The sequence below is a fragment of the Emys orbicularis genome, chromosome 1 (genome assembly GCF_028017835.1).
Source record: "Emys orbicularis isolate rEmyOrb1 chromosome 1, rEmyOrb1.hap1, whole genome shotgun sequence".
NCBI classification, from domain to species: domain Eukaryota; kingdom Metazoa; phylum Chordata; order Testudines; family Emydidae; genus Emys; species Emys orbicularis.
In genome coordinates, this window is record NC_088683.1 from 84,377,968 (window position 1) to 84,450,056 (window position 72,089).

At 41.6% G+C, this 72,089-nt stretch overlaps 1 protein-coding gene across 1 annotated transcript; it reads right to left on the reverse strand.

Annotated features, from left to right (window-relative positions):
* Positions 1-11,465: 11,465 nt before the first annotated feature.
* Positions 11,466-39,835, reverse strand: EPYC (epiphycan). Its single transcript, XM_065421788.1, has 6 exons — positions 39,668-39,835; positions 22,921-23,074; positions 17,350-17,508; positions 15,350-15,552; positions 13,628-13,723; positions 11,466-11,636 (listed from the first exon to the last, which is right to left on the reverse strand). Exons 1-6 carry the CDS (start codon positions 39,833-39,835, stop codon positions 11,466-11,468), a joined length of 951 nt encoding a protein of 316 aa, XP_065277860.1.
* Positions 39,836-72,089: the final 32,254 nt, after the last annotated feature.

Consider the following 72,089-nt stretch of genomic DNA (forward strand, 5'->3'; position numbering starts at 1 on the left):
CACATTGTAAAGCCTCTCTCTTTTCACAGGCTTTTTGTGAGGGGAGGGTGAGCTGAGGGTCAGGATACATCCATTGACAGCAGTGTTTTGTGGCTGAAGTGTGATTTTTTTTTTCTTGTCTTGCTGGTTTTAGGGAAGCTGATGCATTTATTTTTATCATATTATTGTGTTTTTTAGTATATAAACCCCAAAGTTACCCAAGGCTCTGGATGAGTACATTTTAATGTTTGCATAAATCTAAATAAATTAATGAATTAAGTAGGATTCTCCCAGCTAATGTCCTAACTAGGGCTCTGATTCAGGAAAGTACCTAAGCACATAAGCAGGTCCATCCCTATTCAGGAAAATGCATAAGCTTATGCTTAACTTTAATTATGTGCATGAATCCTATTGACTTCACACGTGCTTAAGTGCTTTTCTGAATAGGGATGCTTTCCTGAATGGGATATATGTGCAAAAGAGGGACTTAAATAGACCTTTGAGGAACCTATCAGGGCTAAAGGACACATCTACGCAAAACTAGCCCATGCACTTCTGTAGCTTTCATCATCCTGGTCCTGTCTCAGTGCATGTGAATCACTAGGCAGTAGGCAGCATGGTTAGGAGTGCAGATATATATTTATTCAGGGACCTGAATGTCAAGAGCAGGACTGCTCTTAATAGCTGATGATTCCACGAGTCAGACACTTTCCTTGCACTGCCCATGACTCTATTTTATGTCTCACAGTAGATACCAAGATGGGACCCCAGGTCCTGACAGAAGGGCCCAAATTGGCTTTGCTGTCTTCTCTCCTCCTCCCCATCAGAGATGCACCTCTCTGGGCTCATGGCAGAGAGGGTGACCATGTGAGAGAAGTTCTCTGCCACCAGATTGCAGATGTTATTTCCTCTGGGGTGCTGCATCGCTGGCTTCTCCCCAACTATAGTGGACACTGCTGCGGCTCCCTTGTTTGCTGCTGCTTCCTTCTCCTGCCGCCGCATGTCCTGATACACCTGGTGCATGATGAACTGGGTCGTGTTCCTTGGTGCACGCATCCCTGGTGCACGCCAGCCACACAGGTTCATGGGTCGTAGCAGTGCAGCTACAGCTGCACGCATACTTGCTGGTACACGGAACTTGGGGACCCCGCGGCGCCGTGTTGTGCTCCAATGCTTTGGTTGCTGCTTCTTCCAGGATCCCCTGCTGTTGCCTCCCCCCATCCACCAACACCGCCTCCTTCTAGGGAGTCTGTAGTGGTACCACCTAGGAGAGGGATGGACAGCCCATGGCTGCCTCTGCCCAGTGCCATAGTGGCAGTGAGAAAACTCTCCCAGGCTTCTTCTCCCCCACACCAGGGCCCTGCCTGCTGTTGCAGGCCACTGATCTTGTTGACCCTGCATAGAAAGCTGCTGCCACCAATGCCGGCTCCTCCACCTGCTAGTCAGGGATATGTAAGGATCCTGTTCCACCAGATACTTCTTCTTTTGCACCACCATCTGCTTCCTTGGCTCCACCTCCTCCTGCGTCTGCCAGTTCCCTCTGTACTGTTGATTCCTTCTGCTACTGCCAGCTCCTCCTGGCCTTAACCAGCTGGTCTCCTGCAGCTGCTGTCCTTGTCTGCTGCTGTTCCTTCCAGCTCCTCCTGCCTTGGGGCCATGCCCAACTCCTATAGCGGCTCGTAACATGATGAGCCCCCGGTGCGAGATGCCGCTTGGTCCCTTGTCCCTGCACAGACTCAACAGGCCGCGGGTGTAGTGCCACCGGGGGTGGCGGCCTCCTTTTGCCTCAGGAGTCCTGTCCACACTGAACATAGCATCCCAGTCACCGGGGGCAACAGGCAGCCAATCACAAAGCAATGGGCGGGGCTGTGACTGAACATTCTACAGGCACTTTTGCCCGGAGGGGGCCTGAGATTGTTTCTCTTGCCTAGGAGGCTTAAGGAGAGCCAAATCTCTTGCCTGATGCCTGAGGCTGCGGGGCAACTGCACCATGTTCAAACCCCACATACCTGCCATGCTTTGTGCATGGGTTTTAACTAGAGATGGGCTTGAGACAAGATGCCTGATCCAAACTCCCCAAACTCTGGGATAGGTCAGACCTAGTGTTGCAGTTACCCCTGAAGTCAGTGGATGCTGGTCCCTGTCGTGTGACAAGGATATTAACCTTTGTGACTTTGATCCAGGTCAGGAGGCTGGGGCTGAGAAATAAAATTGTGTGTCACCCCTTTATTACCTCTAGGCCCCAGCCCCACCTCAAGCTTTAATACCAGTCAACATTTTGCTACATATACCGAGATTTCCATCTGAGGTTCTCAAAACACCTTATAAGGGTGAGTGATCGTTATTATCTCCATTGTATAGATAGGATGTCTGAGACACTGAGAGCTTAAGTGTCTTCTCCATGGTCACTAGGAGCAAATGGTTGGGACAGGAATTCAACCCAGCTCTCCTGCTTCCATGTCCCATGCCCAATCACTGGAGCATGTTGCTTTATGTACTCTACCATTAGGGATTTCCAAAAATAAAACCTGGCCATGGGCTAAAATGCAGCCCATAAAGCTCTGTAATGGGGTCCTGCAGTCTACCTCCTTTTGATTGCAGAGGGGTAGCCGTGGGAGACTACAGGTTACAGCATATCCCTGCCTTCTAGCTATCTAATATATCTGCATGCCCCCCCATCTGTATGCCTCTTCCTGTGGGTTGCTAGTTTCATGGTACCCGTGTAATTGTAGTTGTCATATGTGGTTATTATCACAAAGGGAGCTGCAATCCCTGAGATAACTAAGGCAATACCCATTGAGGGCTTTTGAATATTATGCCTCAGTATTATCTCAATCTGGGAAAGTTGTCATCACTAAATAGTTCTGGCAGGCTTTTTCTTTATTTAAATACAAAATCAGAAAAAAAAACCCAGTTAAGAATGGAGTGTGTTTAAAATGCTGTTTTTGAAACAGAGTGTAGCAAAAGGAATTAGTTAGTTTTTTTTTCTTTTGGTTTAATAAACAAAATTTCATTCTGTGTTGCCTTGCTTTACTCTCAAACCAATTCCACGTATTCCATTAGTACTCAGTAAGGAGGCCACGGTGAAAATTCTAGCAGACTGATATACTGGGACTACAAAGGGAAAGATGCTCACAGTGATGAGCACAGCAAACTTGAACGAAGGACAAGTACATTTATCTTTAATATAAGGCTTTGATTTAATACAAAGTTGTATAATGTATCAACACACGATGGCAGTAGTAGTCTGTGTAAAATTATTAACTGAAGATGTCTGGGTATTAGAGAGACAGTGTTGGTGAGAGATCATCTTTTATTGGACCAACTTCTGTTGGGGATAGACACAAGCTTTCCCAGAGCTCTTCTTCAGGTTACCTCACCCACCTTGTCTCTTTAATATCCTGGGACCAACACGGCTACAACAACACTTCATACAATGTATGGGTATGTGAAACCAAACCTCATTTGTTTTTAGCTATTATGGAGACAACCACAACAAAAGCTAACATAGCCCAACAATTACTGGGATGAACTGCAAATAGGGTAGGAGAGATGTTAAATTTTGTTTAATGCAGTTGAGCGAGGTTCAACTACAAATATGGTCTCTGAACTAGACTCTGTTGTATAATGAACTAGTCTGGAGATGCTCTGACATATCATTCCAGTATCTGTGGCATGTCACATTAATTATAGCAGATCTCCCTATTCATTCTTTATATAAGGGTCTGATCCAAAGCCTATTGAAGTTAATGGATGTCTTTCCATTGCCTTCCGTGAGCTTTGGATCAGGCACTAAGAAAGTTGCCAGATAGACAGGTCTTCTTTATTCACAGAACAGACTCCATTTCCCAAACTATATTGCTAACATACCTTAACCCCATTTCAGAAGGGTCAACTATATGGATGAGAGGGTAATTCAGTAGTCATAAATCTCTATTAAGATGATGATTTTGTTTTATTTTATTTAGTCTTTGTTATTTACTTGTTAAGTGCTAGCATCTCGGGCCTCTACAAAGTGTGCTAACAATGATGACATCTTTGCTGATGGGCTGTTCATTAGGAAGAAGACTTCTACCATCAACACATTCCATTTAAGTAATCCTACAGTGTAAGGTGGTAAAGATTTTTATGTCACTACTGAGCGGAGTAATTTTGAATGTGTGACAATGATAAAAGACTCTGTTTCCCTTTAGCAGTTGTCCTACAAGAATGTAGTCCCTTGTCCTTTCATTCTTAATAGATTTTCCATACAACTGCCACAATATTGAGTATTTGGCAAACAGAAGTTCCAGCAAAGATTTCATTCACTGTTCAGGTATTTTGGTTTGGCATAGAAAGGATATGTATGTTTTTCAGTGTGATATACAGAGAGATTTGATATGCCAGTCTGCTCCTGGTGTACTGAAAGCTGTACACTTTCCCCTCCAGCCACTATGTTGAAAATTTACCCCCTTTGTGTGAACACCACACTATCAAGTTTACCAGAGCAGTTAGTTAAGGTTCACCAGGCATCTGATCATTGGGATCTTATGTTTCTGTTTGATCCAGCTGTTCTTGCTATACTTTTCTCCCGTAGATTAAAGAACCCTTTAGTGCCCGGTACCTTCTCCTCATGGCCAAGTCATGACCCAGATTAAAGAATTTTGGGTCCTTGTGCACTATGAGAAGGGGGGAGAGCTCTTCAAAGGAACCCCACTCCATACTTAACCCACCTCATAGACCCCAAAATGACTCTCTCCCCACCCCTCCATAAATCCCTGAATGCCCCTCTCACCCCACATTTATCCCAACAACGCTTCACCAGTCCCCACTTATCCTCACAGTCTCTACACACATCCCAGCAGCCTGGACACCTCCCACTCATCACATTCCCCAGCATTGCCCCTAACATCCCCTGCTTGCCCCCAACCACTCACTCTGCAGCTCTCCAACACTCACCTCTCACCTCATAGTCTACCAACAATTGCCTCCCACCTCCTCACCACTGCCCCAGGACCTTCCTGGCCACTTACCAGTGCCCCCGCAGTTCAGTGCTCTGCTCCTGTCCCGAGCTAGGGTGGCTTCTCCTGATCCCAGGTGCTCAGCTCTATCCGTTCCCCTCACCCGCTCTACACTCACAAGGGCCCATACTGCTCAGGTTTGGCCTGGCTACCACTCCCTCATAATGGAGTGGCGGCGTGGCCAAATTTGAGTGAGTGGCATTGTGATCTGGTGCATGGAGTCTCCACACTGCTCAGGGTTTTTTTTTTCCTTTCGTTGGGGGCCCCCTGAGATGGGAGCCATGTGCAAATGCACCAAGTGCACATTGGTTAATCTGGGCTCTAGATCTTCTTTGTGATAAACTGAATAGATTGAGCTTTTTAAGTCTCTCACGGTATGGCATTTTTCCAGCACTAGACTCATTTTGTTATATCATGGACCTGAGACTAAAAAAGTGACTAAATAGCCATTTATTTGCCTCTGAGTGTATTTATTTGCTGCAGCACTAGCAAAGAAAGCAGAATATGTTGAAGCTGCTGGAGCCCTACATGACAGATCCAGCATTTCAAACGGTGAACACTGGATTCACTTTAAAAAGATTCCCATGATTAATCATAAATATTAGTAATGGTTGGGTGTCTGTGGCTGATTTTTATGTCATTGTTGTATAAAAAACAAAGCAGGAAAACATGAATCAGAAAAGACAGGTGGTTTGTATGCAGTGAGAGAAAGGGAGATTCCTATTTTTCATATATTCAGGCCTCGGTAAATGGGTATGAGTAACTCACACCCCTTTCTTCCAACACTCTTCCTTTGCTTTCTCTGTCCCACTGTTTCCCCTGGACTGTCTCTCTAACTAGAACAGCCAAACAAATGGTTTCCTTCAGAACCACTGTTAACAGGAGGGACTGCATATTTTTCAAAAATTTTAAACACAGTGTTATGAAACATATTGCACTTTACCAGTGTAATTTGACCTCTGCCATTAGTGTTTAGTAGTGGAAAATCCTAATTGCCTGTGTGAAGCAGATAAAAATAATGTTAAATGATCATTTTTCCTAACATTACTTTCTATTTGACTGCCAAAAATTTGCATATAGCTTATGTCACAGTTCAGGGCAATTGCACCTGTATTCCCCCTCTATGATCCACTAAAGGCAACCACTTTCAGGGTTCAGGCTCCGCAGTTGTCACTTCTCTTTGGTGCTGGTGTCCCACTACCTCCTGACCAGTTTTTTTTTCCAGGCTGCTTGTCTACACTGTGAAATCCCTAGCAAGTCAGACCGCCTAAATGGGCCTGATTTATGCTCTAAGCAACATAATTGCCCATAGATGTAAATCACCACACAATCTTTCTAAGCAAGCACATTTATTCTTAAAGGGAAAGCATTAACAGAGGGAACATACTAAAACAAAAATAATATGCTAAGTTTACAAGAGATCACCCCAACTCCAACAAGAGCTCTAGCAGGTGTTCAATCCTTCAAACCCCACCGAGGTTTTTTTCTGTGGTTACAAGTTCATAACCACCTTGGCTCATAACAAGCATCCCCATGAATGGTGCAGAAAATAGGGCAGAAAAGGTGGGGGAGTTGCATTGTATGTAAGAGAGCAGTATGACTGCTTAGAGCTCCAGTACAAAACTGCAGAAAAACCTGAGAGTCTCTGGATTAAGTTTAGAAGTGTGAGCAACAAGGGTGATATCACGGTGGGAGTCTGCTAGAGACCACCAGACCAGGGGGATGAGGTGGATGGGGCTTTCTTCAGGCAACTAACAGAAGTTACTAAATCACAGGCCCTTGTTCTCATGGGGGAGTTCAATCACCCTGATATCTGCTGGGAGAGCAAGACAGCAGTGCACAGATAATCCAGGAAGTTTCTGGAAAGTGTAGAAGACAATTTCCTAGTGCAAGTGCTGGAAGAACTAACGAGGGGCAGAGCTCTTCTTGACCTGCTGCTCACAACCAGAAGAATTAGTAGGAGAAGCAAAAGTGGATGGGAACCTGGGAGGCAGTGACCATGAGATGGTCGAGTTCAGGATCCTGACACAAGAAAGAAAGGAGAGCAGCAGAATACGGACCCTGGACTTCAGAAAAGCAGACTTTGACTCCCTCAAGGAACTGATGGGGAGGATCCCGTGGGAGAATAACATGGGGGGGAAAGGAGTCCAGGACAGCTGGCTGTATTTTAAAGAATCCTTATTGAGGTTGCAGGAACAAACCATCCCGATGTGTAGAAAGAATAGTAAATATGGCAGGCGACCAGCTTGGCTTAACAGTGAAATCCTTGCTGACCTTAAACACAAAAAAGAAGGTTACAAGAAGTGGAAGATTGGACAAATGACCAGGGAGGAGTATAAAAATATTGCTCAGGCATGCAGGAGTGAAATCAGGAAGGCCAAATCACACTTGGAGTTGCAGCTAGCCAGGGATGTTAAGAGTAACAAGAAGGGTTTCTTCAGGTATCTTAGCAACAAGAAGGTCAAAGAAAGTGTGGGCCCCTTACTGAATGGGGGAGGCAATCTAGTGACAGAGGATGTGGAAAAAGCTAATGTACTCACTGCTTTTTTTTGCCTCTGTTTTCACAAACAAGGTCAGCTCCCAGACTACTGCACTAGGCAGCACAGTATGGGGAGGAGGTGACCAGCCCTCTGTAGAAAAAGAAGTGGTTCAGGACTATTTAGAAAAGCTGGACGAGCACAAGTCCATGGGGCCGGATACACTGCATCCGAGGGTGCTAAAGGAGTTGGGGGATGTGATTGCAGAGCCATTAGCCATTATCTTTGAAAACTCATGGTGATCGGGGGAGGTCCCGGATGACTGGAAAAAGGCTAATGTAGTGCCCATCTTTAAAAAAGGGAAGGAGGAGGATCCGGGGAACTACAGGCCACTCAGCCTCACCTCAGTCCCTGGAAAAATCATTGAGCAGGTCCTCAAGGAATAAATTCTGAAGCACTTAGAGGAGAGGAAAGTGATCAGGAACAATCAGCATGGATTCACCAAGGGCAAGTTATGCCTGACTAACCTAATTGCCTTCTATGATGAGATAACTGGCTCTGTGGATGAGGGAAAAGCAGTGGATGTGTTATTCCTTGACTTTAGCAAAGCTTTTGATACGGTCTCCCACAGTATTCTTGCCAGCAAGTTAAAAAAATATGGGCTGGATGAATGGACTATAAGGTGGATAGAAAGCTGACTAGATCATCGTGCTCAATGGGTAGTGATCAATGGCTCCATGTCTAGCTGGCAGCCGGTATCAAGCGGAGTGCCCCAAGGGTCAGTCCTAGGGCCGGTTTTGTTCAATATCTTCATTAATGATCTGGAGGATGGCGTGGATTGCACCCTCAGCAAGTTTGCAGATGACACTAAACTGGGAGGAGTGGTAAATATGCTGGAGGGTAGAGAGAGAATACAGAGGGACCTAGACAAATTAGAGGATTGGGCCAAAAGAAATCTGATGAGGTTCAATGAGGACAAGTGCAGAGTCCTGCACTTAGGACGGAAGAATCCCATGCATTGCTGCAAACTAGGGACCGAATGGCTAGGCAACAGTTCTGCAGAAAAGGACCTAGGGGTTACAGAGGACAAGAAGCTGGATATGAGTCAACAATGTGCCCTTGTTGTCAAGAAGACTAACAGCATTTTGGGCTGTATAAGTAGGAGCATTGCCAGCAGATTGAGGGACGTGATCATTCCCCTCTATTCAGCACTGGTGAGGCCTCATCTGGAGTACTGTGTCCAGTTTTGGACCTGACACGACAAGAAGGATGTGAAAAATTGGAACGAGTCCAGTGGAGGGCAACAAAAATGATTAGGGGGCTGGAGCACATGATTTATGAGGAGAGGCTGAGGGAACTGGGATTATTTAGTCTTCAGAAGAGAAGAATGAGGGGGGATTTGATAGCTGCTTTCAGCTACCTGAAAGGGGGTTCCAAAGAGGATGGATCTAGACTGTTCTCAGTGGTAGCAGATGACAGAACAAGGAGTAGTAGTCTCAAGTTGCTGTGGGGGAGGTTTAGGTTGGATATTAGGAAACACTTTTTCACTAGGAGGGTGGTGAAGCACTGGAATGGGTTACCTTGGGAAGTGGTAGAATCTCCTTCATTAGAGGTTTTTAAGGTCAGGCTTGACAAAGCCCTGGCTGGGATGATTTAGTTGGAGATTGGTCCTGCTTTGAGCAGGGGGTTGGACTAGATGACCTCCTGAGGTCCCTTCCAACCCTGATATTCTATTATTCTATTCTATGATTCTATGAATAGGTCAAGTCCTTCCAATCCTTTCCATGAAGGATTGGGGTCTCCTTTGGGCATAAGATCCTGTCTGTTTGCTAGATCATAAAGCAGGCCTTGAGTCAACTTAAATTCAGGCTATTTATCCAAAAGTCCTTTCGTTGTCTGCTTTTTTCTAAAAAATCCAGTCTGAACCAGCATATGCAAGCTTCTCTAGGCAGTGGTAATTCCCTGGAGGTGTTTGCCTAATCACATTCCCCCGCTGTTCTTAGTTCCTGGAGAGCTATGATCTCCCTCCTGCATGGAATTAGGTAAAATCCCTATCCTGCAATGGTACTTAAATTTAAAACAGTGAGATCTCCCAAAGATATTAGAGGAAATTGTCCTATCTCTCACAGATTGAATAATGAATGACAAGATGGGTAAAATGAGCCCTGGGGGCTAGACAAAATGGCTGCAGAACAAACCAATGTGGAGTCCCTATCTTGTAAAATGCAATGCATGTCTGTTTGTGACCCTTGGACTACCAAACACAAAGCAGCTGACTAAGATTTTTTGATCTAAAGTAGGGGGAGATTTTGAAACTGTTGACCCACCAGTTGTTGTCTGAGATAGCAGGGCCCTGTGAGGACAAAAAGAAGCCTCACAAGTGGAAAGGCTGATGCTATAGCACATTTGGGGGGGGGGGGGGAAGCATGTTTAGGGGGTTGGAGAATGGAAAAATAAACTATTTTCCTGCATTCCCTGATATACCAGGATTTGGGAAACTCTGAAAAATTGAAGTCTGAGCAGAAGTATGAAATGAGAACAGAGGCTGCAATCCTGAAGAACTTATATCCTTCCTAGCTAGCTTTCAGAAAAATACTGTCAAGCTTAGTGGGGGAGTAGTGGATGTAGCCTGCTATGACTGTCCAGCATTCATTTTGGCCCTTCTGAATTCATGCCATGCACAAACAAACCTGCTGTCTATGTCCCCAGCATGCCTAGTTCCATGTTGTGGTTCAGAGAGCATGGGGAAGGGAGATGCAGTGTTCCATTGCCTGGCTCAGCAGAAGTGTAGGGGAAGTGTTTCTGCTGCATTTGACGCGTACATGATGCTCATGCTCATTTAAGCTCAGGCGAATGTTCATACCAAATGAATTTTAGTTTTTGTAGGTGGGAAGATATTTTTTGTTATTGGCTAGCACAATTTTTTTTTCAGAAATATTTCAAAAGATTTTCAGGGGGTCACTTTTCTCTCTTTATCCTTATGAGTGACCAGCTTCTTGAATCCATCAGGTTGTTTCTGACCATCATGTTCCAAAGTGGAAGGTATTAAACATTCAATAGAAAACAGATTTCTTCAGAATTGCCGGGGTGAGAGAATTTCCAGATCCTAATTGCTGAGACTCCAGGAGGAATGAAGAAGAACTCAAAGAAATGGATATATATACTTGGAGATTTAGATCACATGCCAAAACTGAACTTATTCAGCTGGAATGTTCTGTATGACTATCAAGGTACTCCAGGTAAAGTTCTTCAGCTTCTTTAACAGATACAGGTTAATGTTCAATATTTTCCAAACAGGCCATTTAACATGAGGATTTTATTATTGCTCTAAAAGAACTGGATATAGAAAACAAGGCTTTGTGTCTCATCAAGATTATAATGCCCAATTATTACTACAAAGGCACTGAGAAGCATTTTATGTACATTTATTTACTTGTATATGTTTACTCTTCACATTTTGGTATTGATGCAAGGGAAGGTTCAATATTTTCCAAATATTTTGGAATATTATTAGTATTTCTCCAAAACAATTTGGTGCTTTAGAAAACAAGTAGAAAGCAAAGATTTGTATTTCACTGAGAGTATGAAGCCAATTAGAATGAAAATGTCATGGATATAGATCTTATGTACACGCATTTTGTGTTATTCATTTATTGTGTTATAATTAATTTAAATCTATATAAAATTATTAAATTTTAGCATGTGTACATTACATCTGTTTGCATCCAAGTTATACATGTTTCCATTGTTCTGATCCCCCTTTTCTATATATTCAATGCAGTTGTTGTATTGAATGCATTGGTATCTATAGCATTGCAGTCTATATTTCAGTACATCTTTTAGCATTTCACATTATTGTTTGTCTTTTTCATTAATTTAATTACTGATTAAAAACCTGTCAAATGAATGAGCTTTGAAAATAATAAGCATTGGGCTTTCTGTATCAATGACTTGTTCATTTGTCATATACACTACCATGTCAAATGACAGTGCTGGCCACTGTCGAAGCTTAGATGAGGCTACCAATTGGCAAACGGGGTAGGCACATGTAAGCAGAAGGAGTCTTGCTCAAGTTGATGGGATTGCCATCCAGTCTGATGTCTTCTAGAGCTCTACGGGCATAAGTAACATCTTTCATTTTGCAGAAAGTGTCTTCATGCATCTCCTGAATGTTGTTGTTCTAAAAAGAAAAGCAAAAATATCCATAAAGACACAAGTATATGTTTGACAATAATTGTCTTTGAAAACCAATTTATTGACACATTTTCTGTGTTGTAAAAAGAAAGTAACATAAGCACAGAGGATCAGGTTGTCTCCCAGACGGAGCGCCTTTGCACTGCTCACAGTGCAAAAGAGATTCTGGCTGCAGATAGCCAACTGACAATTCTCCCGGCTAGGGGGAGCTCTCAACTGGTATAAAACTGCAACCTGAAACAACCCCTCACACTCTCCGGAAAAGGCCAAGAAGACAGGGTGGAGCAAGGTGGGAAGGTGAGAGACCAGAGCAATTCCAGCTGGAAAATCATGCCCAGCAGAGGTCAACCCAAAGAAACATGGAACTATAACCAGCCCCTTGACATCCTCAGACCTCTCAACTTGCCAAGGCACAGATCTGGAATGCAATGCATGTCAAAGGCCCTAAATAAAGGGCTTACACACCCACAATTCATGCAGGAGGCTTAAAATGCTGTGGGATTCATTCATTTAGTGTAACTAACTCTTCCTGTAACCCCAGCTTTGTGATTCTTTTTCTGAGGTAAACAATTTTCACCAATAAAAATGATAGGACACCAAATTTGTGTGGGACATAGGTTATTTTAGAACTAAAATGACATGTCTCAAAATGAGGAGCATCTAACCACTATGGAGAGCCCCTCCCACACTTTTGTGCCAGCCAGATATTGGTGCAGGAGAGAATCCAGCTCGTTGTCTGTCTGTCATATTGTTCAGGACCAACTGTTGCCCCAGTTTAGCAATGTGAAACCAATAGAATGGATTAACATTGTTAGAATACATTTATTCAATACAGGTCTTTACTTTTTAAAAAGTAGGAATCAAAGTATGAATGTGCAATGGGGTATTTGCCCCACACCAGCCCAGAAGGGATTTATGATGCTGAGGAGAGGCCAATTAATCTGATAACCTGCACCTGGGGATGAGCCAGGCCTTGAAGGGCTGATTGAAGATGGAGCCCAGCTGGGGAGGAACAGGAAGGGCTGGTATCAAGCTAGTAAGTTGATAGCAGAAAGGGATGAAGGGTGGGGAGTTTGAGGCTATGGATTTCAGTAGTCTGCAGCTTCTCCCTGGGAGGAAGCCGTTTGAGCTGGTACACCCAAAGAGTGGGGAGCCAGAAGCTGTAGGAAGGAATCCAGGGAAAGATTCAACAGAGTCTGAGGGAAAGCAGACCACAGTTGCCAAGTATAGGGTCCCTGGACTAGAACCTGGAATAGTGGGTGGTCCTACGTTCCCTTACCAGCCACAGGAGAAGTGGCACAGACCAGGCAGCAGAATTCAGACTGTCTAGGATGGTTGTCAAGTGGGACTTTCGTACCCTGGAAGGGGAGGGCTGTAGTGACCTGGCTGGAGGGCTAAGCATGAAGACAGAGCACCCTAAGTCACAGAGAGTAAGGAAGAGTGGTGGCAGGGATGCAGCAAGCAGTACAACGGGGTGTTGGACCCGTAAAGACCTAATCCTCAGAGCATCCAGGAGGAGGTGCCACCTAGTGGTGAGTAAAGCACCCCATGACAAATGATAAAATGGTTTTGCTCGTCTTATGTTCTGAATTGTGTGCCAGCTCCTTCATTGGTGTAAATAAAAATGGCTCCATTGCCTACACTAAATTATATCAGTGGAGAATCTGGCCCTTTATGTTTGAAAATATTTACATCGCACAGATAAGTTTTAATGATCCATATACAGATGGACTACTGTTTGGATTATTCAAATTTCATTTTTTGTCACCTGACTCTGAAATGAGTAGAAAGAGTGAATTTCATGTAATCAATACCCCGATTAGCCTAAGGTTTCAGATGTCCCATGATCCATTTGGATAATAAGAGTTTACCTGAAGTTTAAAAAACCAAACCACTAAGCACTAATATTGGTTTGCCCTCCCAGTTATATCTGTTGTTCTGTTTTGCTATTAAAAAATCAATTGTTTTTTAATCTACCTGAAGATGAAGAGCTTGGAGGCTTTCAGGGAGTGGGAGTGGGATGTGATCCAGGTTATTGTCAGTGATGTAAAGATGATGCAGATCAACCATATCCTGGAAGAGAAGGAAGGGGAGTGTTTCCTAAAAAACTAGACTTTTGTAAAATCTCCAAGAAGGAGACAGTAAGTTTTACATCCACCTTTGCAATGAGAAACTGAACTCGCCAATTCCTTTTAAATCAACATGACTCTAGGTTTAAAAAAAATTACAATGAAATATAGATAGGAACATGCATTGCCAAGATCAGTTACTATCAGAGATCAGCTGTCTTGGTAAAGCAACTGAGAATGGCAAATAAATATTTAAGTGGAGTCTTCACCTAAGCATTGTGTCAAAATGCACATACTGTCTGTCCCAGCTTCTGCAGAAAACTCTTCCTTTGGGCCTGTTTTTGTTTTTTTTTTTCTTAGAGGAGTCATCAGGTTATTGTTTGGCAGAAATCAATTTTGTTCAAGCAAAATGTATCTAAATAATAATTTTTACCCCCCACCCCCAAAAGTAAGATGGTATCAATTGCGTATCAACAGTGGCAAGTCTGGGATAAGCAGTATCTTCTAATTACACCAAGGTACAGACTATCAGGACTCCTGAGTTCTCGTCCCTTATGATCATCTTGGGGATGTCAATAAACCGCTCTGTGTCTCAATTCAATCATCTGTAAAACAGGCATAAGACTACCTACCTATTTCACTGGTTGTTGTGAATTCATTAATATTTGCCAAGCTCTTTGAGACTCTAGGATGACAGGTGTGTATGTGTGGAATAGTGGGGCAGATTTTCTCCCGTGTCTGAGACCCACTTCAATGCATGAGTGAGAGGCCATCAGGGAGCCTGGGGGCTGGGTTGTGCATTCTCCATCTCACGCTAGGTGCTAGGCTGAGAGGAAGTAGTTGGTGCAGGAGCTGATTCTGCAAACTTTGTTATGCTGTCTGAGAGCCACTTTCCCATGAAGGAATTCATAGCTGATCAAGTACAGCTAGAATCTAGCTCCTTTAGGACAACTGGACAGTGTATAAGGCCTGGTCTACACTAACCCCCAAATTCGAACTAAGGTACGCAACTTCAGCTACGTGAATAACGTAGCTGAAGTCGACATACCTTAGTTCGAACTTACCGCGGTTCAGACACGGTCCACACACGGCAGGCAGGCTCCCCGTCGACTCCGCGGTACTCCTCTCGCCGAGCTGGAGTACCGCAGTCGACGGCGAGCGCTTCCGGGATCGATTTATCGCGTCCAGACCAGACGCGATAAATCGAACCCGGAACTTCGATTGCCAGCCGTCGAACTACCGCGGTAGTGTAGACCTGGCCTAAGAGTCAGATCAGGCATGAGAATCTGGCCCACTATTTTCATTATTTAGATGTATTAAAATCGAGGCCTGGATTGTGATTTAGTGATGTGCCTGGAGTAAGGAGCAGCACATGATAGTTTTGCTACCAGGAGGAAGGGGGTCACTCAGGAAGTTGCAGTCTACCTGCTGTTCCAGAGAAGGAGTGAACATACATGCCCCGAAGTGTGCGTTCTACAAAGTGCCGGTGTAGCTACACTGCTGAGAAAATTGGAAAGGAGAGCCAAGGCTCTGCCCGCCCACAAAGGTGGACATCGCACCTCTGTGCTCTGGTCAGGCCACAATTTCCCCCAGAGAGGAGGAGAGATTTTTCTGTCAATCCCAAACTCACTTTAAATGCTTCTTCCTTTATTCCTTTGCGGCCAAGTCTGTTGTTACTAACATCAATGAATGTCAGGGTAGGCGGTAACTCGGGGAGCTGCCTTATCTTGTTATCACGGAGCACTAGCTCCTGAAGCTGGGGCAGCTCCCTGAAGGCATCTTCATCAATCTCGGATATAAAATTTGATGTCAGATCAATCCTCTTTAAATTGTCTGGCAGAGAAAATTAATAAAATATTTAGAGCACTCCAGAACTTATTTCTGACAGTCTTAAAAGCTAAAAAGGAAAAAAAAAAAAGAAAAGAAAAGAAGCAAATGCATTTTAATTACATATGAACATTCCCTTATATGGTATTTAATTATACATGTGTACTTATATGGTAGAGCATTGATTACTTCTCCCAGAGGTCTTTAATAATGCAGTAATGCCAATTTGAGGCTTGAAGAACTTTTGCTCTTCTGAAAGGGGCCAGCTTCCATTAATAATGAGCACAAATGCAATTTATGGAAGCTTCAAGAGCAGAACATACTTCTAGGAGGTCCAGTAAGCTCCTTTAGTGGGGGGTCTTCCATTGAGAGCAAAATTACACAATTGGAACAATTTTTACTTTGAGAGATTCTGAGGAGAGCTGGTAAAAAAAAAGTGAGTTTCTTATGAAATTGAATAAAAAAGACTCCTTTTGTTCAAAATTTTTCATAATTGAAAAATTTCAGAATGAAATGTCAAATTCTCTAAATTTTCTGAAATTTTTAAAGTTTTTCAGAGCGAAATATTTTTCATACTGGAAAAAGGAAAGGAGGGAGGTTAAAAAAGTAAGCGTTTCCATCCAAACACTTTCATTACCCACTTCTTCCTTTTTTCTACCTTTTTCCAGTAGAAAAGAGGAAAAAGTGATAATGGGTTTCAATTTTTGTTTTTGTTTTCTACCAAAATGAAGCAATTTTTCATAAACAAAACCAAAAGAATTTTTTTTTCATTTGGTTAAAAAAGTATTTTCCATTAAAAGTGTGTGTGTTGGGGGGGTTCCACAAAAAAATTCAGTAGGTTGTTTGTGAGCCTGGTAGTGTCTCTGGATATTGTAAACATGTTTGAGATGAGCAGTCTTACTCAGTAAGAATAAATTTGTGTTACTTTGTCAAATAGGGCATTTTCAATTTAATATAAAATTAATGATATAAGTTGGTGTGTTATATTACATGATTAATTTTTAAGTGCACTACTTTAATGGTTCAGTACTGGTGTTTTACTTTGTAAATAAAATCAGGACAAGATTTTCAATATTGGGTGACTAAAGTTGGGTTCCCAGAAACGGGCTTGATTTCAAAAGTTTTCAGTACCCAATGGTTTCCACTGAAATCAATTGTGGGGGCTCTGAACTTTTATGAAAACCAGGCCCCTTTAAGGCCTCATAAGTTGCTTACCTAAAAAATGAGGGACTCAAAATCACTAGTTGATTTTGACAATTTAGGCCTCAAGGAGCCAAACTTTAGCACGTTTTTGAAAATCTTAGCCTCAATATTTCCTTTTCCGTAAGGGTTTCCTGTTCATACCAGAGCAAACCAATAAATATCTTTAAACGAAGAACCTTCTTTAAGCTTTTACATAGATTCCCTTCTTACTCTTGCTAATTACTGGATATACTGCCTAAATGATAATTGCTTTCTTTAAAGAAGAGAACTAACCACTGTACTTTAAATTCTCTATGGTTTTTTTCCCCTTTAACGTTAATTAGAAATGCTAGCAAGTGCATAGATAAACAGTCAATTATTTGTATTGTACTATTTGCACTAATTCTAGGATTGAATTTTAGTGAATCTAAGTCAAGCTACTGAAGGCTTAGGCCTCAATACAGCAAAACACGTTACCAGATGCTAAACTTTCAGCATGTGTCCCACTGACATCAGTGATTTGACATAAGATTATATAAAACAGTTTACCACTTAAAATGGCATGAAGCAAAAAAGGAAAAAAGAAAGGGAAACCAATTGCATCAGAACTGTCATCCATACTTTGATTAGCAAAGTCATTTTTGTTGATCTTTTTGATTCTGTTATAGCGAGAGTAGAAATAGGTGGTTTTCTTGGGCAGTGGAGGAACAGCATCGAGTTCATGATCATCACAGTAGACTGTGGTCCCCAGACATGTACACAGAAGGCAAGTCGGAAGACCTATGAAAAAATTAAAGGAAAGCAATTATGTGAAGAAAAATGTGCGTGTGCTCTGAGAATATTAAGATTGGACCAGTTTTATAAAAGCTGTATTATCTAAGAGTTTGGTATTATCATTAAGAAAATAGCAGTGCTTAATTTGTGCCAGGGCCTCCCAGGGCTGAGGCCTGGCACCTCTAGGCTTGGCAGTTCATAGCCCTGGCACCTCTGGGCTTGCCACATCAGTTAGGAAAGTAAAAAAATTGCTTGAGCCCTGGCACCTCTTTCATTACAGAATAAGCACTGGAAAACAGCACATTGTGCAATAATTATAGAACATATTATGTTCTAGATATTCCTTCCAAACTTGAAGGTTTTTAATGTATACTTTAGCCTGTTTGATTTATTGATGATGGAAATAGAAATTAAAGGAACTGTAGCTGTTAACATATGTGTTTCTCAAAATATAAAATGAATCAAATAATCCTACAGTAGCTGACATTTTTATTCTGTGCTTCTAAAAAAGTACATGTATACATGGGATCCTATTTTTTTTTTTAATTAATGGAGATATCCTATCTTCTAGAACTGGAAGAGACCTTGAAAGGTCGTTAAGTCCAGCCCCCTGCCTTCACTAGCAGGACCAAGTACTGATTTTTGTCCCAGATCCCTCAGTGGCCTTCTCAAGGATTGAACTCACAACCTTGGGTTTAGTAGGCCAATGCTCAAACCACTGAGCTATCCCTCCCCCCAAAGGGTGTAGCCCCTCTGCTTTCCAAGGGTCTGGCTGTAAACAGGGCATGGATGAGATTAGCTGATTAAAAGTCAGTCCAGATAAAATGGAGGTGATGCTTATAGGTAAAGGAGAAGCATGTAGATGGTATGCCAAAGATGGTGTGTGTGTGTGTGTGTGTGTGTGTGTGTGTGTGTGTGTGTGTGTGTGTGTGTGTGTGTGTGTGTGTGTGTGTGTGTGTGTGAGGCTCACTACATATGGATGGTCCTGGATCCCTTAGCACTTCTTGATTTCCAGCTTATAGTAGTGGCCAAAATACCTTTTTTCGTCTATTTTTGATTAGAAGATGGTGGACACTAATCCTCTGCGTACTTTGTCACAGTTACATGTCTCTGACCTCCAGATTAAATGATGACAGTGTGTTTGATAGGAGGCTAACCTCTAACACCATTTGACATCTGCAGCTAGCATAGAATAAGGCTGTTTGTTTCAAGCCCTAGCTATAGGGTGTATATTATGTCATCTCCAAAGATCTCACTGGCTTCTCATTTGCTTTGAGGAGCAATTCAAGGTATTGACATTGATCTAGAAACCTCTGCATGGTTTGGAAGCTCGCTCCCTCTTTTCCTAGGTGTTGTCATGACAGTTGAAATCATTTGGAGCCATTTGGCTCAATTCTTAGATTCATACTCTGCTATACTGATGACACTCAACTCTGCTGTACTCCCCCAGTCCCCTTCCCTGCCATGGATACAACACTATTGATTACAATAACAAAGTGGAAAATCAGGCCAAGCATTCTTGTCAGTCTGTTTACCTTCAACTCATGGTGCAAGGCTTGTTGTGTCTCTTCTTAGGGCTAGACTTTGGTTGTAAGCCACAAGTGTTCAGTAGGGGGCAGTACAGAGCTGTGCAGGCTTCTGTATGCTCAGGAGCAATACTGTGGAGATTGTCTTTCATGTAGGCATGAGCTCCCCTGAGGCTGCAGAGCGGGTGCAGAATGCTCCCCTTGGTACTCCAGACCTTTTCTGTGGCCTGATGTGATACTCTGATCTTCCCTCCCTCCTACACCTGCTCTCCCAAGAGGGCAAGAGTGCAGGGACTGCTATTGTGAGGAGTAGCTACCTACATGCTTCCCCTTTACCATAAGCAGCCATGCAAGTGGTGATAGCTGCTTGCCCACCACTGTATGATTATGCTAGTCCCACTCACTAGTCTTGGCCTTAGGCTTTTGCATAAAGGAGTTAAAGTACAGAATCTAATAAGATGTAGTTTGGGATGGGGGGGGGGTCTATCTATATTGACATTTGTCCACATGCTAGGTTTTGTGGTTATCTTTACTATATATGTCCCAGAGATTGTAGGATCCAAATTTTTTTGTAGAACTAACATAATTATATGGGGAAACTGAACCTTGAATCCTTACACATCCCAGACATCCCCTGGTCCTGTGGCATTCCCAGAAGAGCAGAAGGTTTAAAACTTCAGTCGAATGGATCAAGTTCCTTTGATTGTCAGATTTCTATGAATGGTCACAATGGATACAATCCATATTGTGTGCAAATTCCATTCTTGCTATAATTTTGATTACAAAGATTAGATACGTGAACTGGAATTCATCATCTCTCTTATCTGTATGGGTTGCCGCTGAACAATCCTCTTGGGGTCCTTATTGGCTAATTCCTTTCTTGGATTGCTAAGTATTATTTAACAGTGGACCGACATGATATAGCCAGTCAAAACTTAGTGCTTCAAAGTTCAGTGTAATGGAACCCATTGAACATGAACTTAATACACAGTAATATGAAACATCTAAGTTACTGATAGATTCCTCTGGTGATTAAAACTGTGATAAGAACAGCAGTCACAACAACTGCAATCCACTTTCATAAGAGTTTCATATGAGAAATAGAATTAATTTGACATTTCCTTCTTATTAGGGTTATGAGATTATAGTCACATTGAACTCCTCAGATGCTATGCTACCCTAAAGATTCAAATGTGGTGGCTTTGAAACTTATTACAGTTACTTAAGTTTAGTTCCGTAAACAGTATCTTTTGGATGGTTATTGAGGAAATGAGTTTTTTCAGAGGCTTATAGAGATAGGATATCAATTTCCTTCCCATTGTTTTTTAATTAACATTTCTGATCCAGAAGCTTGACATCAGGAAAGATTTCTCATCCCTTGAGCTAAAACTGCTTGAAAGATGTGCATTTGCAAAGAAAACATTTAGCTGCCCCAGGAGGAACATGAAAATCGAAACTCAAGCCATTTCACCTCATTCAAAGAAGGTTCCTACTAAAAGGTGTGGGATATGGAAGGCTAGAGTGGGTCCTTTTCATGATATTTCCCCCACAGAGCCACACTATGGAAATCGTATGCTTGGCCAGATGACCTTCAGACCATTTTGAGTAGTGAATATTAGTGGGCATGTGCGTATCCCTGAAACCTAACATTTCACTGATGGAGGGTATAAGTATTCCTGCTCCACCTCATCTATTTCTCACCTGTTTTGGCCGTGGAACCAACTGATCATTTTGTGCTGGATAGTTTTGTTTTTAAAATTTATTTGGTCAGTTTTACTAAAAGTTCAGTTAGTGATGTAGTTAGTGAAAGTTAGTGGAACTTACCATTTAAAAGTACCGGTACTTATTGGATTGGCTTTTAGATTTTTTTTTTTTTTTTTGGAGTTGCCTGTTTTGGCTTGCACCTCTTGGCCAACTAGGATAAGAAGGCTTGTTTCTGTAAAAAGGTCAATCACTGAAGAGCATGATAATTGCTAGCAGTGCTCAGCTGAGGGACACCCCTCCAAGGGCATACTAGGTCTGCTACCTGCTTTCTTCAGGCAAGCAGAAAGAGGAGCCAAAGGCTAAAATCCTCCCTTATTCTGTAACCTCTGTCTGCAGTGCTCAGGGATCCAGGAGAAATATCTTAGAGGCAAACTCCACTCCAGCCTGCCTGCCCTCTTGCCTTCCCTCCCACTGGGTGATTTGACCTAGCTTCAAGGAGCAAGCCTGACACAGAGAGGTGTAAGTTACACCTCCTCAAACCTCCTTGAATCAGTTGTAGTGAATCTGGGCCTAAGTGAGTTTAGAGTAAAGCTGTTGGGAAAAAAAATTGACACACTTTTTCCTGGCAAAAAAATGCCATTTTGTGAAAACAATTTTCTTGCAAATGTATCAGTTTCAACTAAAATGGTTTCTCAGGGCCAGGATATAGAGATGGCCACAGACTTTAGAATGGCCAACAGTGTGGTGATCAAGGCACTCATGTGGGCAGTTGAAGACCCCGATTCCAGTCCCCGTTTCAAATGACATTGCTGGTGAGTGCCATTATCACTGGGCTATAGAGTTATTCCTCATTGGAGTGAAAACAAATATTAAAGCCTTTAAACTTTTCATGAAATGGAGTTGTTGTTTCCCAACCAGGCTTAGTTCAGAGTCTTAGATGGTCACCTTAGACAGGACTTTGCAGCTAAAACAGGGACAGACTTTCGCCTCTTCTCCTTCCTTCTTGGAGACTACTACTTCTCTTCCTGGGCTGGTGTGGACTTAGGAGGCAAGGGATTCTGAAGTGGATTCAGCAAGAGAAGGTGGAAGGGTTTCTCAGCCTTCCTGTTAGTTGGCAGAGCAGCACCAACACCTGACATAAGAACAGGTGTTCCAGCCAGGAGTTCCCTATCCACATTTTCAAAAGGAAGATCTCTCTTTCTGATAGATCCCCCTTAGCCCCTGTGAAGTATGACAGATTCATAATACATAACATAGGGAAGTTTTGCATAACAACTCTTTTGAAAGGTTTGAAAATCTAAAATGGAGAAAATTGCATTCGATATTTCAGAATTGTCCAGAGAACCTCCCACCCCTGTTTTGTTTTGACATCAGTACAGATTCTTTATCCTGGTAAAGTCCAGTTGGTGGCATTTAAAAAAATGGGTCTGGGAGTGATCCCGTTCCATCCACTAAACATCCACATTTGGAAATAAGAACTCCTCTCTTTTTTGTCCCCCTAGGCACTAAGATGATATATTGATGGGCAGGGTACAAAACAGAATCTGCAGGCTCTTCCCTGGCTGCATCTCTATCACCACATGACATTGAGACCTGTCATGGTAGCCACCAAAATGGGTGAACCCCCAATTTCCATGTACTTAAGACTATAGCAATTACTGATCTTTGGTGTAATGGTGTTTTGTGGTTTGATGGGCTTGCATTTTATTATAAACTTTTAAAGGAATTTCCCTTGGGGCTTGTCAAAGATTCCAGTCTGACTAGCAATAGTCAAAGACACAGGAAATGCCCATGTTTCCATTTAGCAAGTTAAGAATGGAAACTTGTCTGTCTTTTCCCAGAGTTGCCACAATGTTTTAATCAATATTTTTAATGGAAAGGCTTACTGAAATTGTTAGAAATCATCAAACAGATGCTCAAAAATGATATTGATAAAAATTTCAATTGTCACAATTTCACAAAAAATGGAAAATGTTGATGACTTTTTTTCATGAAAAGTTTTGTTTTTGAACACTCCACTTCTGATGAGATTTTTTTTTTTGTGGGAAAAATTTGACTAGCTTTATAGATGACAACTCATCCCAAATTAGATAAATGCTTAATAAAAAGCAAACTCACCACCAGACTCAGTGCATCATGGAAAGCAACCTAATGCAATGGTATGGCTTTTTTTTTTTTCTTCACTAACCATCATGTGTTTGGGGCCCAAGAACTCCTGATCCCTGTGGTGAAGAACCGTCAATTAGTTTTGGTGTTGATGCTTCTTCCTCAGCTTCTTCTGGCAGTGGTGGTGGTGAATGAATCTCTCTAGTTACAGAAGGTAACACGGTTCCAATCTCTATCTGGGGAGAAACACAGTTATATTAAGGAGGTACATTACATGTTTGTATTCACTGGCTGGTGGTGTTCTAACAATGCTTCATTGATCAGATTCTACCACTAGAGGCCAGACATGCTCTGACGCTCAATGGTACATCTGCGTTTTATACTGCAGCTACCAGATGACTTTGACTTGGTCTGCAACTGTAGAGCTTATAAAACTGAAACACATTTATTCACTTTGCACCTCAGATATTTTCTTTGTTAGGGAAAATGTTATAAACATTCTGCATTAATGAGAACTTCTATTAACCAAGTTCTTTTCTCACACTTATTCAAAGATAGCATTAACGAACCAATTTTGTGATACAGCCAGTGATGTTCTGTCTGACAAATGAAAAGTTACTAAGAAGCTCCTAAGAAAAATGCCAATCATCTGAATTTAGAATGGCAAAATCTGCCAGAATAAATCCACAAAACATACCAGCACATGTATATCACATTTGAACTGTAATATGTTTAAAAGAACCCTCATCTTAAAACAGGAAAGGGAGTCAGTGCTCGTCATAATAAATTAGTCTTTCAGTGTTTGTCAACCTTTTTTCACTGTCTGAATGGTTGACAGCACCGTGAAAGACTAATTTATTATGACAGTCCCGATTTTGAGGGCTTTTTCTTATATAGGCACCTATTACCCCCCACCCCGTCCCGATTTTTTACACTTGCTATCAGGTCACCCTAGGTTTGAAGGAGTGAATGCAGGATTGGGAATCAATTGGTCACAAATTCTACTTTGGATTCTGCCACCACTGACTCACTGTGTGGTCTTTGACAAGTCTCTTCATCTCTCTGCTGCCATTTCCCCATATGTAAAATGGAAATAACAATGCTTATCTATCTGAAATGCCCCTCTGAGGGTGGGTGAACATTAGTATTTTCATTTGATAAGGAACAAGTAGTTAATGTCTGTCTAGTGCTTTGAACATTTAAGGTGCTAGATAACTACCAAGTATTATTTATAAAATTCAAGCTCAGCTCCCACTGAAGTAAGTGCCTTAGAAAGGATTACTGGTTTGGGCCTTATGTTTGTACCATGAAAATGAGCCCCAAGAAGTTGGGCTAGAACTAATTCTGCCTGAAACTGTTCAATAAATTGGCATATATTCCTCCATATTAAGGTGTAGGGAAGCCTCTTAGTGTTTGGACCCAATTGAAATGCCTCATTTGTTGCCCAAGTTCCATAAATCGTTACTGTGTAGGTGTTTAAGGAATATCTTTTTTAGGGGGGAAGAACGAGGGAGGGACAATGAGGAATTTTCACTCAAAAGAGTAAAGTCCTCTCCACAAGGCCTGACACCAAATCAGTATTGTGTTTAAAGAATGCTTTATAGAATGGAATATAGCTGCCTGTCCTTGCATCAGCCCAGACAACGGAACAGACATCACATGCTGGTGTGCTGGCCATAATGGACTCCCTAGTTAAACCACTTTGATTTATTTATTTTCAAACTAGAGAAGCTGAACTGAAGAATAGTCCAGATTCAGAATTTTGAATTGTTATGAAAATTAGAAACCAAACCACAGGCATCTGTGTGCTGTATACAATTATTATTGGCAGCCTGCAACTAGTCCTAGAGCTTTCTTCTCCTAGTAAATGGTTTATTTTGCAATTTGGATGGGTGCTGTCAAGATGATTTGCATACTTAACCTGCCTTTACAAGTGTGGAGGTAGATTTCTCTCCAGAAAGCGCAGGGTGGTGCAGTTAACACTCACTCCCCTGTGTCCATATGTGAGCAGTGCTGGAGAGGGGCATTCATACCACAATAACTGGCTGGGGGGGAATGGCAGATTTACAAACTATTTGGGGCTTTACACAAATTGCACCAGGTGACATGGGAGAGGAGCTGAATCCCCACATCTCCCAGGTGATTTAGCACTGCCCCTTCCTGGGCCAAGCCCATCCATTCTTGTCTCCTTGGCTCCAGTCGAGTGTGGGTTGCTGGATGGCCTGAACTACTGTGCATAAATCCTAGCTACCTGCATTTGAATGAGGAGGACTTTTACTGCAAGGATTTTTTTTTTAAATCAGGCCTTTCATGAAGGACAAATAATTTAAGAACAAACACACATGGCACTTGGTCTATGTCCTAAACATGAACAAAACTGTCCATATGCCCCCATACAAGTACTTAGCTTGATTATACTTTCAGTATGTTTGTTTTGGAAAGACATATTCCAGGATTGTCCGGGAATACAAAACACACTTATTATAATCTCTTTAAATATTGTGCTGTAATTTTGTATTGGTGCTTGTAATGTTAAGAACCATGATGCTGAATGGATGAGATCCTGGCAACCATTTACATTATACTCATTGAACAGAAATAGTTTGATTTAAACTTCGGGGGTGATTACAGGTCCCAGTACTGTGAGGTGCTGAGTAGAGCTGAAGAGGGGAAATATGATTTCCCCCCCCCAAAAAAATCTGGGAAAATCAAGATTTCCAAAAAAAATCTATCCTAAACTGGGACAAAAGTCAATCTTGAAAACTTTCATGAATCAACAAACTGAAAATAAAACTATTTCCAGTCAACTGAAACATTTTGTTTTGATGATTTTGAAACTATCTGTTTTGATTTTTTCAATTTAAGTAAAAAAAAAAAGTCAAAACTGACACTTTCCTGCAAAGTTTCAGTTTTGATGAATCAACATTTTTCAATGGGAAAACTGCCAAAACATGCCTGACCAGCTCTAGTGATGAGTTCCATTGAAGACAGTGAACTGTGAGGCAGTTTAGAAGCTCATAGAAGTTGTTTAATACCACACAGAATCAAGCCCTATGTTTTTATCTTGTCTTAATGACTGTGTAAGGAAAGCAGCAATATTTGTTTTGATTGAAACAATTCACAGATACTATCACTTCAATATAATTAAAAGGAAAGCATGTGGTGCTGGAATTAGGAAGCACTAATGTTTCTAAATGTGTAAGAGAAAACGGCAAATGGAGTAAGGAAAAACTAACAACTTCAAAAGACAGTGCTTGCCAATGTGGGGTAATAGGAAGTAAGGATGTACCTGATCAGTGTATCTACCAAAAACACATACTGTTCCAATCTGTGGGGCTGAGAGTGAGACAGCTTTAACAGGAATGGACGGGGGGACAAATCAAAAGAAGACCAAGAGAACACAGGAAATAGGGGCAGATGTTCTCTGAATGGAGAAAGCCTAGAGGGAGAGATGCATTCCAAACGTATTGACCCTGTGCTGGTGTTGTGCAAATGTCTGTCTACAGAAGTCAACTTCCTTTGTTTTGTGGACATCTGTAAAGTTTCACTTTTGTAAGTGCAGATTTGGAAAAGTTTTAACCCATCCAAAATGTGTTTCCAAACTCAGTAATGGCTTTGTGCACATTTTTATTCAAGTAAGATATGAAAATTGTACTGCAAAGAAAATTCTGGGGAAGAAAGCCATTGAGGTTCAGAGGTAGTAGTTATTGACAGATGTCCAATAACTTCTTGTAAACGTGGTCTATGTTATATGACAGGGGTCAAGTCATAAAGATAGGTTTCCTACCAACATTCCTGTCTACCACACCATTATTATACCCTATGATCCATATTTTTAGGCACATCATTGGAACATTGATGTTTACAGTATGTAGTCTTTCTACTTACATATTCTGAGGATCTCAAAGCACTTATTGATATGAATTAAGTCCCACAGAACCCCTCTGAATAAGTATTATCCCTGGTTTTCCAGTTGGGAAACTGAAGAAAATTGATTAAAAGTGAAATCCTGCCCTCATAGAGGGCAGTGACAAAATTCCAACTGACTTCAGTGGGGCCAGGATTTCACGCTAGGTGACTTGTCCAAGGTCACAGACAATCTTTAGCAGAGTGAGGAAGTAAATCCTGCTATTCCAGCCTCCACTCCTATACCCTAAGCATAAGATCATCATTTCTCCTACTGCGTTCCTGTGTAATATAACAGGTATTTTATTTTAAATTTAGTGCTTATGAAAGATACATGACTGAAACGGCATTTCTTTCAAACACAGCAGTGATAGCATGGACAGTGGGAGCTTCCCTATACTTGTCCTGCCAATGAGTTTAAACACTGATCTGGAGAGGCTATTGCAAACAGAGAGTTACTGAGACATTCTTAAAGTCCATTTAAGTCTTAGTACCTCTGCTGAAGTTGTCAAGGAAAATGCCAGTTTAAATGGTGATTTTTATGTCAACACTTCTCCACTAGAAAATGGACAGAAACCACTGATATGTATTACAAACAAGTCACAAACTATGAACGCTTCTTGGCCACTACACAGGGGTTGGATTTGAACCAGTGACCTAGAGGTAAAAGTCTGTTTCTTATTATCAAGCTTCTGAGTCCTGCAGGCCTCCATCTTTTACATATGTGATAGATCACGCAAAATTTTAATAAGAGAAAGATGTTTCCTAGACTGTCAAAAATGGCCCTTTGTCTTTCAGATGTTTGTTTATTTTTGGCAGGATTTGCCTTATTAGATATTTTGGGCAAAAACATTTCTAGATGATTTAGTAGGTTTTTTCTCTGTAGTTCTCTGCAATTCCTTTCTTATTTTAAGAAAGTGAAGAATTTTACAAAGAAATTGCAGAGGGCCAAAGTATGTGTTTGTTTTTTGTTTTGTTTTTCTATAGGAATTTGTTTTTCTTTGTTAAATATTGTGATTCTTTAAATCGTTACAAATCTCCCTTTCCTTGCATAATACACCAAACATAAGCAAATTGTGTATAAATATATCCCTTTATGCACACAGAGAGAAAACATTAAGGTTGCACACTTATACCCTCAAAGGTAAGCAAAGGACAAACTTAAGGTTGCACATATAACCTTAACTCTGTTCCTTTTTGCATACTCATTATGACAGAATATTTAACCACATGGTCAAACTATTTCTCAAGGAATTTAATATAACACCATGAAATCTTTTAAGCTCAGATACCCACATAGCATCTTGTATTTTTTCTCCTTGTGTATTTACACAGTATGTACTAAATGTTCATAAGTGACAACTTAATTTGGATGCGCAACTTGGAATGCCTAAAAGGAAGTGCTAAGCACCCACTTCTGAAAATTAGGCCTCTTTCAGGCATGTCAAGTTGAGCACTTAAAATTACTAGCCACCTTTGTAATTGTAGGTCTATATCTTAGATAACTTAAGATCTGGTTTTCAGAAGTGCTGAGCACTCCCAGCTCAGACTGACTTTTGTTTGAATTGTAGGTGCTCAATACTTCTTAAAATTACTCTCTAGTTAGACTTTTTGTATAACTCTTCATCTCAGGTATGAAATTTACTAATGTTGCGCCTGATCCAAAGCCCATTAAAATCAATGGGATTCTTTCCATTGAAATCAGCTGGCTTTGGATAAGCCCCAAAGTCAGTACCAATGTTCTATAGACTTTCTCTTCCACCAGCATTCCAGCTTTCTTTAGATGCTATTCATGGAATGAGGCACTCAAAACCAGTTTTCATATGTCCATATGCACAGTATATCGTAGGCAGAGAGTAAAATTGTGGGAGAGTATTATTCATAACTCAAATTAATGTATTAGCTTTTTGCTGTTTTACTTTACATTATTTTTGTGATGTTTATGAACTTTTATGGTGAGGCACAAAAGAGAGCAAATAGCCCTGAACAGAAATGAGTGATGAAACACTAATTGAAAGCAAATGAGTTTTGGGGAGGCATTTGAAGGAAGAGAGGGAGATTGCATGGTACAGAAGATGGCAGCTACTATACAAGAAAATGCCTAGCAATTTAAGATGTTTATTACAGAAGTTGCCTCAGCCTAGTTTCTTTCTTTGTTCCTCTTTATCTTAAAATCTATAACCCAGTGAGACAGCAGCAAATTGCATGTTAAAGTAACATTTATTTAGATGGCAAGTTCTTCAGGGCAGGTACACTGTTATATGTATAGCTCTGTGCAAAATTCTTGTATGGTGATTCTTCAGAAGCTAACGTCTGTGGCAGCTGTCCATGGAAACAGGAAGGTTCCTGGGTTCTTCCACTGAATCTCTTATGGGAAGTAGGAATGTTCCATCCATTCATCTTTGGCCACAGAATCGCAAATAGGTATCCAGAGGCTCCTCTTTCCAAGGGCAAGAGTTTGTGGGTTGCATGCTGATCTCAGACATGCTGGTGTAAATCCTGAGTAACCACTAATTCTACTGGTATGACTGAGGCTTTACTTCCCACTTCTGTTGTACTTGTACCAGATTTAAATGGAGAGATGCTGGGTTTACACTAATACCAATGAAATCAAATTCTGACTTTGACTCCATCCAGCCTGATTACCAATTTCATTTGCAGTTTCAGGTGCCCTAGTTTCTGGTCCTGATATTTTGTTTAGAAATGTATTAGGTGTGTGAAATAAGTCAGCCTTCAGCAGCTCTTTTGGTTGGACCAGTGCTAAAAACCCAGTGGTAGCAATAGTACTGTATAAAGCTGTACTGGGCCAGTTTTGATACTTAGATCTGGTCTCTTTGCAGCTCAGGAGGTGCAAAGGAGTTGATGGCAGTTAATTCATAGTCAGAGTGGAACTCCCTGCTCATGCAAGTCATAGTCATAGATTTTAAGGTCAAAAGGGACCATTATGATCATTTTGTGACAGCTCAAGGTCCTGTGCATGCCACTTTCCACATATGTAGGGGTCATATTGGGGGCAGGGAATAGACATGCTGATCTGCTACCCATATGCTCTAGGGCAGTTTTTCCAGGACTTCTATCAATTACTTACAGTTACAGATTTGCAGCCATGTGACTTTATGACTATCCTTTAATATCCATGAGCTTTGATATTTTTTTGAAGAGTGCAAGTGGGTGAAGGCAATCATGAATAACTGAACAAATTTAAGAGCTGCAGTTAAACCTTGGTGCGAACACTTACCACTAGTGCTGCCTAGTGCTCAGGCCAGGGTTTGGGAGATGTCTTCTTTCCAGGTGTTCCCCTTTCTCACTATAGCTCCACCTGGTGGTGGAGCTCTGTTCTTTCAGAGGCTCAGCCCTCTGGCCAGGTCACTCAAAGGTGACCACCCCTTTTGGGGTATACAAAGTCCAACAATGTGACTTCTGAAGTCAGCAAGGGCTTTGGAAATTCCCCCTTGAGTCAAGTATCTGTTAGTCTATAAGGTGCCACAGGACTCTTTGTTGCTCCCCTTGGGTCAGTGTCTTCCCCAGCTAGGTTCTTCACTGAGGGATAGGCATCTGCTATAGTCCACTCTTTAAATCTTGGTAGGGGAGCCTGGGCCCACCCTCTCCACCAAGCTCCAGTCGCAGCTAAACCCTACAGTATGGGGTGCTTTATAGCTGCCTCCCTAGATCACTTCCTACCACTGCCTGTTCTTCCCACAGGGTAAAGTAAATAACAGAACACAGAGATAAAGTTTCTGACCTTCAAAAGTCACCAGTCCCTCCTTTGCAAGTTGGTCAGATCAGTATCAGCAGGCCTGAGGCAGCAAGAGTACCTGTGGTGTTCCTTCCCGGGAGAGGAGTTCAGGTCACCTGCCTGTCTGCCACTGAGCCAATTTGCTTCCCTTTTAAGCTCTTCCTCCAGCCTATGAAGGCTTTGTAGCTGGGGTAGGTCTGAGTCACACAGGCCCAGAGCAGCTCCTTAACCCCTCCTCCAGTGTGGGGTTTGTTACCTCCATCACAGTTGAGCTACATAAGAAGCTAATAGAAAGCAGGAGATTTTCAGTGTTAAGATAAAGGACAAATGGTGTCTTGTGAAAGCTTTAATTCCCCTGTTGACTGAGGATTTCCCAGCTCCATGTTAGCTTCATCAAATGAAAAGTCTTAAAAATGCATGTCATGCTCATGAAAGGTGTTGGATTGTCAGCCTGAGGCCTTGTCTGCAGAACGGAGGTAAGTCGACTTAAGTTACGCAACTCCAGCTATGTGACTAACATAGCTTGAGTCGATGCAGCTTAGGTCGACTTACTGCGATGTCTACACCACACTGGGTCGACGGGAGACACTCTCCCGTCGACTTACCGTACACTTCTCATTCCTGTGGAGTACTGGAGTTGACAGGAGAGCAATCTGCAGTCGATTTAGCAGTTCTTCACTAGACCTGCTAAATCGACCCCCAGTAAATCGATCACCACAGCGTTGATTCCCCGGTAAGTGTAAATATAACCCACACCTCCTGGGTCTGGTGTTCTGTCCTATTTAGTGGTACCGAGACTACTTAGAGAGAGATTAATGAGTCTGCTCTACAGCCTTAGCTAACAGCCATATGTCTTTTAGCTCATGCAGGAGAGGCTCATACATTTAGCTCCAGAGGTCCCAGGTTCGATCCCACCCGCTGACGACCGGGGTCTGTCGGCGTTATATAGACATGCCCTGAAGTCTTCTATGTAGCTCAAGAAAGTACAGCGTAGGTAGTAGAAGCAGTACAAGCTTCCTCACACTACCTTGACAATGTACCTGAGCCTTCACTTGTAGGAGTGAGTTAATAGCTTCATCTTCGCTCCTATTCAGTCCTCATCTTCTCAAATGAGATTGCCAACAAGTGTGCCAATTGCAGGTGGAATTTTTGTAGTCATATGTGCCTGTATACTATGAATTAAACTACCACCACAAATTTGTTTTGTGTGGGCAGCTGAACAATAATAACTTACTTAATAAACGTTTAAGCCAATGAGTATGTGATAAAATAGTGTGCAGACAATTACCAGTCTTCTGAGCCATCCTCTGTGTAGGCTCTTATTCCCCAGTTTTGATTATTAAGGCCCTAAAATTAAGACACCCCTTAAAATGCTGTCAAGGCTGCTTCCCCACTCTGAACTTTAGGGTACAAATGTGGGGGCCTGCATGAAAACTTCTAAGCTTAACTACCAGCTTAGATCTGGTCCGCTGCCACCACTCCAAAAGTGCTAATTCCCTTCCCTGGGTAGCCTTGAGAGACTCTTCACCAATTCCCTGGTGAATACAGATCCAACCCTCTTGGATCTAAAAACAAGGAAAAATCAATCAGATTCTTAAAAAGAAGGCTTTTAATTAAAGAAAAAGGTAAAAATCATCTCTGTAAAATCAGGATGGAAAATAACTTTACAGGGTAATCAAACTTAAAGAGCCCAGAGGAATCCCCTCTAGCCTTAGGTTCAAAGTTACAGCAAACAGAGATAAACACTCTAGCAAAAAGGTACATTTACAAGTTGAGAAAACAAAGATAAAAACTAACACGCCTTGCCTGGCTGTTTACTTACAAGTTTGAAATATGAGAGACTTGTTCAGAAAGATTTGGAGAGCCTGGATTGATGTCTGGTCCCTCTTAGTCCCAAGAGCGAACAACCCCCAAAACAAAGAGCACAAACAAAAGCCTTCCCCCCACCAAGATTTGAAAGTATCTTGTCCCCTTATTGGTCCTTTGGGTCAGGTGTCAGCCAGGTTACCTCAGCTTCTTAACCCTTTACAGGTAAAAGGATTTTATAGTACTGTACACAGGAGGGCTGTTACCCTTCCCTTTATAATTATGACAAATGCAATACAGGAAAACTACTAACAAAGCTTTTTTGTAATGATTTGCAAACCTAGGGTTGGACTCTGAGTGAAAAAGTCTCTCAAAACCTATGTTTAAGGAAGATAAAGAAAATGCTGACATTTTGAGGCTGTGGCATTTTTTATCGCCTATGTGTGTATGATAATACACACATTCTAAATAATGATACTGAAATATAAAGAATTGCAGAATGTTCAGATTAAGAGTTTTGTTAGTTACACTTTAGTAATTTACAATTATGAATAGTGAATGAGTTTAGATAAGGTTACATTTAGGCCAAAGCTTTGCCTGACACGAGTGCTGTTCTTCCAATTCTCCTTTTACATGGAATTGCAGATGTAATTGATGACAGGACAAAGACAACATGTGCTGGAAGATTTTAGGTAAAATATATAAACCTATAATGACAAGAAGCCCTCTTTACTGGGAAATCCCAAGAGCAGGGTGACACAGATGTAGAATGGTATGAAAATTATATAAGTAGCAAAAGTTGTGTAAATTGAAACTTTCACATGCATATTACCTAAAACAAATAATTAATGTGCTTAATGTTGATTGGAGAAAGGCTAAATAATGCATGATGAGAAAATATATAAAAAGACCAAAGTGAAAAAGGTCCAAATTGGGCAAACATCAGGCCAGAAACTGAAGGAACAGGACTGAAGGACCAGATTTGAGGCAGTGACTACCATCATGAAGTACAGGAGACCTTCCCAGTGCCCAGGAATGTGGTAACTTGGGCCCTCTACCAAGTCCATCTTATCCGTTTGTCTGGCATAAGCATATGGGCAGACATTATAACAACAAATCTGTCTGAAATTGTATAAATTAAGGACAAAATTAATTAAGCCTAAATTGGATGGATTTGTGACTCAGTTTCCCACCTTGCACTCCCAACACCAGTCACAGGATATTGTTTTGTTTTAACCCTTTTCCTGCCATCTACTCCCCAATCCAATTTCTTCACTTGTCTTGCCCTGGCCTCATCTCTGTCCCTTCTCTTAAACTTGCTACTGTTTCCTTAGCTCCTGTCATCTAACATAGCCGTCTTGTATCTCTCAGGCTCACTGATTTTCCCCATCACATTGCAGATCTCAGTTGAAAACATTTTACTTCCATCTCAATACCTCTTAGGCTACATCTACACTACAAGCTAGGGATGTGATTCCTAGCTCATGTAGGCATACTCTGGCTGGCTCCTTTCGAGCTAGCACAAGTATAAATAGCCCTGGTAGCCAGGGCCGGCTCCAGGCACCAGCTTACCAAGCAGGTGCTTGGGGCGGCCACTTCGGAGAGGGGCGGCACGTCCAGCTGTTTGGCGGCAATTCGGTGGACGGTCCCTCGCTCCTGCTCAGAGCGAAGGACCTCCCACCGAATTGCCGCCGCAGATCGCGATCGCGGCTTTTGTTTTGTTTTGTTTTGTTTGGCTGCTTGGGGCGGCCAAAACCCTGGAGCCGGCCCTGCTGGTAGCATGGGCAGCAGCAGCGGTGAGATGGCTTAGTGGGGCCGAGTACATACTCACCTGAACCCCATGGGTATGTACTTGTCATGGCCCATGCTACCACAGCTACACTACTATTTATGTTTGTGCTACCTCTCAAGCTCCTGCAAGTAAGTCTACAAGAGCGGGGGATCACACCCCTAGTTCATAGTGTAGCTGTTGTCTTAATTTGTCCTTCCTTCTGCTGTAAAGCAGGTTTGTCTGCTGTAAGGAAAATAGATTGGACGTGTAAATATACTCTGTAATCAGACTGTGCTAGGATTTTCTTTGAGTTTACTAGCTGAAATCTGCATAAATCAGTCTCCAGTTCTCAGTATTGTCTTACATGCTGTTCAAATCAAGTTTTCATTTAACAGATTCAGTGTAAGCCCTCTTTGAATGAAAGTCTCTGAACCCCAGAATCAGTGATCATTTTACTCACATGAGTAGTGCCTTTGACAGTCTGGTCTTTTGATTACACCAATATTGGGGAAGAAAATATGACTTTGTATATGGTTTTTATAGAACCTAGTACAAGGACGCCCCAATATTGATTGCGACCCTCTGGTTGCTACTATAATATAAATAATCATTAATAAAAATATTATGAGGAAAAGATGTGGTATTTCAACTTATATTTAAACTATGATTGTCTGTCAGTTCAGAAGATATACCCTATTTAAAAAGTTTGAAGGCTGCCTTTTAAATCTCTCCTTCCTAGTCTCATTCTGTAAGGACCTCAGCATTTCTTCCTGGTTCTTAAGTTTATTTTCTTTTTCCTGTTGTCTGTGGTTGGCACTAGTCTGTTTACAAACACCACAAAAATTTCTAGTTGAGTTACTTCTTTTCTTTACTTAAGGCTCTCCGACAATAAATTTCCTTCCACTACAAAGCCATAGTAGAACTTGCAGGTCTCAGGGCAATGGTGCTAGAACCAACTTTGGGTTTCATAGCCAAAATTTAACCTTACCTATTATACTGCCCCCCAGTTCTGATGAAGGATTGAGTACATTTCTCCTAAGTAATACAAAACCTCAGCTATCTTACCCTTCTAACATCCATATACCATGTTTCCCACATACACTGATTATACCAGACGAACACATTGAAGGAGATAAAGTTAGGTCTATTATCCATGTACAGTGGGAAGGGACCTCAGGGGCTCACTGACAGCATCCTTGTAGCCTGTTAACTCTACAAACCTTAACGTTGTACTAACAAATCAGAGGCTTCACCAGAGATAACTTCAACAACCACCACCTAGGTGACATAATTCACAGAAAATAGTCCACAAAGTCCATGGAGTCTGTAAAAATACCAGTATACATTTATTTTCACTGGAATACAAAGATTCCCCAAAGAAAATCTCTAAAACAGAAGACACAGAAATGAACCTCTGGACCTGGATCCCAAGCACAAAATTTAAAGGAAATAGACTCTCCTTGGAATCAGAGGAAGTAAATTGATAGGATCTTTAAGGCCCTCTTTGCCTCTAGCAGGCTGCTTAAGTTACCCAACCAGACCTCTTCTCTGAGCTCCCTTACTTAAAAATAAATAAATCTGGCCAACAAGGCAATTTTTTAAAAGTGCCCACAACTCCCCCCATGATCTCTTCCATTAATTACAGCTGCCGTTTTCCTCACCTACCTCCCAAATGGTTTCTTTCTCACAAACATTCCTACAGATACCTCTCTTCAGGCTCACTCATCCCGATACATCCTACCATCAAACCCCAAAGGGCAGAGGGAAAGTGTTAGTGACTAAGTTTCTCAAACATTCAGTTCTAAGACCACACTCATATGACTTCACATTACTGCAAGATCATCTGCCTATGCTCCTTCCAGCAGGTTCACATCAGTGGACCCCTGCAAGTCTAGAAAAAGCGACCAGCTCTTTATTTGTGCTCATGTTCAAGATAAATGTCTAAGGGTTGTCATTTTCCAGGTCTATTAATTCAGTGTTGAGATGGTACTCACTTCACAGACAACATGATCTCCAGCCTGAAGAGATGGACTTCCATAAAAGAATATCAAGTACACACTCTTTCTTTTTAAATAAACAAAATGGAACTGATTCTTCTCTCACCCACTGTTTACCACTGACCTAGATGGTGAATGAACTCAGACTTTCAATATCCTTATTTCTTTTCCCAGTCTGCAGAGATCTAACTGAATTTGGTGCTTGCATATTTGGATACTCAGGTATAATACCTGTTGGGTAAAATTTTGAAGAGCACTTAATTGACTTTGGTGTCTAGGTCCCATTGACATTTAATGGGATGTTGGTGTAAATCAGGCACTTTGAAAAATTCACAGGTCACTTGACTTTAAAGTCCTTAATGCAAGAGGTAGAGTAATTGTCTACAGTGCCTTAAGGGTCTAAGGCTTGATCTAAAGCCCACTGAAGTGAATGAAAATGTGTCAGGACCCTAAAGAGCAGCCATCCATAAATGGGATAGACTGGGATTCTACAGCTAGCCTGAGTTTTTGCACTATCACTCATCACTTGACACCAATACCTATAATCTGTGCCCTTGCATGAATAATTTCTGTTAAACAGAGCCCTTTATGTAGCTCAGATCTATAAGTACAATTGGATTCCAGGTCAGATAGGAGGCATAGGAGTGATGGAATGAGGAGATAAATTTTGTTTGCAATTAAACAAATTAACTTTAGCAATTAAACAAATTACAAATTAATTTTAGCAATTAAAATATAATTTATGGCCACAATTTTTAAACTTGCGTGCCTAGGCACCTAAATCCCTATTTAAACACCTACTTTATAGTGGCTTGATTTTCAAAAGTGCTGAGCCCTCAGAATTCTCATTGACTTCAGGGAACTATGAGTGCCTTGACTTGTTCAGGATGGGACATGGAAGAAGTAAAGAGATGGAACTAAGCAAAGGGAATTTTTGGCTAGATAGCTGGAAAATGTTCTTACCAGGAGGTCTTTTAAACTACAAAACCTTCCAAGAGCTGTGATGGATGATGCATCACTAAAGGAATTTAAAATAAGACTGAATGAACTGCTCAGTAATAGGAGACAATCCTGTCTTGGGAGAGAGAGATTGATAAAACAATTTAATAGGGCTTTTCTAGCTCTGATTTCTTTCCTATTGAGGGGCTCTCACCCTCCCATTTATTACTTTCATAGGGAAGTGGAGGGAAATTGAGATGGAGAGACTTCTTCTCTTTGGTTGGTGGGAGCAAAGATTGGGCTGAGAACCCTGCCCAATCTTTCATTAAATTGTAATGAAAGAGGCGCCAGGGCTCAGCCCTGGCAAGCCCCACCACAAATTAAGCACAGATTGGGCAGCCAGAGAGTGATGGCTGCTGGCCGGGCATCCAGCTCTGAAGGCAGTGCTGCCGCCAGCAGCAATACACCATATCCTGCTACTCTTATTTCTGCACTGCTGCTGATGGCAGTGCTGTCTTCAGAGCTTGGCATCTGGAGAGTGGTGGCTGCTGTCTGGGAGCCCAGAGATGCCAGGGCTATGAATGGCCAAGCCTAGGGGTGCTGGGACTCAGTCCAGACAAACCCCGGCACAAATTAAGCACTGAACCCTGCACTACCATTTAGCGGGAAGTGAGCCACAAGAAGCTAGCCCTGTTTCGATCCTTAATTGTTGGAATTTGGTAAAGAGAGCCACTCCATGTCTTGATGAAATGGGAGCTTACTGGGCAACTCACAAAGAGAACAGAGTGCATGGGATTCATTATATTCACCACTAGCATTCGGTGGTGTAATATATTTACTGGTTTAATTCAGACATCACAAAGGAAGGGTAGCAGGTGCAAAATTGTCTCTCTTAAATATGAGAAGCCCTACAGTAGTGATGTAGGTTCCTTTATTTTGCAGATGGAAGCAAGGCATAAGTATCACATATTAATCAACATCAAATATACTCAGCTGACATGCAGCTGGGGCTTTCAGTGAGTGGAGGTAAATTTCTCAGGGAAGCCACACAGGAAACATGAGTGTGGGGAGAGCTGGGTGTCTGCAAATGGGGGCCGTGCATAGGGGAGATAGACTAAGGGGAGTCATCTCTGTAGGGGAGAGTCAGCCACCTTTTCACCATGTCTGGAGCAGGGAAGGAAGATGATCATTAGCAGGCAGTTTGCAAACATCCCCGAGAGCAACCAGCTCATTGTGGACCTTGTATTTTGGGAACATTTAAACCCATTTCAAGCATTTTTCATAAAGGCTGATCCCTGGCTTAGCAGAAATCTTCCTCCCTATTTTAAAAGGAATAGTACAGTTCCCCTGCATTACATCAGTGAGTGTTTATGACCTTAGGGCCAGATTCTATGCTAGTATTCAGCATTTATTTCAATAGACCTATGCAAACTTACACCATCTAACTCTGGCCTACTGTTTGACTGCTGGGAAATGTTTATTACATAGTTACCAAATGTTAGTTACAGTTACTGTCCTCGATCATGAAACCCTAAAACAATAACAACTCCTGTAAACCTGTATAATTCTGTTAGGTAATGAGCACCAAAACTTTGTGGAGTGGGGACTGCACCTTGATGCAACCTTGCACATTCCAATGACCCTGAGAGCTGGGCGGGTAGGAACTTTTACTCCTGGCAGGGCCGTCCAAACTGAGCATGTCAAAGGGTAGGGACCAGACAAGAAGCAGCTCACTGGTGATCCAGGTTAGGGGCCAAATGAGAGGCCAAAAACCTGTCCTCATAAAGAAGTTATAGAAACACCACAAGCTAGTTCTTCTGGCAAACAGCATGATAGACAGGGATGGCATTGCTTTGTTTGTGCCCTAATCAACATCTGATGGCACAGGAAGGATTCAGATTCAGAACCCCCAACATATAATATTTAATACAAGTCTTGTTTTTATTATCTAAATCTAACATTAGTTAACATTCTTTTATTCTTCATATTTTCTTAGCACTCAATGCTGACTCAGGCAAACCCCCATTGCCTCTTTGGGAGTTTGCCTAAGTCCTTACAGCAGGAGTGGACTATAATCAGTTTAATCATTTTCTCTTTTAGTCTTTTCTCCTTAATTATCTTTCTTCCATTCTCTCTTTTCTCTTATTCCCCTTTCCTTCCCTCCTCCTTTCCTTCATCTCTGTTCCAACAGTTATAGAAAGAGCTTTTGGGCTGAAATACCTGTATCCCATGTATCCATTGTTCTATAATGCAACCTCAGGAAACAGACTTGCTCTATCCCACTTTATGGGGCGCTGTGGATGTTTCTTCCATCCCAACTTTCTCCATTTCTCGGTTTTGTCCCACTAACATAGTGGCACCACCATGAGAGCCTCCAACCTGTATCAGAGCCAAGTGAGGAAAGCTAAGAGAAACAGAGGCTATTGGCTATAATCTCAAGGATTAGCTCTAAAAAATTCAGGGGCACATCTTGGACCACATGTGAAGATGGGGAGAAATCATGTGTTAAATATGGTATATTAAATTACACAGAAAACTGTTGAGTCAACTGTATGCAATAGCCACCACACAAACAGACCTGTCTCAATGATGACTAGTTAAAAATATCCTAAATAACCACTGCATTTATGCATTGTACTTTTTGGAAAAGCAAAATAAGTGAAGTTCAGATTACCTCTGCCTGGTCCACGGGGAGGTTTTCATTGTAGTCATAAAGATTATCCAAGTCTTCCAATGCTACATCATAGGTTTCAGAGTCATAAGTTAAGGTATCTATTGTAGGAGCAGCCACAATGGTCTCAAAGATAAAAAGTCCCAGAAAAATATTTGCAAATGTCTTCATTGTTCAATTCTTTCTAAATGGAAACATAATATGCATAAATACACAATTGCAAATAACCTGCAAAATTTCAATCTTATACAAGCAGGATATGCAATTTTAGCAAGAATTCTGAAGGCTGAGGAGCTTTTGTAAAAATTCCAGGATCATTGATTGAAAGTATTTATTAATTGATGATTATGTTAATGTGAATATACCTTACAATTTCATTTGAATCAGGATCATTCAGTCAGATCCACTGCTGGTATATATCAGCAGAGCTCTGCAGACTTCATTGGGCATGTGCTGATTTACAACAGCTTAGTATCTGGCCCACTGATTTTCACTTGTTTCAAGAGAACATTAACAGAGGATTTCTTGACAAAACTTGCCTCTATGAGAATAGCGCTGAAAAGCTGAAAGAGGAATACATTTTGACTCTCATAACGTTGGCCCTTTCAATTCCAGCATAAAATGACATTTGAGAAGCTAATCAAGGGCCAAATTAGTAGACTTTTTATACATCACATTAATAATGATTCACCTTTCAAAATGTCCAGCAATAGAATTCTATATTTCCCCTACAAACCCAAGAAGAGTAGAATCTTTTTTCCACCATTCCGGTAGTATCTTATTTCAATACTTTTACTGTTTACCAATATGTTGAAATATGGCATTTCAACTGGTTGGAAGGCATGATATATTTTAAAAATATCCCTTCTGCAGATCCTTTACTTACCTATAGCTACGATTGATTTCAACAGGAGTATTGACAGTAATAATTGCTGAATAGGTCCAATAAGGACTAATAAACCATGTGATACTAGGTACAATCCTCAGTTGTATTATGGTATTTTATTATTTCACTTATAAATTCTAGCAGCTTAAAAAACTACCCAGTGTATGAGAGATAAGAAATTCATGAGAACCTTTCCTTTTGAGGTTGCATAGTTTGAGCAATAGACTGAACTTCAGCTACTTGAAAGAAGGTCTTTATGAAGCAGGTTTAGGCACGAGGATATGCAATTCCAGTGGGGATGATGAACTGCACAAGGCACTCATTTTTCCTTCCAGTGCTTTTTCAAACAATTTTTTTATCTGCTTCTGGGAAAATCCAGAGACAGCTTAGCTAGTCTTTGAGCAAGTCGTAATTGAATGGCAGCTTTTCAATGGTGTCTTACAAGATTATTAAAGTTTTTTTTTTTTTTACAAATAATTCTATTACAGAGCCTTCAAATATAAGAAGAATACATTCGTTATGGCCCTCACTCAGTTCTGTAGTCCCAGTTTTTTTAATTGTTGCTGCTGGTTTAATAGCCAAAGAAAACATGAAATAATTTGTTTTTCCTTGTCTTTATTTTCTGTTCCCTATTTTTGTCAGGATTGTTACTGGCCTCATTTTATGGTTGGCTTGATTCTGGCATTCATCCCCAAGGTCCAACAATAAAGTGTGCTGTGTATTATCACTAACGTATCAGGCATAGGTTTCTTTTGCCTTGTGTAAACTTTTCTGAGCAGTTCCTGTATATCAATATTACATGTAATTAATCATTTAAGAATTGTCTGTTTTCTTTATGTTCAAATAATTTTAAAACCATTTTTACATTTCCTAGATATAAAAGTTTAAATGTATGAGTTTTTAAAGACTTTATCTCACGTAACAAGAATATCATCAACAAAATAAGTAATCAGTTATCTTCTGACCTCCATTAATCTGTATCTCCATAACTGTTACTGTAGTACCTGGACCTGCTTGCAAAGTTTGTGTGTCTCTCTACTTTTTTTATGCATCAGATATTGGAACACACTGTAATTATATTGGCATCTACTGTAGCTGTCAGTTCAAATATTTTGTTGAAGCTCATGTACACCTTTCACAGGAAAGAACTAAGAAATGTTTAAAGAAAAAAAAATAAAGTAAATAGCATCAGTAATCTACCTCATTTGAATTAGTATTTTCCATGATAGAATAAAACAAATATCAAAAAAACTATTTCCATCTTTAAGAATCCAATTTACCAATCAAGAAAAGAAGTAGTAAAACTTACCTTTGGCTTCTACTTTCTCAAATGGCAGAGAGTTACTCAGAAAGCAGAGCCAGTGGTATTTGACCCTGACCAATGGCAGTGGGATTTTGGACCTGTGGGAGGTTGGTACAATTTTTACCCTCAAGTGGAGACCTCATTCTGAGAAGGTTTTTGGTCTTGATATTAATGTTGCTGAATCAAATTGAAGTGAAGTCAAACAAAGCTAGTATTGTAAGCAAGTACAGTTTACTTCAGAAGTTACAGAGCATGTTACCCAAAATAAATAAATAAATAAATCCATCAATGTGCCTCAAATCTCAGGAGCAGAAAGAGAGAGAGACTTTTAATTTTAGAGACCATTCATTATAAGTTCTGCAATAAAGGAAAAAGCAAAATACTTGCATTCTATGTATTACATCTGTGCAAGGATGTACCTGATGCTTTAATGCAATGAAACAAATGAAATCAAAGACTTAGAACAACAAGGTTTTTTACATTTAGAAGGGTTTGTCTTTATTACTATTTAATATTCAGATTTTAAGTAAAGAATATACCTAATTACAGGATATCCATGATGGTAAAAGAAAATGTAATTTAGATGTAACAAAATCCAGGATAATATCTACATACTTTAAAAAAGTATTTGTATTGATTTTAACTTTGGGCCAAATCCTGATTTAAATTACACCTGAGTGACTTCAATAGAATTATTCCAGATTCAGTTGAGTTATTCTGGATTTACAATGATTTAACTGAGAGTTGAATATGGCCCCTTATTACCAAGTGGAAAACATGTTTTGGCTAAGCCATTTAAAACATTCAAAAAGTAACACATAGCCAGGCTTCTGCAAGCAAACACTATGAGTCCCATTGAATTGAGAATGCATATTTTCCCTTGCTATAAGTGCAAGACCCTAGCAAACTGGATTAAATATTAAATAGTTCTCCCTGCAAGTAATACTTCTTTTTTGGTTCAACATACCTGACAGTGTGGACTGAATTTTAGCCTAGTACAGATACTCTGCATTCAGATGTACTGCTTAATATTTTCTTCTTACATTTCACTGAGCACTCTTGCAGCAATATCCTTAGAAAGCACCTCATCCAAGTATTCTTTTCCCAGTCTTTGGGAAATAGCTCTTGTTTAAATGATGGCGGTCCCTATCTCATGATAATATCCCCTCTCTTCAATTGCCCTTTTGTTTTAAAGAACATTCATTCTACTCTCTGAAGGTAGGTCTTAACTAAGAGAATAGGGTATTTGTCATTTCATTTTCCTGGGTCTCCTTCCATTATATCAATAGCTTCCTCCATTAGATAATTGAGATAGTGAATGCTGAAGTAGGCCCACTCTACAATATGCTCTTTCTACAAATAATTCCATCTCTTTGCTCTTGAATCAAGCAACACTGGTCTCAAACCTAAGGGATTGTACTTGGGCTCTGAGAGGAGTGAACTGATTTCATTTTGAGCATTTACCACTTGGCCTCAAAGCAAGCAGTTGTACCTTTCACGCACTGTGCAGTAAATGAGTAAGCATCGTCCTGAGCAATCTAGCGCTGATTTTCTACCTCCATTGGTTATACAAGTGTTTTTTTTTAACCTGCTGATTGGGTACTAGAGTGACCTATGCGCTATCTTTACATTAAAATTTATTTTGAATTGATTTATTCATTCATGTATTTGTGCATTTAAAGGATTTTTTCTACTTCAGTTCACTTTCCATATGTCTTTTTCCTTTACAGAATTATTCTTTCCAGACAGGCAGGCTGGTCAGTGATTGAATTTCTTTTACACAGAAGGCCCTGATCCTTCACGCTTTGGTGAGCCTGGCTAAGGCAGGTAACTGTTTAAGGTAAGCTCATCATAAAGGGAGATCCATGTTTCTAATACTCCTCACATAGTAAGGTTGATTTAGACATATTGTAGCCTAGGACCTGCGACTCGTTATATCTGTGGCCCTGTAGGAGTGGTGCTTTGGTGATTTGCCGTTATCATGACAAACAAAATTTAAATCCCCTTGGCTGCGGGCCTCAGCTTAACTCCTTTTTCTTGCTTTCTGGACTCCTCCCAGACTACAATATGCTTTATTGACTATACAGCAATACATTCACTCTCAAACATTATATTATTATTATTATTTTAGTAGCCTCTGGAAGGCCCAACTGAGATCAGAGCCCCATTGTGCTAGACACTGTGCAAACTCATGGTAAAAGACATTCTGTGGCTGGAAAAAAAATGCTTACAGACTAAACAGATAGAAAAAGGAATTATTGTTAGTTTCATTTTACAGATGGGGAACCAAGGCATATAGAAATTAAGTGATATACTCATAGTCACACAGGAAGTCTGTAGATGAGCCAGAAATTGACCCCAGATCTCTGACTCCCTAGCTGACACTTAGGGCATGTCTATACTATGAAAGTAGGTTGATTTTATAGAAGTCAATCTTTAGTAAGCGATTTTATACAGTCGATCGTGCATGTTCCCACTAAGCGCATTAGATCGGTGGAGTGCGTCCTCAATACCGTGGCTAGCATCACTCACGGAGTGGTGCATTCTGGATAGCTATCCCACAGCCCCCACTGCCCATTGGAATTCTGGGTTAAGCTCCCAATACCTGATGGGGCAAAAACATTGTCGCGGGTGGTTTTGGGTACATGTCGTCAGTCTCCCCCCCCCCCCCTTCCTCCTTGAAAGCAATGGCAAACAATCATTTTGCACCTTTTTTCCTGGGTTATCCATGCAGACGCCATAGCACGGCAAGCATGGAGCCCACTCAGCTGCGCACTGCTTTTGTGAGCATTGTAAACACCTCACGCATTATCCTGCAGTATGTTCAGAGCCTGGCTAGGAGCTGCCAGCATGAGCAAGATTGTGAGGAGGACATGGACACAGACGTTCCTGAAAGCACGAGATGTGGCAATTGGGATATCATGGTGGCATTGGGGCATATTGATACAGTGGAATGCCGATTCTGGGCCTGGCAAACAAGCACAGACTGGTGGGACCACATAGTGTTGCAGGTATGGGATGATTCCCAGTGGCTGCAAAAATTTCACATGTGTAAAGCCACTTTCATAGAACTTTGTGAGTTGCTTTTCCCCACCCTGAAGCACAGGAATACCAAAATGAGACCTGCCCTGACAGTTGAGAAGCGAGTGGCGATAGCCCTGTGGAGGCTTGCAACGCCTGACTGTTATGGGCAGTAGGGAATCAATTCGGAGTGGGCAAATCTACCGTGGGGGCTGCTGTGATCCAAGTAGCCAAGGCAATCAATAACCTTCTGCTAACAGGGGTAGTGACTCTGGGAAATGTGCAGGTCATAGTGGATGGCTTTTCTGCAATGGGGTCCCCTAACTGTGGTGGGGCAATAGACAGAATGCATATCCCTATCTTGGCACTGGACCACCTTGACAAACAGTACATAAACCGCAAGGGTACTTCTCAATGGTGTTGCAAGCACTGGTGGATCACAAGAGCCGTTTCACCAACATCAATGTGAGATGGTCGGAAAGGTGCATGACGCTCACATTGTTCGGGACTCGGGGCTTTTTGAAAAGCTGCAAGAAGGGACTTTCTTCCCAGACCAGAAAATTACTGTGGGGGATGTTGAAATGCCAATAGTTATCCTTGGGTACCCAATCTACCCCTTGCTCCCGTGGCACATGAAGCCTTACACAGGCAGCCTGGACAGCAGTAAGGAGCAGTTCAACTATAGGCTGAGCAAGTGCAGAATGATGGTAGAATGTGCCTTTGGAGCTTTAAAAGAGTGCTGGCACTGTTTTCTGAGTAGGTTAGACCTCAGTGAAAGCAATATTCCTATTGTTATTGTTGCTTGCTGTGTGCTCCATAATATCTGTTAGAGTAAGGGGTAGACATTTATAGCAGGGTGGGATGTTAAGGCAAATCGCCTGGTGGCCAACTTTGAACAGCCAGACACCAGGGCAATTAGAAGAGCACAGCGAGGTGTGCTGCATATCAGAGGCTTTGAAAAACAGTTTCATGACTGACCAGGCTACTGTGTGACAGTTGTGTGTGTTTCTCCTTGATGCAAAGCTGCCCCCTTTGGTGAATGTACTTCCCTGTAAGCCAATCCCCCTCCCCCCTTCGACCCAGCTGGCACAGGAAATAAAGTCCCTATTGTTTTGAATCCATACATAATTTCTTTATTAAAAAAATATTGAGATCACTGACAATGCTGACTAGTACAAGGTAGCCCAGGTGGGGTGGGGGAGGAGGGAAGGACAAGGCCACATTGTTTATTGTAGCCACACTACAAATCAAAACTGTTTGAATGACAGCCTTCTGTTGCTTGGGCCATCCTCTGGAGTTGAGTGGCTGAGTGCCCGGAACCTCCCCCCCCCAGTGTTATTGGGCGTCTGGGTGAGGAGGATATGGAACTTGGTGAGGAGGGCAGGCGTTCTGTACACAATGGATACAGCAGGGTTCTGTACTCTAGTTGCCTTTCCTGCAGCTCCACCAGATGCCTCATCATGTCCGTTTGCTCCCCCATTAGCCTCAGCATCTCCTCCTGCATGTTCTGATCACATTCTCTGTATGCTTTCCTGGCCTCTGCCACTGAATGCCTCCGTGCATTCAGCTGTGCCCTATCAGTGTGGGAGGACTGCATGAGCTCTGAAAACATGTCATTGCGAGTGCGTTTTTTCGCCTTCTAATCTGTGATAACCTCAGGGATGGAGTTGATACGGAGAGCATTGACACATTTTATAATGGAGATAACCCATCTCCTAGAACTGGAAGGGACCTTGAAAGGTCATTGAGTCCAGCCCCCTTCACTAGCAGGACCAAGTACTGATTTTTGCCCCAGATCCCTAAGTGGCCCCCTCAAGGATTGAACTCACAACCCTGGGTTTAGCAGGCCAATGCTCAAACCACTGAGCTATCCCTCCCTTTGTAGCTTCAGAGGGTGTCAGGGTTTCCTCCCCACTCTGACCTCTGGGGTACAGATGTGGGGACCCTCATGAAAGCCCCCCTAAGCTTATTTCTACCAGCTTAGGTTAAAAACTTCCCCAAGGCACAAATACTTCCTTGTCCTTGGATGGGTACTGCTGCCACCACCAAGTGAGTTATACAAAGATTCAGGAAAAGGACCACTTGGAGTTCCTGTTTCCCTAAAATATTTCCCCAAGCCCCTTCACCCCCCTTCCTGGGGAGGCTTGAGAATAATATACCAACCAAATAGGTTAACAAGGTGAGCACAGACCAGACCCTTGGGTTTTTAGGACACTAAAAACCAATCAGATTCTTAAAGAAACAGAACTTTATTATAAAGAAAAAAGTAAAAGAAGCACCTCTGTAAAATCAGGATGCAAAATAATTTTACAGGGTAATACACAGAGGATTCCCCTCTAGGCAAAACTTTAAAGTTACAAAAAAACAGGAATAAACCTCCCTCTTAGCATAGGGACAATTCACAAGCTAAAACAAAAGATAATTTAACGCATTTCCTTCCTATTACTTACAATTTGTAATCTTAGATGCTTAGTTCAGGTATGACTTTGGGAGATGTATTTTTCCTGCCCTGATTCCTTGCTGATCCGGAGAGAACACACAGAGAGAGACAAAACAAAAACCTTCCCCCACAGATTTGAAAGTATCTTCTCCCCTTATTGGTCCTTTTGGTCAGGTGCCAACCAGGTTATTTGAGCTTCTTAATCCTTTACAGGTAAAGGAGGGATTTCATGCTACTCTTTGCTGTATGTTCATGACCGGGGGGGGGGGGGGGGAGGAAAGGGAGAGTAGAATTTAAGAAGATACATGTCTGAGAACAAAAGGGAGACTCTTTCACAGTGAATCAAGCAATTCACAGCAGACAGCAAATGTGCTTTAGGTACAAGGTCGCATTTTGACTTTTATATTGAGCGCCTGCCGGTATGGTGACACATCACACACAGCTGGGCAACAGAATTCAGTTTCCAGACAGCCATGGTAAGCCAAAGGGTACATGGGGTTGGCTTCTTCCGCGTTCATAACATGTGGGAATGGTTTCAAACTGCAGCGCCCTCCTTTCCCATAGCAACCAATGCCGGTTGGTTTTGCCGTTTAAAGGGAGGGCCTGCAGGTTGCCGTTTAAAAGGAGGGGCTGTGGGTTTCGGGGTGGATGTGCAGCACACCCCTCCCCCCCGTGTGGCAATTCTCTGGGATGATCCCTTTTAGCCAAGCGCAAACAGCCCAGCATGACCGGGGTCTAATGTGCCAGGGATCACCAAACAGAGGGGATTACTGTACCCTTACAGAAATTCCCCTATTTCAGCCAGATGACCATGAATGACATCACTCTCCTGAGGCTGAAACAGAAAGATTAAGACCAAATGTTGCATGAATGCGACCAAAACCCAGGACTATTCGCTGCCATGCTTTGTGCTGCAATGATTCCAGACCACTTGCTACTGGCTTGGCATGGTAAAGTGTCCTACCGTGGAGGACAAAATAAGGCAGCCCTCCCCAGAAACCTTCTGCAAAGGCTTTCAGTGTACCTCTAGGAGAGCTTCATGGAGATGTCCCTGGAGGATTCCTGCTCCATCCCCAGACACGTTAACAGACTTTTCTAGTAGCTGTACTGGCCGGAAATGCATCCCAATTCTTCAGGGCAAATCAAACATTAAACACAATTGCTTTTAACCCATGTAGTGTAGTTACAAATGTGCACTCAGCAGAGGTGCCTTCTCCGCCTTCAGGGTCCAGGAACAATACGCCCTGGGAGGGTATTGGCTCCAGGGTGAGGAAATGTCCTTGCTGCTGGGGAGAACAGATTCTCCGCTTGCCTGCTGAACATTCTCCTCCTCTTCCTCATCCACAAAATCCTTCTCCATGTTGCGTGAGGTTCCCCCTTTGCAGGTGTCCATGGACAGTGGTGGGGTAGTGGTAGGGTCCCCCCCTAGAATGGCATGTAGCTGATCATAGAAGCAGCATGTCTGGGGCTCTGACCCGGAGTGACCGTTTGCCTCCTTTGTCTTTTGGTAGGCTTGCCTTAGCTCCTTAATGTTCACGTGGCACTGCTGTGTGTCCCTGGTGTAGCCTCTGTCCACCATACCCTGTGCGATTTTGGCATATATATCAGCATTTCTTCTGCTGGATTGGAGTTCTGCCTGCACAGATTCTTCTCCCCATACAGCAATCAGATCCAGTGTCTCCCGTTCGCTCCATGCTGGAACTCGTTTGTGATTCTGGGACTGCATGATCACCTGTTCTGTTGAGCTCTCCATGCTGACCAAACAAGAAATGAAATTCAAAAGTTCCTGTGGCTTTTCCTGTGTACCTGGCTAGTGCATTGGAGTTGAAAGTGCTGTCCAGAGCAGTCACATTGGAGCACTCTGGGATAGCTCCTGTAGGCCAATGCCATCGAATTGCACAGTGCTGCATCTGCACTACCCCAAATTTGACCCAGGAAGGTCGATTTTAGCGCTACTCCCCTCGTTGGGGAGGAGTACAGCAGTTGATTTTAAGAGCCCTTTAGGTCGGCGGAACGGGGTTGGTTGTGTAGCTGCATTGCTTATAAAATCGACCTAACATGGCTAAATTCGACCTAACCTCGTAGTGTAGACCAGGTCTTAGTATTGCAGCCTGTTACCACAGAGGATCATGAAATGGGTTAGCTAGCATACACTTTAAATCTATTTTTCCATATACAGTATGTAATTAACAGGGCTTTCTTATCTTAAAGCACCATGTTACTTTGCCTTATAAACTTTGTCAATCACTTGCCAATCTTGCTGTCACATGTATTAACTTAGGGCCTGGTTCACCGTCCATTTGAAGTCAGTGTAGAGATTCTTATTCCCTTCATTTGTTTTTGGATCAGGGCCTTAGATGCAACTACACACAGCTGTGGTTTATTGCCTAACACATTACTATCTAACATGCATTCCTGATATCTAATAGCTCACAAAGTTAAGTGAATTAGTTTATTTACTTGTTTTGCAGAAGTTTTTGTTTGCATTTCAGCTTTATTGGAGTGGAAAGGCCTCTGACTGAGAACTTGAATTCAGTCCCAAAGCTTCAGTGTCATCTTGCTCTTCCACAATGTGCCATATAAAATATTCAGCATGTGTTTCCAGCTGTCAGCATCCGTTTGACTAGGGGGTTGTTGTTTTTTGCTTTGTTTTCTTTTGGGATCACAGACTTCAGATCTAAAAACTTTGCAATAAGAAACAAGCTATTATTTTACAGTAAAAGCTGAAAATTAGGTCCGTCTCTAAAAGAGCTATGTTGTGTCTTTCCTATTAACAGGGGCCAGATCCTACAGTCCTTATGTGACCGTTAGTCAGCCACCCTTCCTCATGTGGAGTAAGTAAGTGTTCAGCATAAGTAAGAAGGGCAGAATGGAGTCCCAGGTGAGGGGTTGCTTTGATTTCATCAGGATTATTCACACGAATAAGGAAGAACTAATTGGCAAAGCTAAGGTTGCATGATCTTCCCCTAGATCTTACATCATATAGCAAAAGTAGTAAAAGATCCATAAAAGATTAGAACAATAAGCTTAAGGTCACATTGTCACCTGCATAGAACTAAACTACATACAGGAGAGGAATTCCATTTGTCTGGCCCCCGTTGAAAAAGCTAGGGGTTCTTGCCCATTTACAATATTGGCTATGTCTACATAGAGATTAAAAAAACCCTGCAGCTGGGCTCGGGCTCCAGGGCTGAAAAATCACTGTGTGAACTCTTGGGCTCAGGCTGGAGCCTGAGCTCTGGGACCCTGAGAGGTTGGAGGGTCCCAGAGCTTAGACTCCAGCCTGAGCCCAAATACCTACACAGCAATTTTTAGCCCTGCAGCCCAAGCCCCACAAGCCCGTCAGCTGAGCCGGGCAAGCTGCAGCTGTGCCAGGAGCCTTGATCCATGTGTAGGTGTACACCATGGATCCCCTAACACTCTCACAGATCTTGTTGGGGATTCACCAGAGGCAAAGGGTACCACTTATACTTAATCAGGCCATTGTTGTAAGTGTGTCATAATGGAAATGCTAAAACTTCTGTTTAGTCATTTTAAATCTGATTTCTAAACTTGTTCTCTAGGCAGACACTTAGCATCCATAGATCCAGACAAGAAGTTACCTTTTTTATTTGTTTTTATTTTTATTTTTTTTTTACAAAAAGAGCTAGTTTGATTGCATTAAGAGCCCTATATAGTATGTAGTACATTTTGCATGTAGCAGAAGAGAATTCATGGCTGAAGTGGTAATGCTTCTTATATTGCATCATGTTATTGCTTTACACATACATTTTCTTTCTATAAATGCTTGCACTCTTTTCTTAAGTGTCTATAGATAACTCCAACTGTAACCTATTTCTTTTGGATTTCTGATTTTCTGGTGGCACACACATCCTTTATTAATTAAAGCTAATGTTTGCAAGGAATTCCTCCTCTTTAATTTGAATTTTAATACAGGGTAAAGAGTTGAAAGTAAAATTAATCAGTTGAAGTTACAAAATCCCAAATCAATGTATTTCATGTTGGAAAGTACCAGTTCTTTTGCAGCTCTAAACTCCCCTGGTTAACAGATATACGGTTCCACTGGTTTCATCTGGATTTTTAAGAAATGATTATCTCTTAATTCCCTCAATAATAACAGCACTCAGCCCTAGTATAGTGCTTTTCATCCATAGATTGAAAAAATCTTTACAAGGGAGGGTGAGTATCATTAAAAATAGGGTTACTGATGTGACGTGAGTTGCCCCAGATTAAACAGCAGGTCTGTGGCAGATCGAGGTCTCCTTATTCCCATCCAGTTCCCTACTCACTGCTATTATAGTCAGGTATAGTCAATAAGTAGCACAAAAGTCCAGGGAAGGATCTTGAGCAAGAGAGTACCTCCCCAATAAGTGTGTGCTCGTTCTCTTGCTCTCTGAATGCTAAATCAAGTAGTTTTATGTGTTTGTGCATTTCTCTGGGGAGGAGGTGACATCAGTATGAAATTCCTGAACTGTCACTATATCAGTGATTTAAGGGGAAAGTGGTTACTAATCACTTTTTGGGCAATAGTGCAAAATATGTTTGGTCTTTTGAAACTGTTTATGCTCATTTCTAGTGATATTATTTATTCATAGTTATCTATGTAATAAGATTTCAGGATGGTCACTGTGTGTGCTACTCTGAAATCTAGAATGTCTGAGTCAGTGTGAAGTGATAGAAACAGCTACAAGCATGGTTGAGAGTTATTTTTGTTCAGAATATCACCAGCTTCAGTAATCACTGGGATTACCAGTAACTGATCTGTTACCATCCAATGTTTAAGTTTTCAGCCATTTTGACTTTACAACTTGCACCTGTGTGACAGTAAGGCATACATCTATGCCATACCAAGTTTCCTAGAATATTGTGATATCAGTGGTAACTCAACCAATCACAGCCCTTACTCTACAGCTAATTTGCACACAACAATTTCATTGGCTATATGAGGGAGACTCCAGAGGTTGTGGATTACTTGGCTAAAACAAGACCAGCTAATAAGTCTTTAAATGAATCTTGATGAAACTTTCAGTCAGGTTAAACTAACTCAAATGAAAACAACCTCCCTTTTGCCCATCAAGATAGGGCCAAAGAGCTTGTATGATCTAAGCATAAAATAAGAGAACAGGTGGATACAATAGAGGGGGAACACTCTATTCTCACTTGTAGGGTAACAATAACCCCTTTCTCATTCAGGCTGCAGAGAGATTAAATTGTTGGAGTTCCCTCAAGCCAGAGAAGATTGACCTTTATCTTTGGGTCAGGGAGAGAACTCCTAAATGTTTGTTAAAATGTATTTAGATGTAAATTGTCTGCCCAGTTCTTCTCCTATATGTAAAAGTTGATATGTTGGGACATCTAAAAAAAACCCTTTCAGTTCTCTTTTAAGAAGTTTTGAAGCTTTTGGAAGAAATACCAGTACAGATTGAATCTCAGATGTTATTCAGGAATGAATGAAAGAGAAAGGCCTGTGCCACATGATGAACCTTTGGGCTGGTCTACACTGGGGGGGGGGATCGATCCAAGATACGCAACTTCAGCTACACAAATAGCGTAGCTGAAGTCCAAGTATCATGGATCAAATTACCTGGGGTCCACACAGCGCGGGATCGACGGCCGCGGCTCCCCCGTCGACTGCGCTACCGCCGCTCGCTCTGGTGGAGTTCCAGAGTCAACGGTGAGCGCGTTCGGGGATCGATTGCTACCCACCGATATAGTGGGTAGTGAAGACGTACCCTTTGAGATCTAATCTGTCTAATTATTGTTACATACTCATACCTATAGTGTGCTACCCTTTCCTTAAAAGTTTTTTACTTCTAATTGGAGAGGGATACTAAGAAAAGGTAATCGATTCTTCATGGCACTTTGTGTCCTCTCACATGGTGGTAAGAATGCAGACAACTTCTTAACACTGATTATAGTGCTTAGAGGGTGATGAATAGGGATCATTTGTAGTTCCCCCACCTTGCACGCTTGGGTCCAAATTCACTTATGTCCATACTTCAGTGTCACAGACTGACTGTCCCTTTAAGGCAAGCCAGTCTCAGCATTGCCTGTGACCTACCAGCTAGCCCCCAGCTGAGGGCGATATGGAATCTTAAAGATAATTAGTGATTCCAGCTGTGAAAGGGTCATGAAAAGGATATACACAGTGGAGTGCTTGTCTGAGGGGAGAGACTGAAGAGAAAGCAGTGCTTTCCCACAAGGAGGAAAACTCACAAGGAGCAGAGTCAGGCTCTAGTGGTTGGGAGTCCTGAGACAGGGCTTAAACAGGCCAGAAGTCAGGGAGGTGGACCCATAGGGAGCAGCATAGGCTCCTGTGGGGGAAGCCCTGAGCTAGAGCTGACAAACTAGGGAGATCCCTAGGACAAGCTGCCAAAGTCCCGGGGGAAGGGAGGGAAAGCCTGCTAAGACAACAAGCAACAAAGGAAGAACTCTGCAGGAGCGGGCTAGATTCCTGTGAGGGAGGCCCTGAGGTAGGGTCAGTAAAAGCATTTTAGTGGAGCCTGAGTGGGCCAGGAGTTTATTAGATCAGCAGAGAAAGGAGAAGATGGGAGGATCTAGGGATATGCCAGAGGCCTCAGAACCAAAGGGAGGCTGTGTTAAACACAAGCTGTGGGGAAGCAGTACAAGAGTGCTTGGAGATAGCAGCATATCTGAAGAAGCAGACCCAACTGCTTAATACAGGGTCCCTGAGCCAAACCCAGAGTAGAGGGTGGGCCTGGGTTCCCCTACCAGACCCTGAGGAAGGGGCATGCAAACCCAATAGAAGGAAATTGAGCCCAGGGTAGGGCTGGAAACTGACCCCAAAGGAAGGGCCAAGGAATTGCCCAAGATGGAGGCTCTTTTGCATTAGGAATTTCAACTGGACCTTTTCTTACCCTGGAAGGGGACTGAACTTTGTGTGATGAGGCTAAGGCATGGAAAACCCAGCGAGAGGCAGATGGCCAGCATGAGGAGCCAGAAATGAGGACCCCTCACAGCATTGCATCCTGAAACAAGGGACACTATAGGTTGTGAGTACACAATCTTACAAGCACATTCAATGATTTTAAGGCTATGTGGACCATTAGAGCATCTAGTCTGACCTCTGGTATAATGCGGGTCATAAAATTTCATCCAGATACTCTGGTATTGAGTCTAATAACCTGTGTTTGGCTAGAGCATGTCTTCAAGAAAAGCATCCAGTCTTGATTTGCAGCCTTCAAGAGATGAAGAATCCACTAATACCTTAATAGTTTGTTCTAAGTACTAATGACCCCCACAGCTACATGTCATATTTCTATTTGGAATTTGTCAGTTTCCAGCCACTGGTTCTTACTAGGTCTTTCTCCACTAGTTAGTACTTTGTATTTTTGCCCTGTGAAGGTACTTGGTATTTATACATTGTAATCAAGTAACCTCTCAATTTTCTTTTTGATAAACAAAACTGATTGAGCTCTCTAAGTCTGTCACTGTAAGGCATCTCTTCCAGCTCTGGAGTAGGTTTTGTGGCTCTTTTCTGCATTTTCTCCAGTTTTTCCAACATCATTTTTAAAATGTGGGTATAAGAACTGTATGCAGTATTCTAGTATCAGTTCCGCCAGTGTCATATAAAGAGGTAAAATCACCTCCTTACTTCCACTCAACTGGCGTCAATGGCATTTAAGCATATATGTGTTTCACTGAACTTAAGCCTCAGAGAATAGTGGTAAGATTTCTCTTTACCCCCTCTGCACTTGCAGGAAGATTTTATAATTGTGGAGGGCCTCTGTAAGGTCATATGGTCACTCATCAAGGAGCAGCTGACAGTCTTGGGATCCAGCCATAAACTGGGAAAACATAGCAATAGAATACATACACAAATAAAGAGTAAAACAACTCTCCCTTTCAATAACTTTGGCAGTAGTCCATCTAATTTCCTTCCCACCCACCATTTAGAATGTTCCAGGGGTAGTAACCCCAAAACTGCACAATCTACCAAACCCTAGTCATGGTGGGGATCAGTGAGGAGTAGCAATAGTCCATGTGTCTCTCTGCATGTCTGTCTCTAGTTCCAAGGTGTAGGGGAGAGAGAGCCTGGAGCAAGATCTGAGGCCTGAATCATAATCAGCAAAGTTAGGTCATGTCGTGAACCAAAGTCAAGCCATGTAGTAAAGCAGATGCTTACAAGTTTACTGTCCGATACATGACCTTGGAAAAGATATTGCTAGTGTTGCTAGAACACAGGCACTCCTAAAAAGCAACAGATACTAAATTTGTGTGTGAAGTTACCCACTCCAAAAGATTAGCACAGATACAACGTAACCTAGCACAGGATAAGAGGGTTTGACAGAAGTGATGATTAGGGATGTTTTGTCCAAGACACCTGGAGCAAGATACAAGGGGAGGTAACAAGTAGATTCATGAAACACATAAAGGTGGTATGTAAATCATTTCTCAGTCCATAAATGTCGGAGTACCTCACCGTAACCCTTTGTGTGGCCTAAGGGACAGCAGAGACTGCTGCTACTGACTGAGACACTCCTTGCCATTGGGCACACGTTAGTGTACCTGTAACCATAGAGCCAGGGTGCTAGTACTGTACATTAAGGGCAATAAACCTGGCTGACTGCCCACTATACAGTGCCTGTGGTCTTTCTTGCTGGGTAGAAATATGGAGGTCTGCTGAACCAACTACCCGTGCAGGGCTGGGACAGCATATGGCGAGAACACCCACCCACACCAGCTCACAACACAGGGAAGCTGCTTGCTGTGTCCTGCTGATGTCTGCCACCCCATGACTCAGCTTAATGACTCAGCTTTATTAAGGTTCTGGGAGGCAAAGACTTAGCAGAATCCACTCGTCTCTGCTGCTGACCTTTATGTTGTTTCTTGCCATGAAGTCCTGTCTATAAAAGCTCTTGCAGCAAAGTCTGTATAGGAGGAAAGCCAACAATGCTTAGGACCCTTGAGTAGAGTTCTGGCTGCTTAGAATTTCACATATACTTATGGTGATTTCCCCAAGTGTCACTAGAGGAATTGTGGGTAGGTAGCCTATGCAAATTAGGCTATGTATGGTATCACTTTTGCCTTTTCACCAATAGAAGTTGAGCTCTTTCTCCTCTTGAACTTATGGAAGGAGCATGATTTAATAGGAAAGCCTCAGAAATTGAAATCCTATTAATTGGGTTCTGTTTTGAGTTCTGCCACTATCTTCCTGTGTGACCTAGGGCAAGTCACTTAACTTCTCTGGACCTCAGTTTCCTTAGTTACAATGTGAGAACAATAACACACCTTTTGTGAAATTCTTTGAGATATATACTAGGTATTGTTCACTAATTGTGAAATCTCAAAATCTTTAAAAACACTGGCTTTTCAGGGTTCTCAAGATGGTCTACAAAGGTTCCTGGAATTTAATATATTCCAGAATGGAGGCATGAATCATAAATGTTTGCATCCACTAAACCAGGATTAGTGATGCTGCAATCCTGACTCTTCAGGATTGCATTCAACTTATTTGGAAATTCTTAAGACTCATAATCAAACTTTATTAAAAAGTAAACTTAGGCAAGCAATATGAAAAATTTGTACAAAGTCAAATAGAGCTCTGTATATAGCTATTTGATTTTGTTTTTTCATATTGCTTTTCATATTTTATATATGGGGGGGTGGGAGAGAGGAGGAGGAAGTGGGCGGGAATGGTTGCCTCCCAGATGCCACACTGCAGAGATGCTACAGAATCCACAAAACCTGCTTTTGAAATCCCCAATCCTTGCTGTAAACTTTGGGTCTGATCCACGGCCCATTGACTTTAATGATCCTTAGAACAGGCCTATTGGCATGGAAGTTCTTCAGAATTAAAGAGATCCTGCTTAATCCTCTTCCAGCTTCAAGTCCCTTTAAACTTTGTTTTCACAAGGAACCAATAAGTGAAATCCCTCAATCTGTGGTGTTCCTTGTGTTATTTTTTTTTTCTATGCATGCCCAGGCAGATGAAAAACAAGCCAGATTGTCAATATAAATTAATGATGGCAAACCATATGGCAGTTTTAGCTGTTAGCCTTGAATAAGCATCTGAAAGTTCACACGGTATAAATTCAAACTGTGCAAACCTCTAGTGTCTGCTAAAACTTCTGAAGAATCTCTCAGTGATAGCCTTTTTCATGAGATTTCTGCTACCCCCTTCTTTTTATTTGGGTCCGAGGTGTCCCTGAGAATACTCTTTCTTTGAGATTTTGTCATCTCTAGTTCTGGACTCTGTCAGAATCTGGGAATTCAAAGCTACATAAAACTTTTTTTAAAAAATGGGAGAAGAAAGTTAGATGCACTGTTTGGCATGTCAAAAATAAGGCTTGGTTCTTGCTTTGGCATAGTTTGGAGAGGTGTTTAACTTTATCAGAACTTCTTCAGCAGTGCCTAATGTATACCTGGGGGGCAGGGGACATTTCTGAAGAACTTACAGTAGATGACAGAAATCTTCTAGGATCAAATCCTTCAGTCCTTACTCAGAGAGAAATCCCATAAAGGCCAATGGCCTGTGTAATAGCTGCTGGGTCTGATTCTTCTTGGCTTATATTTCATTCACATTACAGACTACCATTCTTTTAAAACCAAATTTACATTTGAAAAGGTATAATTTGCCATAGTTTTGAGAGAGGCAAAAGTAATATATGATCTTTCTTTAATCATAGCTGAACATAAGGTAGCTCTGCTGAGCATGCAAACATGTGGTGTGGCAGAATGTTTCTTTATTAACGTTTAAAGTTATGGCCTGTAATTCCTGCCCAGCTTGTGGATTGGTGTTAGACCCTCTCAGGAAAATGCAGTTCCTGGCCACAGAGATGGAAAACTTTAGTTTAGAATTTTCTTGCTTAGCTAAACAAATACAGTTCAGATGTGAGTTATTGTATTCTTCACTGAAAGAACTATAAAGTTTCATTTGGGATGCAGCAATAAACCAGAAGCAGGATTCAATAATGCAAGAGTTTTAAAGTGTCCATTGGACACGCTGTATTTTGCAGTTTCTCCTATCCACTTTCGGAGTTGATACACATACACCCACATTCAAGACAGTGTGTTATATTATAGTTACTAAATATAGCCCCTAGAATTCCTTTACATAGTACAAGGATATTAATGCCAACCACCATCCAGAGCAAATTTAAAATTTGGAAAACAAAGTTTAAATAAGTGGGTTTTCACACATTATCATTACCATAAATTTTATGGAGACCCTATTTCCTATATATAATGTTCGACTATGAAATTATGGTTATTTTTAGTTTGGAAATGGACATTCAATATCCCTGCAGAGTCTAATGTCCTCTACTGTCATTCTAAAAATGCCTACGGGTGAAGATCAGAAGTGTACAAACTTAGTTTCATCTAATTTCTAAAATTCAGACCTAATGGCCATCTGTGTTTCATATCACTTATTGCAAAATCAGGTGAATTTCTATTAGGTAGTAACACCTAGATTTGTGTGCATTGCAGTAACAGCGTAACCCACTGAGTGTGTGTTTTAGGTCCTCTACAGATGATATGAGTAGTTACAGCAGTTAGTTACAAAGACTTGGCTCTTTAGCTCAATCTGTAGCAGCTCATGTTTTTTAGCTCTGGAGGCCACCGGTTCAATCTTGGGTACATGTCAGCCAATATGGCAGCCATCACAATAGTCGTTCTCTACTCTGTGTTCTAATGACTTCTTCAACTGGAAGAATTCAAGCTATTGATGTCAGCGGGGTGGAAAGTCTGCCTCATGGGAGGGCAGTGTGGCATAAGCGTCTGCAACTCCTGCTCCATCTGGGAATTCAGGAAACACAATGATTCAATGCATCTCTTGGGTGCCAAATAACTTCTTATGGCACCAGTCTCAACTTAAAAGATATCTTTCCTTGGTAGAATGCTTGAGCAAAGACAGGCCATGGAAAAAGGGAGGCTGCGTTAAACACAAGGTGTGGGAAAGCACGCCATGGATAAATGGCTGTGGGTAGAGCTGGTTTAAAAAATGAAGAAACATTTTCACAGTTAAAACCTTCTTTGTGTGTTTTTTTTTTTTACTTTTTTTTTTTAAATGTCCACCTCTCTCTAAACTTGTAAACACCCAGAATCAATTTTTTTTAAATGTATTCCAGCATTTTCATAGAATCTTAGAAAATGCAAACACTTTTTTTTATCCAACTTTAGTTGTAGGTGTGGGGTTTTTTTTGTTTTTGTTTTTTAAGAACTATACAGGCCTAAAAGATAGTCATCTTCTACTAACATTTTGAAGTAAGCTGTCAACGGTACCATGTGTAAATAATGAGTCAAAGGGCTCAGAGAGAGGCCAGTGACAGTTGTATGTAATTATTTGAAAGCAGGACTGGACCACCCACTCTCTGGAATTGAGCTGAATTTCAGTAGGACTGCGTGAATGTGTCTGAAGGCAGAAATCGGGCAGCCATGTAAAATTTCCTGTCACGTTTAGGTAGTGTCCCTTGTAAGCATTTTTCACACTATGTATATCAGGTGGATTATTTTTAGTAATAGGCACAGCTTTATAAAGAAAATATAGGTATCTATACTTTGGGCAGCTTGAGCCTATTCTTCCCTTTTTGAATTGTTGCTGCCATTGGCCCAGATAGTAACAAAACAGCCTAAATCATCTGGAACGAAGTCAGGGTCATACTTATGAGTAGGACAATGGGTTGAGCTGCAATCCTAATAACCAGTGGTAGTGAACAGGAGTGGGCTTTCACTCATTTCCCTTGCCTCCCTTCCCCCCACTTCATGTGTTGCTGACTTTACCTATTGCCAGGTGTATACAATCCTTACTTGTTAGTGTGGCATGCTTTATAGACCTGGCTAGCTGCTTGCTCAGGGACCTCTGGTAAAACTGATCTTGACTATCTGACCTACATCTGGCAGTCTTTATGCTTGTGGAAAACTCTGAGAATCCTGAGTTGAGGAGCCTCTGATAGAGGAAATGTTAGAAACATATGCTGGCCACTGTCAGAGACATGGTACTAGACTACGTAGACCTCATCTGATTCAGGCATTGCTATATTTCTCCAGCAGAGGCTGTAACTATGCTCTGTGGCTACTTGCATTTGCCCTGTATCCTATCCTAGAAGTGCAGTCTGAAAGTCTGCTCCTTTCCCTACTGCCATATGTCCCTGTGGGTGGGGTGCCTCACTGACAGTCAGTGTATAATGGTAGAGTGTCCCAGCAGCGCAGATATTGAAAAGTCTTCTGGTACTAGATCTCTCTGAGAAGAGACACACAAGCAGAAACTGTGGAGAGGGAGGGTGTGGGATCTCAGGATTGGGGAGATGGCCACAGAGCTCCGTTATGCAAGGGAGGGTCTTGTACATCACACAAGAGTTGCCTTCTAGGGTATGCCTACACTGTGGGATTACTCCGAATTTACAGTATAACCCCTGTATTCTGGAGCGTACTGAGGTTGCTGTTGACAGCTGTTGGTGAACACAGAGAAGAGTACCGCAGAGCTGCTTGAAAACTCCAGAAGTGCCCTATGGGAGGGAGCTTTCTGCCAGCATCTGTTGGGGAAAAGAATGAGCTGGCCAGCAGTCATTTGCATTTCTATTATAGAAGAGTTTTTGCAATTTCGGTAAAAGTTCAGTTAAGTTTGGGGATGTTGTAAATCTATTATCCCTGTAGGGAAACTAACGGGACAGTAAACTGTACTGATGTTACCTGGGGCGAGGGGTCACAGTGACCATAACTGCAATCTGAAATTGTTAGGTAAAGGAGCCTGCACAGGGCTAACCACAAAGAAATAGAACTTTTTTTTTTTGGCTGGGAGTGTCTCACTTATGTCAAGGGGTCTGTTAAGGATTCTATATGCCACTGATCTCTCTTTGAGGACTCAGTAGAGCTGAGGCAGTGGATATGTGCTGAGGTGGCTTGGGCTGAATCTATACAAAGCAGCAGCAACCTACCTGATGAACGCTAGTGATGATCTACCTACGCAGCAACAAAACTGTAATTAATTCAGCTGGGATATATGATAAAGCCCCTGGAACAGAATAAGCAGCACTTCCATTATGAACTGGATTTGCCTGAATTTTGGCCTCCGCTGACCTTGGACAACAAACTGAGTGCAGAGTTGGGGAGGAGGGAGGTAGCTAATGCTAGAATACATTGCCTCATTAGCTACTCATAAGTGAGAGAGGGCCTGAGGTTGTAATTGCTGGCTTTCCCAAGTTTATTCCATATCCTTCCCAAAATTAGTGCTTGTGAGTGGGGAAGTATTGCCTACCAAGGACACTCAAGGGAGGTAATTTAGATTTCCTGGGTTTCTGGATTGGCGTTTCAGCTGGTGTGGTTTAAGCTTTCAGAAGGAACTCCTAGATAACTGAACCTGGCTCTCTTTGCTGCCAGCAACACCTGGCAGAAGGGTACATTTGAAAATTAACACTATTTTTTGTCAGTGAGACTTTTTAAATTATTTGAAATATTATGTGAGCAGCTCAGAGTAAAATATCACATTAACCAGGTTTCTAAACCTATCATTGTAATATATTTAAGAAAACGTTGGTTCCCCAGAAAAGATCACCCTAGGTATCAAATTGGCAAAGGTGCAGATTTCTACTTGCATAACACAGGTGAAGGCTAATATTGGTTCAGAAACAAAAAATGAATTTCTGCTACCATGATGGAGATCAGACATTAGCCATATTTTTGAGGAATAAATGTTTCAGGGGAAACATTTACATTGGTGCTTCATGCTTTTTTGATGAACTAGCTTTTCATAACCCATTTTTCCAGTTCTTGTATGATTTTTGCATGATGTTTTCATGTGTGCCTGTGACTGATACATGACTTTGCTAACTTGACAGAGCCTAAAAATGATTCTCATCAGGTGGCTTTGAAAGATCTTATTTGTTAAGGGTTATTTTATTTTTTGCTTCATTGCTTTCACATTGTCATTTACTTTCTCTACTGAGAATTAGTCTGCAACCAGCATTTACGGAAACTTTAATGGACTACTGTCTGCATCAGTTACCATATACTCTTTGTTCTAGGAGGGAAAGCTGTCATCTCTTTATTATTAGTTTAATACAGTGGTTCTCAAACTTTTGCATTGGTGAACCCTTTCACACAGCAAACCTCTGAGTGCGACCCCCCCCAAATTAAAAACACATTTTGTATATTTAACTCTATTATAAATGCTGGAGGAGAAGGGGGGTTAGGGGTGGAGGCTGACAGTTTGTGACCCCCCCATGTAATAACCTCACAACCCCCTGAGGGGTCATGACCCCCAGTTTGAGAACCCCTGCTTTAATAGAAACAGTATCTGAGTAACTTTGTGAAAGAGTTTTCTCTGGCAGAGCCAGTGTAGTTAGGAATTCCCCATTGGGCAGAATTTTACTACTGTATATCAGAAGAAAGGGACACGTCCAGAAACCAGGCCCAGGCCTGAGTAGCTGTTATGAGTATTAGGAAAATCACAGAGGCAGGATGGGTTTTTTGTTTGTTTTTTGTTTCCCCCCCCCTTCCTTCAGGACTGAAAGTGGCTGAGGATTCACTCCACAGAGGCTCCTGTAGCTCAGTGACGCAGTAGTCTTGTGAGGCTCTGGTGTAGCTCACTCATGAGTAGGAGGGAGGATAGGAGGGTCTGCTCAGCATTGGATCCCTGAGCAACAATCCTGGTCAATTCATGCCCCATTCTCTCTCACTACTCTGCTAACAGCCACCCAGGGGTCTCATGTAGAGAAAGGTTTCATTCTGTGCAAGAAGGTGAAAACCTCCATTTATATTCATCCCAGTCCCACCTTCCTTTAGTGCAATAGAACCACGCTGGCTCTGTTACACAGGGGAACTCTGCAGCCATGCAGAAGAGGAATGGATTAGACATTCATTGGATAAATGTACCTTTCACTTTTGTTTCTGTCCTTAATAATCACTACAATATGCATTAGTGTTGTGTGACTGGATGTCAGGCTTTGTGTAGAGTTATTTTACTGACTCATCCTAGTAGCCAGACCAAGTAGGTCTCACTAGCACCAGTTAGAGGAAAAAATGGGTAGTCCTCTGAGATGAGGGGACTAGAGGGAGAGAAAGGAAGTCTTACAGGGAGCAACACTGGGAATAAACCGTATCTAACTGAATAAGATAGATCTGCTTAGAGTGAGGGTCTGTAGGCAGCTCTTTTTGAGTGGTCAGGGGTTGAACTGGGAGAAAAGCAGTAGTACTATCCCAAGATCTACCCAACAGAGCTCCATTGACTGGAGACACAAAAAATGTCACTTGTACAAATCTTCATAATACATTTCTTCAACAGCGCCCAGGGTACCTTGTGGCAGCTGGGGATCACCAGGGAATACTGATACCCTAGCTAAACATTCCTTATCCAAGGCTATCTGGCCCATGCCGATGGGCTGGCAGGGAGTGATGTAGTATCTGTCATGGAGGCTTTCATCTCTCTACACAGAGGGATCCTCAAGCAGTGAGATTTACCAGGTGTACAGCAGCCACAATGCAAGGCAGGTCACACTTAATTAAAATGATCTCTAAGTGGCAGCTTAAATTCCAAGGTACAAGATGGCAGTCTCGGAGATGAAAAATACCAGGTCCATAAGCCACTGTGAGCCAACCGAATTCAAACTCGCAGAACAGCCCTGCCTCATGTGTGTTAAGTTCTACTGTTGTTTAGTTATGTTTCTGTAGCTTAAATTAGATGCAACTCCGGGTAGATGGAATGAGTCTGGGACAAAACCCTATAGGGTGTGTAACAGAAATGGCATAAGGACCCTGTCCACCGTGAGTGGGCAATGTTGCATTCTAGTGTTTGCTTGTATTACAGAGAGAGAGCATAAGGATTCTAGGCTCTGCAGATGTGTAGGGTTGATTACTGTTAATTCATTTGCAATAGAGATGGTCAAAAATTTGTTTAGGAAATAATTTTTCATCACCAAATGCCGATGAGTCAAAACTGAAACTTTCAGTGAGAGGTTTAGTGAGAAATATTTCAACTTGGAAAACTTTTGAATTTTTGAATTGTCAAAAACACTTCATTTTGGTATTTCAAAATGAAAAATTCTGTTTTTTCATTGTGTAACAACTTTTCCTTTAGAACTTTATTATAGTTAAAAAATGAAATATTTGAAATCAGTGAAACATTTAGAAAATATCAGAATGCAACACTTCAATTTACCCAAACTGAAATTTATTCTTTAGGCTCTCTTTTTCATTAACATTTTTGAGACTTTTACTTTTCATCCCATTTTGGATGGGAAAATCTTACAATTCTCTGAGAAGTTTTGTTGTACTGGAAAACCGTTTCCTGACCAGTTCGGACTTGCAGCAATAGATTTATTGCACAATGGCACCTTGCTGGCAGAAAGAGAAGTGCACAAAAAAGATGAATGAATATGTAGGGAAGGGCAGATATATAGAGGGCCTGGAATGTGAAGACAAGAAGCTTGAACTTTATGCAGTGGAAAAGTGAGAGTCATGGAAGGATGAAAATGGGGAGTAACATGGTCAGGATGAGAGGGGAGCTGATCTTAGAAGCTGCAGATGGGGATGGGGGTGTGACGTGACGTGACATGACATGACATGACATGGCATGACGTGGTTATCAGGGAGCCCAGAGAGAAGGCAGTTACAATAATGAAGACTGAAGATAGCAAGAGCTTTCATGGTGTGGATAGAAAGAAAAGTTCAGATCTTAGAGAAATTTTATATGGAGGAAGAAGGAGTAAGATTGGACACAGTTAGGGAGGAGGGGGAATCAAAAATGACTTTGAGCTCTGAGTAGCAGGAAGGATGATGGTACTGTCAGTTGTGACAGAGAAGGAGGGCCTGGGGAGGATTTCAAGGAAAAATCAGGAGTTCACTTTGTCCATATTTAATGTAAGTTATTGGTGTGACATTCAGGAGATGTCAGAGAGAGAGAGGCTGGGATTGTGAGTCATCACCATAAAGACTATCCTGCGACTTCATCTACAAAAAGGTTACCTAAGAAAAAGGAATAAAGGGAGAATAGCAGAGGTAAAAAACAGACTCTCCAGACAAGGGGAAAGTGGAGTAAAGGACTCACTGGGTATGTTTACACAGCAACTAGACACCTGCAGCTGGCCCATGCCAGCTGACTGGGGCTTGCAGGGCTCAGGTTGTGGGGCTGTTTCACTGCTGTGGAGATGGCTGTGCTTGGACTGGAGCCTGGGCTCTAGGACATTGTGGGGTGGGAAGGTCCCAGAGCCTGGGCTCCAGCCTGAACCCAGAAGTCTACACCAATGAAACAGCCCCACAGCCCAAGCCCTGCGAGCCACAGTCAGCTGGCACAGGCCAGTCGCAGGTTTTTCCTTTGCTATGTAGACAGCCTCAGTGGATATATGCCTATACTAGGAACTAGGGGTACACATACTCTCACTAGCTCTCAAGAAGCTAGCATGAGTAGAGACAGCAGTGTATCCATGGTAACACTGGTAGCAGTAGTGGAGGCATGGCTGAGCTATGCCAAATACATACCCACTGCTTTCAGGCAGGTTTATACTTTGCACAGCTTGGCTGTGCCTCCCGCTGTTGCTACCTGTGTTACCATGGCTATACTGCTAGTTATACTTGTGCTAGCTCTCAGAGGAAGCACAAGTATATGTACACAAGCAGCGAATCACACTCCTAGCGAAATTGTGGAAATAGCCTTAAAGAGATATTGAAGGAATGAAAGAAGTAGGAGGAGAACCAGGAATGGATGGAGTTTTAAAAGCCCAGGAAAGACACGATGGTGAATAATTTACCAGCTGCTAAGTTTATCATTTGCATATTGATGTACTTTTGCATAAAGAAGCAAAATTAAATCACCGTTCATTGCTGTTGTGCATATGTTTGTTTTAAAGCTAAGCATGCTAAAACCATTAATGCTGCACAGCAGTGGTAAATCATTTCATTTTCTGATGCCAGATTTAAAAAGCAAACTTTCTATACATCTGTTATTAAAGCTCAATTATGATCCACAACATGTTTTATATTATAGTTATGGGTTTCTCCAGTGTAAAGACTGAGGGTCATATCCTTAGCTGGTGTAAATTATCTCCACTGAGGAGCACTGACACCAGCTGAGCATCTTGCCCTGAAAACTGTCAGTGGCTTAATATTTGTCAATGTTCTATGGTGACAGGATGAAACCACTAAACTTATTTTGCTTGTGACCTGTAACTCTTTAGAACACTACACCCCCCACCTCTCCGCATTACAATACTGAATCACATGCATCCTTGAGGTAAATTAATTTTTGCCAGGGGTGAATTTAGTCCCTTGGAACAAATTCAGTACTCATTCACACCCATTGAACCCCATTTATTAATGGCAGATTTTGGCCCATGAAAAACATTCAATAAATCAAGCACCTTTGGACTAGTTAAAAAAACCCTTATTTTTCAAAAGTTAAAAAGGAACATGGCTGGGTGGGGGGGGGGCAGTTAACTTTTATTGCTAATGAATAATGCCGTTAGATATCACTGAGTCCCTCATTCCTACGGTGTTTGTTGTGATAGTTTGAACTGACTCCATTTAGAGAACATTGTTTAGATAACACTGGTACAAAATACAGAACACTGGATCATTGAATGAAAGGGTGCAATGGAGAACCCTAAAATATATTATCCAGGGAGGAGAATAACTGAAGGCAATAAAAAATGTTCCCTTTGGCAGTCATGCTTTTCCATTCTGACCAAGAAACATGAGAACTTTTATTATACAAAACTGAGCTTTTTTGTTAACTTTTCCTTTAGGCTTGCCAATGGTAGATGATGATTTAATTTTTTCCAGATATGCACTTGGTTTAATACACATTTATTTCATGTGGAGCAGAATAGGATAAATGGGCATTGGTCCTAGAATGTTTGTTTCTTTTTAGAACTCCTTAAGACTAAATTCAATAGAATTGCAACACATTTTCGGCACTCTATTCTTGCACTAAATTTTGTGGCATTTTATTGTAAAAGCACCTTATTTCAAATCATATGTCATTTGTTCTATATCCTTACACTTTCCCTTTGTTTTAATAGACATTTATGTGCACTTGAATTCAAAATGCTGTTTCAAACAGACTTGTTTGAATAACAAACCCTCCACCTCAGCTCAAGTTTTTAGACACAGCTGTCACTACTGCAAACACAGAAGCTTTGATGTGCCCCATTCTCATTTCATTTCTGTTGGATTCTTTCCGGAGTAGCTTGAAGCATTGATTGTGCCTAAAAGCTTCATTATTCTGTAAGTAAAACCAGTTCAAATGGAAAAAAAGTGCCTTTGTTTCATAATAGTTTGTATTCACTATTATACCGCTTCCCTCATCCATCTGGCTTTTCAACTCTTTTGCTGGATTTCCTCCAGTGCTGTTAGGAGAGATACTACAGTTCTGGTTGAAGAAGAATGCTAATTCTAACCCTTTGTTTTCAAAAACACATTTTCAACCAATGTTAAAACTATCTTTTGCAATGACATATTTTATGTTTGCTTTTGCTCTCATTTATATAAGGTGTTCCTTTTAAATGTTGAGAGCTTGTTCAGCCATTTTGACTTACCTGAGTTTGAGGAAAAAGTGAGCAGCAGGTCTCCTTGTCAATGTGTGCTTCTACCATAGACATGCCTGTAGACAGGACATACTTCATAGATTCATAGATTCTAGGACTGGAAGGGACCTCGAGTGGTCATCGAGTCCAGTCCCCTGCCCTCATGGCAGGACAAAATACTGTCTAGACCACCCCGGATAGACATTTATCTAACCTACTCTTAAATATCTCCAGAGATGGAGATTCCACAACCTCCCTAGGCAGTTTATTCCAGTGTTTAACCACCCTGACAGTTAGGAACTTTTTCCTAATGTCCAACCTAAACCTCCTTTGTTGCAGTTTAAGCCCATTGCTTCTTGTTCTATCCTTAGAGGCTAAGGTGAACAAGTTTTCTCCCTCCTCCTTATGACACCCTTTTAGATACCTGAAAACTGCTATCATGTCCCCTCTCAGTCTTCTCATTTCCAAACTAAACAAACCAAATTCTTTCAGCCTTCCTTCATAGGTCATGTTCTCAAGACCTTTAATCATTCTTGTTGCTCTTCTCTGGACCTTCTCCAATTTCTCCACATCTTTCTTGAAATGCGGTGCCCAGAACTGGACACAATACTCCAGTTGAGGCCTAACCAGAGCAGAGTAGAGCGGAAGAATGACTTCTCGTGTCTTGCTCACAATACACCTGTTAATGCATCCCAGAATCATGTTTGCTTTTTTTGGTAACAGCATCACACTGTTGACTCATATTTAGCTTGTGGTCCACTATAACCCCTAGATACCTTTCTGCCGTACTCCTTCCTACACAGTCTCTTCCCATTCTGTATGTGTGAAACTGATTGTTCCTTCCTAAGTGGAGCACTTTGCATTTGTCTTTGTTAAACTTCATCCTGTTTACCTCAGACCATTTCAACAATTTGTCCAGATCATTTTGAATTATGACCCTATCCTCCAAAGCAGTTGCAATCCCTCCCAGTTTGGTATCATCTGCAAACTTAATGCTGATCCTAGACTCCCATGGCAGTCTGATTCCTAGGCAGAAACTCCATGGGCCATTTCACACAGGACTGTCCCCTTTTTAATTGCTCTCAGCCATGTAAAAATTGTCATGTTTACTAGGCATTCTAGGATACTTCATCATCCCTTGCCCCCTAAAGCTAAAGAAAATTGTTCAGACTTTTTTCTCCCATGGGGTAATTTAAAGCCAGTTTCATTTTGTGTGTCAAACCTAGTATATATATTGTCCTTGTGAAAAAAGCGTACTTTATTGTCTGAGAATTAAAGAACGTATAGTCACATGTAAATAGCCTATCAGTACTATGCATGGGCAGTATGTTCTTTTCATGCATCAGACATGCACATAATTGGATGGCGGTACATTGAAATAAACACACACAGGGCCTTATCTCATACTATCTACACAAGGAAAAATCCCAGTGAATGTTAAACGCATGAATGCCTTCAAATCTGCTTTTTTTGTTTGTTTGTTTTTTGGCTAGTGTAAGGAGTATGAGATCTTCTGCAACGTGCAATACAATAGGTTCCCCCCCCCCCCTAAACTACTGCAATAAACACACAATGGTATTGTGATCATATTGAAGGAGATAGCATTGTAGGCACTGGAGCTCAGCACAAGAGCTTCTTCACTCCCATTCTTAACATCTCTCCTCACATCACAAAACCATCTGTCTATCATTCTCACCTGATGTTGAACCTTCAGACCCTAAACACCATCTCTGGTACCAATTCCCCAGGTATTGTTACTCCAGAAGGGGAGAGGAAAACATTATCCATATTTCCCACAATTTTCTTCTTCCCTCCTTTCTTCTTATCTGGACAGAAGCCCACATATGTCACAGGGTTTGAGATGAAATCCAGACCAGTGAGGGGTTGTCACTATTTGTCCTGCAACTTTGGGTGCCCTGCAATGAATGCTTTGCGGCTGGTACTCCTAGCCTGGGATGTTCACAAGCATGCAGGTTATACCCTGAAGAGTGTGTGCGCGCGCCTGCACGTGCGCTAGACAGTCCTGGCTCAGGAGCTCTGACCAAAGCAGCCTGTCTACAGCTGTACTGTGGCTTCCACCAGCCTTGGTTACAATCAGCAAGGTGACCCCACCACACTCCCCGTCCCAAATTTCCCTAAAACCATGTGCTCTGCAAAGTCCAGCCCTCTCCTGGACAATTGAGAGAGAAAATAAGGTTTATTTTGTTCCTCTAAAGACACAAAAGCACCTCACAGTTTATTAATTTAACTGGGGGTTAATACACCCTTCCATTTAAACACAGCACTGAATTGGTTTACTAATAGAGAAGTCGTTAACAATATGACATAGGTTAAGTGATACCAAGTAAAAGGAACAAAGATAGAAAGGGTTACAAGCAAATAAAAGTGAAAACATGCATCTAAAAGTCTAAAACTTAATCTAGCAAGGTACAGACTTTGTTCCAGATGGTTTCTTCTCACTCACTCTTCTTCCCAGCCATGGCTGATTTTTCCTCAGTCAGGACCTTCTACAGAAGTACCAGATGCTGGCTTCCCTTGTCTTCCTCCATGAAAGATCATTGATTATGTGGGGTTTTCACCTATATGCAGTTTCTGGAGACTTGAACCCTTGCCCCTTGGTTGAAGAACTCATAAGAATGACCATACTGAGTCAGACCAAAGGTCCATCAAGACCAGTATCCTGTCCTCTGACAGTGGCCAATGGCAGGTGCCCCAAAGGGAATGAACAGACAGGTTATCATCAAGTGATCCATCCCCTGTCACCCAACCCCAGCTTCTGGCAAACAGACGCTAGGGACACCATCCCTGTCCATCCTGGCTAATAGGTCCATCAATGGCTATCTTCCATGAATCAATCTAGCTCCCTTTTGAACCCCGTTATAGTATTGGCTTTCACAACACCCTCTGGCAAGGAGTTCCAGAGGTTGACAGTGCGTTGCGTGAAAAAAATACTTTCTTGTGTTTTAAACCTGCTACCTTTTAATTTCATTTGGTGGCCCCTTGTTCTTGTATTATGAGAAGCTGTAAATAACACTTCCTTATTTACTTTCTCTATACCACTCATGATTTTATAGACCTCTATCATATCCCCCTTAGTTGCCTCTTTTCCAAGCTGAAAAGTCCCAGTCTTATTAATCTCTCCTCATACGGAAGCCATTCTATACCCCTAATAATTTTTGGTGCCCTTTTCTGAACCTTTTCCAGTTCCAATATATCTTTTTTGAGATGGGGCGACCACATCTGCACACACTATTCAAGGTGTGGGCGTACCATGGATTTATATAGAGGCAATATGATATTTTGTCTTATTAGCTATCCCTTTCTTGATGATTCCCAACATTCTGTTCGCTTTTTTGACTGCTGCTGCATATTGAGTGGATGATTTCAGAGAACTATCCACAATGACTCCAAGATCTTTCTTGAGTGGTAACAGCTAATTTAGACCCCATCATTGTATATGTATAGGTAGTACTATGTTTTCCAATGTGCATTACTTTGCATTTATCAACATTAAATTTCATCTGCCATTTTGTTGCCCAGTCACCCAGTTTTGTGAGATTGTTTTGTAGCTCTTCGCAGTCTGCCTGGGACTTAACTATCTTGAGTAGTTTTGTATCATCTGCAAATTTTGCCATCTCACTGTTTACCCCTTTTTCCAGATCATTTATGAATATGTTAAATAGTACTGGGCCCAGTACATCTTTCTCAGCTTGCAAAAGCTCTGGCCTCTTGTCTAGTGATGGATGCCAAATATGACTTCTGTTTTTGCTTATATCTTCTAAAGTTCAATGACTTTATTTCAAGAGGCAGGATGATCTCATGATGTTTTTCTCTTCAAGTGGTCTTCTCATCCTCTGATTTCTAGGTGACAGTTGTCCAATAATGAATTTATTCTGCAAATGAGACCACCTGCTCTCACCCAAGATATTGAAGACAGAAGTAATACACACCACCGTGTCTTAAAGACACACATTTATGTTTGCCCTCCCTAAATGAGATGGATTTGATGGGACACCCCATATGTGAGATCTGCAGAGTCATGAGGATTAAGGTTACCCATTTGTTGGACTGCACCCTAGAAGTCTATACTTAGGACTCAATCTGCAAATATTCTTTCTGTAGCCACCCAACTTAGACTTTCAGCTAGGACACTGACACCCTTTTCTTTTTCTTTTCTTTTTTCTTTTCTTTTCTTTTCTTTTCTTTTCTTTTCTTTTCTTTTCTTTTCTTTTCTTTTCTTTTCTTTTCTTTTCTTTTCTTTTCTTTTCTTTTCTTTTCTTTTCTTTTCTTTTCTTTTC

Coding starts and splice junctions, on each gene's coding strand:
- EPYC (XM_065421788.1), bottom strand. CDS start 39,835: ATGAAGACATTTGCAAATATTTTTCTGGGACTTTTTATCTTTGAGACC. Junction 13,724..15,349: donor TAAAGGAAGAAGCATTTAAA/GTGAGTTTGGGA, acceptor CTTCTCTTCCAG/GATATGGTTGATCTGCATCA. Junction 11,637..13,627: donor TCCAAGCTCTTCATCTTCAG/GTAGATTAAAAA, acceptor TTTTCTTTTTAG/AACAACAACATTCAGGAGAT.